Genomic DNA, 57,516 nt, shown 5'->3' on the forward strand with positions numbered 1-57,516 from the left:
CTTTTGCGTCTCATGCACAAGGACCCCCAGGTCCCTTTGCACGGTAGCATGTTTTAATTTGTTTCCATTGAGATAGTAATCCCATTTGTTATTATTTCCTCCAAAGTGTATAACCTCGCATTTCTCAACGTTATACTCCATTTGCCATATCCTCGCCCACTCACTCAGCCTGTCCAAATCTCTCTGCAGATCTTCTCCGTCCTCCACACGATTCACTTTTCCACTTATCTTTGTGTCGTCTGCAAACTTCGTTACCCTACACTCCGTCCCCTCCTCCAGATCATCTATATAAATGGTAAACAGTTGCGGCCCGAGTACCGATCCCTGCGGCACGCCACTAGTTACCTTCCTCCAACCGGAAAAACACCCATTTATTCCGACTCTTTGCTTCCTGTCGGATAGCCAGTCCCCAATCCACTTTAACACACTACCCCCAACTCCGTGTGCCCTAATCTTCTTCAGCAGCCTTTTATGGGGCACCTTATCAAACGCCTTTTGGAAATCCAAAAACACCGCATCCACCGGTTCTCCTCCATCAACCGCCCTAGTCACATCTTCATAAAAATCCAACATGTTCGTCAAGCACGACTTTCCCCTCATGAATCCATGCTGCGTCTGATTGATCGAACCATTTCTATCCAGATGCCCTGCTATCTCCTCTTTAATAATGGATTCCAGCATTTTCCCTACTACAGACGTTAAGCTGACCGGCCTATAGTTACCCGCCTTTTGTCTCCTTCCTTTTTTAAACAGCGGCGTAACATTAGCCGTTTTCCAATCAACCGGCACTACCCCAGAATGCAACGAGTTTTGATAAATAATCACTAACGCATCCACTATTACCTCTGACATTTCTTTCAATACCCTGGGATGCATTCCATCTGGACCCGGGGACTTGTCCACCTTCAGTCCCATTAGTCTACCCAGCACTGCCTCTCTGGTAACATTAATCGTATTAAGTATTTCTCCTGCTGCCAAGCCTCTATCGTTAATATTTGGCAAACTATTTGTGTCCTCCACCGTGAAGACCGACACAAAAAACTTATTTAAAGACTCAGCCATATCCTCATTTCCCACTATTAACTCCCCCCTCTCGTCCTCCAAGGGTCCAACATTCACTCTAGCCACTCTATTCCTTTTTATATATTTATAAAAACTTTTACTATCATTTTTTATATTAATTGCTAGCCTAGCTTCATAGTCTATCCTTCCTTTCTTTATGACTTTCTTAGTCTCTCTTTGTTGTTTCTTAAATTTTTCCCAATCACTTGTTTCTCCACTATTTTTGGCCACTCTGTACGCAGCTGTTTTTATTTTAATACTCTCCTTTATTTCCTTCGTTATCCACGGCTGGTTCTCCCTTTTCTTACAATCCTTGTTTTTTGCTGGAATATATTTTTGCTGAGAACTGAAAAGGATCTCCTTAAAAATCCTCCACTGTTCCTCAGCTATCCTACCTGCCAGCCTGCTCTCCCAGTCTACCTTAGCCAATTCATCCCTCATCCTATCATATTTCCCTCTGTTCAAACAGAGGACACTGGTTTGGGACCAAACTTTCTCCTCTTCCATCTGAATCAGAAATTCGACTATATTGTGGTCACTAGACCCAAGAGGGTCCTTCACAATAAGATCCTTAATTCTACCTACCTCGTTACACAATACCAGATCCAAAATAGCTCGTTCCCTCGTCGGTTCCGTAACATGCTGTTCAAGGAAACTATCCCGACAGCATTCTAAGAACTCTTCCTCCATTCCACCCTTACCGACTTGAGTCTGCCAGTCAATGTGCATGTTGAAGTCCCCCATGATTATTGCCGTTCCGTTTTTACACGCATCCCTTATCTGCTTGTTTATAGCCCTCCCTACCTCAACATTATTATTTGGGGGCCTACATACCACACCTACTAGTGTCTTTCTCCCTCTACTATTCCTCATCTCTACCCATAATGATTCCACGTTTTGTTCCTCAGAGCCTATGTCATCCCTCAGTACTACCCTGATATTATCTCTTATTAATAGCGCGACCCCACCACCTTTTCCTTCCTGTCTATTCTTTCTAAACGCCTGATACCCCTGGATATTCATCTCCCAGTCCTGGTCACCTTTCAGCCACGTTTCTGTAATGGCCACTAGATCGTACCCACTTGTGCTGATTTGCACCATCAACTCATTTACCTTGTTCTGAATGCTTCGTGCATTCAGGCAAAGTGTCCTTATTCCAGCTTTTATCTGGACCCGCTTTGATGAGTCGCGAACACCCTCTCCCTCTACTCCCTTATCTAAATTACCGCCCTCATTCACTTGCACCCTCTCCTCTACCATTAATTTTGTAATTCCCCTTACCCCTGCATCCTCCCCCCCATCAATTAGTTCCTTGATCCTAGTCAACTCCTCTAGCTCCCCTCCCCCCAACCTATCTAGTTTAAATTCTCCCCAGTAGCCTTAACCAACCTACCGGCCAGGATATTGGTCCCCGTGTGATTCAAGTTCCACCCATTTTTTGTATACAGATCACCCCTGCCCCTAAAGAGGTTCCAATGGTCCAGGAACCTGAATCCCTGCCCCCTGCACCAGTCCCTCAGCCACACATTCATCCTCCACCTCACTCCATTCCTGCCCTCACCTTCCCGTGGCACAGGCAGTAATCCTGAGATTACTACCTTTGCTTTCCTCTTTCTCAGCTGTCTCCCTAATTCCCTGTACTCCCTTTTCATGACCCCTTCTCCCTTCCTACCCACATCAGCGGTACCAATATGTACCGCTACCTCAGGCTCCTCTCCCTCCCACCTCAGGATTTCCGGGACGCGACTAGCGACATCCTGGATCCCGGCCCCAGGGAGGCAGACCACCATGCGAGAATCCTGCCTACCTCCGCAGAAACGCCTGTCTGTCCCCTTCACCATCGAGTCCCCGATTAATACCGCCTTCCTCCTCTTTTCCTTAGCCCTCTGAGTTACAGGGCTGGACTCCACTGCGGAGACACGGCCACTGCTGCTTCCCCCTGGCGGGCTGTCCCCCCCAGCAGTACTCAAGCAGGAGTACTTGTTGTGCAGGGGCAAATCCACCGGGGTGCTCTCAACCACCCTAGCCTTACCCTTCCTGGCCGTCACCCACTTGGCCTCCTCCCGTGGCCCTGGTGTGACCACCTGATGATAGCTCTTGTCTATCACACCTGATGATAGCTCTTGTCTATCACTGGTTGTGGTTATTATTTTCTGGGTTTAGCTCACAGTGACTTAATATTAGATGTTGTTTGGGAAAAGGGGTGTCACTAGAGTTTCAGGTAAAACGTTGATAGTTTTGGCAACCAAGAGATAGTTTCATGGAAAATTGTGTATATAGCCATCAGTATCCGTAAGTGACTTAGAGCTTTAGAACCATAGAGTCTCTACAGTGCAGGAGGAGGCCATTTGGCCCATCAGGTCTGAACCAACTTTCCAAAAGAACATCCCACCAGTCCCCACACATTCACCATGGCCAATCCACCTAACACACACTTTTTGATTTGATTTATTGTCACATGTATTAGTACACAGTGAAAAGTATTGTTTCTTGCACTCTATGCAGACAAAGCATACTGTTCATAGAGGAGAGTGCAGAATTTAGTGTTAGTCATAGCTAGGGTGTAGAGAAAGATCAACTTAATGCAAGGTAAGTCCATTCAAAAGTCTGACTGCAGCAGGGGAGAAGCTGTTCGTGAGTTGATTGGTATGTTGCCTCAGACTTTTGTATCTTTTTCCTGACGGAAGAAGGTGGAAGAGAGAATGTCCGGGCTGCGTGGGGTCCTTAATCATGCTGGCTGCTTTGCTGAGGCAGGGAGCTGAGCAGATGGCTAAGAGGTTGTGGGTATAGCCTTATGAGTCCTCAGTTGGTGAGGAAACCCCCTTAGAACCAACAATGTCGTGTATATTTTAGGTTTGTTATTTTGGGGACAAAGAATCTTTGATTTACTCCTGTAAAGCTAGACATATTCTGGGAAGACATTGTTTATATGGTGGGAAGCACCGACGACAATGAATAACCCAAACCAACTAAGGTGTTTTCCTGTCTTTTTCTGTATGTCTACGTGGAAAAATGATTCTGCACCATACCAGATTGTGTGGATTTGTAAAAATGGGAAAAATCTTCAAAAATATTTGTTCAAAAATAGATCAAAGCCAAAAAGTTAAATTTCTATAGCATCTTTCGAGATGCCGCCATCAAAAAGCTTCACAATTAAGCATTTCTGAAGTAATGGAGGAAATGCAACACTGTAAAGGCTCACCAACAGCACGGAGATAGTAATCCAAAAACTGTTCACATGGTGGTGGCAAAGGCATCAGTATTAGTCAGGACACGGGCGAGAATTCATTGCTACTCTTCAATAGCACCACAGAACATATGCCCACCCAAGACAGGACGGGTTTAATGTCTTATTCAAAACCCACCTCCCGGGTTCGATTCCCGGCTCGGGTCACTGTGTGTGTGGGGAGTTTGCACATTCTCCTCGTGTCTGCGTGGGTTTCCTCCGGGTGCTCCGGTTTCCTCCCACAGTCCAAAGATGTGCGGGTTAGGTTGATTGGCCAGGTTAAAAATTGCCCCTTAGAGTCCTGAGATGCATAGGTTAGAGGGATTAGCGGGTAAATATGTGGGGATAGGATCTGGGTGGGATTGTGGTCGGTGCAGACTCGATGGGCCGAATGGCCTCCTTCTGCACTGTAGGGTTTCTATGATTTCTATGATTCTATGAACAGTGCAGCTCTCCTACAGTCCTGTCCAAGTCCCCAGATACGCCTTGAACCCACAACCTGACTCGGATGACAATGCTAACCCTGAGCATTGAAGAGAATATTTCTATCGAGTGGGCTACTTCTCACAAACTATTGTACTCAGTAACTGTATGGACATCAAATGACAACTGGATTAACTGATGTGATGCATCCCATGGCCAATCTGTTTGAAACCACAAATGGGAGCATGGAGCAGGTTGGAAAGAGGTGGATCCTTGGAACTGAATCCCAACAGAACTCAACGGCCCAGATCTTCCGCTGTGAGACCTGTGCGCTCTTACAGCTAGGGCTTTGACCCCAGCTGCCGCAGTAATGAACCAGCTCAGCCTTTCAAAGATAACACTGGAGTAGAGGAAGCAGAGAACACCAGCTGCAGTATCCGGGTACATTTCAGTGGGCGGATGAGTGGGGTAGTCAGGTAGGGGGAATAGTTGGGTCAGGCGAATCACTGAGTTACACCAGAGATTAAACTGTGCAACATTTCTGGGGTTAGTGCCAAGTCTCTGAATTCAGTGCAAGTGACATTGGTGTCGTGTTTGGCATAACATGATCCAGCCCCATCAGAAATGTCAACTTCCCCGGTAATGTGCACACATTCGACCAGTCCTAAAGTGTAACAACTAGAGTCCAGTCCATCATTGTGACTGACAGCAGAAGATCTAACCCAACGTCTTCAACTGAGGGAGGAGAGACTGGACAGGTTGAGTAATTTGATGCTTCAGTATTTATTGGATTCACAACTGTGATTAGCCAGGACATTGCAATTCAAAGTTTTGCACAATTTAAACAGGTATGATTAACATTTTAAACCCTTTCACAATTACTTGACTCTCCGTGACTAGGACAATACAATGGTCAGCAATGGGACATTCACACAGCTTTCTCTGAGTCACACTACTTTACAGTAATGTGGGCTGTAACCTTAAAGGCTGTCAATATATTGTTTAGCTTTTGAGGTACAAGATCAAGGTAATCTGGTTTTAAATGAAGACACTGAGGGACTCCAGAAACAGCAGGCACAGAATGCAGCGATCCCTTTACAGACATGCCAGTGGATAGCTGGAGGAAATTATCGGTTAACAGCAAGTTTTCATGCACGTTAAGCCCATTTTTCTGTGGGTGGAGATGGACAAACGTCCAACACCCTGTTTTCTGTCACTCCCGTGTTTGGTGTGTGCTGGCACTGCATCACGACAACTTTGCAAATCTCCCATTCCGGGGCACATGGGGATGCCAGAGGTGGATCAAGTACCCTCAGCACAAGTGGCCCAATTGTTCTGGGTCACTGACAACAACCAACCTTTTGAGAAATGTTCACCCTCGTGATTCTAAGGACCAAATACTCTGTGTTCAAAACAGACCAAAGTAACAGTGAGGTCAGGAAGGGAAGGATGGCACGCAGTCTGGTACGCAGGCACCAGGAGCCACACAGGGTCAAGTAACTGAGAGCCAGGTTGTTACAAACAATTCTCAAAATTACCGTTAAATAAAGTGCCAAAAGAAAATTACAAAAAGAAAACGAAAAATACATAACTGAGCCATGTAATGCAGTACGCAGGCAATACTTAGATCAAAATCTTCATAATGCCCTTTAAAAACCCACTTTGATATTGCATTTTCAAGTACAAGTGTGTCGCAAGATTGAAGTAATCACAATACACTTTTATTTAATAAACATTTGTTCCAAAGTTTGGCCAAAGGTTTACTTGTGTTTTTTTGGTTCCTACTATTCCCTGCTTCAACTGCCCAGGTGCCTGCGAGCAGTGTCACCTCCGGCTGTTCAGCAACTTGCTCCTTTGTCTGCTCATAGCATCCGGCTTCTCTTGTGACTGGGTGATTCAGTGATGACGTCGCTGCATTGGGCTGGCGCCCTCTTCCTCGAGCTGTCCAGGTGGCGGGCCATCTCCTCGGCTATAAAGCTATTTAAGTCCACGTCCTGCAGGCTGCCACGCCTGCGCACCGAGGCAGAGTTGCTGCCTGCATGTGTCGGGGACCCAGGTGTTGCTGAACGCACGCTAACATTCGCCATGGCGCCACTGAGGCCTGTGGGGGACACAAAGGCAGAAGAAAAACTATAAATCTCAATTCTACACTCACTCTGCCGCCCTGTGACCAACATTACACTGTCTTTCGAACAATCAGGAGGATAGGACAGATCTAAGAGCTTCCACCATGGGTGAGTCAGTCAACCCAAGGAAATGGACAAGTCAAATACATAATTCCCTAAACATGAGGAGCAGGTAAGTTAGAGTAATAAAGGGGAGCAATATCACACTGGGGTTTATAAATAGGAACAGGGTGTGCAAGTGCAAAGAGGTAATGATCAACTTGAACAGGGAATGAGGAGGCCAGTTACAGAACTCTGTGCAATACTGGGTGATCCATTCCAGGGGACATTAAATCCATAGAGAGCTTCCAGCGTAGATTCATCACCGATAAGAAGCTTTAATCATTAGAAACTTGAGATAGCAAGACCGTCTCCATGGCAGCAGAGATTTAAACAGATTTAATTGAGCTTTTAAAATTATGAAGTGAATGGGGATGATTTGGTTTGGGGAGTTGGCAATGAGGGGACATGAAATATAAAGTGGACCTTAAGAGCGAGGAGGATTAGGAACAATCTCCACGCAGGTTTTGACACAGGGAGAAATTAATGCTGAGATGATTGCATCTTTTTAGAAATAATAAATATGGGCACCGGGGGAGACAGACAGGGCAGCGGGATTAGATTGGGATTGCTCCAGTGAACAGCCAGCATAGACACAACGGGTCAATTGTCTTTAGTATAAATTTCTATTGTTCTATGTCACAAAGTCATAAATATTTATTATGGCTTTCTTGAGTTTGCGCACATAATGGAGATTTATCAAAACTGCGCGAGATATAGCCATCCTGCAAGGGATATAGCCATCCTGCAAGGGTATAGCCATCCTGCAAGGGATATAGCCATCCTGCAAGGGATATAGCCATCCTGCAAGGGATATAGCCATCCTGCAAGGGATATAGCCATCCTGCAAGGGATATAGCCATCCTGCAAGGGATATAGCCATCCTGCAAGGGATATAGCCATCCTGCAAGGGATATAGCCATCCTGCAAGGGATATAGCCATCCTGCAAGGGATATAGCCATCCTGCAAGGGATATAGCCATCCTGCAAGGGATATAGCCATCCTGCAAGGGATATAGCCATCCTGCAAGGGATATAGCCATCCTGCAAGGGATATAGCCATCCTGCAAGGGATATAGCCATCCTGCAAGGGATATAGCCATCCTGCAAGGGATATAGCCATCCTGCAAGGGATATAGCCATCCTGCAAGGGATATAGCCATCCTGCAAGGGATATAGCCATCCTGCAAGGGATATAGCCATCCTGCAAGGGATATAGCCATCCTGCAAGGGATATAGCCATCCTGCAAGGGATATAGCCATCCTGCAAGGGATATAGCCATCCTGCAAGGGCTGATTTGAACCCAGCTTCACCTCACAGTGAATATGCGCCTCGCCTCCAGCTACCCATTAACAAGCCACTACATGGAGAACCAGGGGACCAATGTGGCTGACTCTTCATTATCCTCTCGAATGGTCAGACAAGCCAATCGGTCATATCAAAGTGCTACAAAGGACAAGGTGACTTCATGAAGGTCATTAAGACCAGCAAGGGAAACTAAGGATGGACAATAAACATTAGCCTTACTGGTGATGACCACACCCTGGGTATGATTAAAGGAAAACCCTTCACTGGGTCTGACTTGGGATTCAAAATGGATTCATTTCCCCTTCTTGAAAAAAATACTGTTTTTGAATGAAATGGTACCCAACCCAACCTCCCAGACACCCAGGAGGCTCCCTCCCCATTACCTAATGTCGGAATTCTACAGTAATGTTATAAAATATATACCAGCTGATTCTGTCTGCTCAGAAGGCGGGAAAGTAAATTAGATTTAAAATCAGATGGCTTGATACGCTGATATTGCAGTCAAATGTTTAAACTTGTGGTTAGCGGAGTCTGGATTGCAACACTTCCAGGTTAATAGTGCCTGAATGCCAGGTATCTGGGACATGACTTATTACCAGATGGGAGAGGCAAAACGCACCAATGAGCCTAGGAAGAGAATAGTTTTCTCACATCAAAGACCCAGGCTGTTTTACTGTGATGGAGAGATGTCAAAAAAGATGGGAGATCACAGGATACCTACTTAAACACGTCTCAGATTCTGTTCAACTACTTAACCCTGAAACTTCAATTCACAGTGAAGGTCTGAGTGGCAGTGGGTAGAACAACGCAATTAGAGTGTTTGGGAGGTGACCAGAAATGTAGCCGATGCCTTTTTAAGACACTATGGAGGTGGAAGGAGAGATAGCACAAACTGGAGTGAGGGAGGGAGCTCCAGTGAGCAGAGAGCGCTGCAAAATGATGTGGCAACAGGAACGGTTTGACAGGGTTAACTCTCAAAGTATCATGCAATCCATCACCAGTTTATAACTGCATGCATCTCAAATAAAAAACCCAATTGTGAGCAGATTTCAGTCAGAAAGCATTCTGAACAATCCTTCAATTACCATGCACAGCAATGGCATCAGTAAATGCCTGCAGGTCACCCTCAGGAGTCCTGTTTGAATCTTCCTGTGCCAACACTGAAGAGGGTATGTTTAGTCGAGGTGCCAGTCTGCTGTTCCTCGAGGGTGGCGACTTCCTACACAGGAAGCTGAGCAAGTCCTCTCGGTGGATGATGTGTCTCCTCTTCTTCACCCAGGCCAGCATTTCCTTGTTCCTCCTCTGATAGCCTGCCTGCACACCCAAATCCAAGCTGGCTCTGTACGCCTCTAGCCCATCTGGAAAGCGAAAGGTGAATGTTAGATCGTGGGTGCAGATGGAGTTACCATGGTGACACAGCTAGGGCCTTCCTACAGAGTCTACTTTCAAAAGAAGCATGGCATCTAAAATGACAAAAAGATGAAACCAAATAGCACTGGGGTCCAGTGAGGTATAGAATGAGCTGCAGACCAGTAACCAATATATTTTCAGATAATGTAGAGAGGCAACATGTAAAACAGGAATTCAGGTGGGCAGGTGGCAAGATCTTGGGGATAGCACAAGTGTTGGGTGGACAGATGAGGCGAGGCGAGGTGACAATGGAGGCATGCTGGAGGAGGATAGTGTGATTAACTGAGACAGGTAGAGAGCGACAGCTTACCCCACACACACACAGGAGGCCATTTGTGATTGTAACAAAAGTACTGTGACAAGATGCAAAAACTTGATTGGAGGGATTCAAACATGGCGCTGGGAGGGATGACATATTCAAGGGCTTGAACTGAAAGGAAGGTTAGAGTTGGGACGGTAGACAGAGAAGGGTTAATGGGAGCAGAGAGAAACCGCAGCAGAATTGAAAGGCAAAGGAACAGTATCTGAAGAGGGAGAATCATTAACAATATTGGTTAACATAGGGGACTGGAAGGGAAGCTGGGTGGCCAGTCAGTGGGATAAGGCTGAGGAGTTGATCTCATGGACAAAAACGTGAGGAGAGAAACTAGAGAAAGATGGGAGTTTAGGGACAGGACACAGGAATAACCTAAGGGAAGTTTGGCATGGCGAGCGAGTGGAAGGAAGCAACAGATATGGATGGCAAAGAATATGAGCTCCTCACCAACTTCCTTCTGGAGGGAGAGGTGCTTAAGAAAACTCTTAAAAGGAAAAGACAAGGGTTATTCCAAGATGATCCGGATAGAGTGAGCAGTTTTGCAGAGGGGAGCTGGGTTGTGTGTGGCCACTGTCTCCGGCTGAATCAAGCCGTCTCGCATCCACTCCATCAGGAAGACCTCACTCAATTCCAGCGCTGCCACAGCCAAAACCCTTTGTTACCTCTAGAATTGATTATTCCCATGCTGCCTTGGCCAGCCTTTCAATCTCCATGCTATGTAAACTTGAACTCATTAAAATGTTGCTGTCCCTGTTCTAACCTGTGCTCACTGACTTAACCTGGCTCCTGGTCTAGCAACATTTCAATTCAAAAAGTCTCAACTGTGTTTTCAAATTTTGTACTCCAATGCCCTTGCAATAAAGACCAACACGGCACAGCAGTTAGCACTGAAGCTTCACAACGCCAGGGGCTCGGGTTCAATCCCGGCCTCGGGTGACTGTGCGGAGTTTGCACTTTCTCCCTGTGTCTGCATGGGTTTCCTCCGGGTGCTCTGGTTTCCTCCCACAGTCCAAAGATGTACGGGTTAGGTTGATTGGCTATGCTAAATTACGCCTTAGTGTCAGGGGGATTAGTAGGATAAATGCATGAGGTTAAGGGGTTGGAGCCTGGGTGGGATTGTGGTCGGTGCAGACCCAATGGGCCGAAAGAATCCTACAGTGCAGAAGGAGCCGATGTAAACATGTAATTTGCCTTCCTAGTTGCTTGCCGTACCTCTTAAAAGTTTTTCTTTTCTTCAAAGAAAGTGAATCACATCAATTCCCCACATTATACTCCATATGGCAGCTTGTCATATGTTAAGGAAGGCAAAGGAAATTTGGCACGTCCACTACAGCTCTCACCAACCTTTACAGATGCACCAAAGAAAGCATTCTTTCTGGTTGTATCACAGTTTGGTATGGCTCCTGCTCTGACCAAGACCATAAGAAACTGCAGAGATATGTCCCATATATCCCTAAGTTCTGCTTTCTTTCCATTGGCCAATCCTCAATCCATGTTAATATATTATCCCTCAACCCCATGGGCCCCACCTTGCATACTAACCTTTTGTCTGGGACCATTTTAATTGTTTTTGAAAAGTTAAGTATACACCATCTACTGGCTCCCTTTTATCTACAAGCTGTAATCTCCTATCCTGTAATTCCACTGTATTCTCTTGAACAATGATGACACATTTGCTAACTTTCAATCCACAGGGCCTATTCTAAAATCTAGGAAATTCTGGAGAATGAACTGTATATTGTTAGTTTAGTAGTTTATTTATTAGTGTCACAAGTAGGTTTACATTCACACTGCAATGAAGTTACTGTGAAAATCCCCATGTCACCACACTTAAGCGCCTGTTCGGGTACACTGAGGGAGAATTTAGCACGGCCAATGCACCTAACCAGCACATCTTTCAGACTGTGGGAGGAAACCAGAGCATCCGGAGGAAACCCACGCAGATGCGGGGAGAATATGCAGACTCTGCAGTGACCCAAGCCGGGAATTGAACCCGGATCCCTGGCGCTGTGAGGCAGGAGTGCTGCCTCAGGGTGCCAGATCAGAAATCCCAAGGTAGATAATGAAGCCAGGCTATTTCTCAGTAGAAAAATGCTGCGCCCCAGGAGTGATCCCACTGACAAATTAGGGATTTTAAAAATCAAAACAAGCTTTATTCATAACGATTTAAAATGACTAACAAAATGAAACAGTTTAACTCTTAACTGTTGAACAATCTTTAAACATGACAAGAAACAAACTTTAACTTCTAACTTATTGCCGATCAGTTCCAATGAAGCAATATTCCTCTTATAGATTTAATATCCCATTCTAAAATGAGTTAGCAAATTCAGTCAAACTAGCTTTGACTGGAGCAAACTGCCCTGGAGATTTCAGAGAGGTATTCTCAGAGACAGAGTGAATGTGTGTGTGTGTGAGTGAGAGAGAGAAGAGTGCCCCTTTTTAAATGCTCCAGTCAGCAACTGCCTTCTTCAAATGTAAATGAAACCGTTTTTCTGCTACAATCCTAGCTCCTCCCATTTCTGATATCACATGACTCTGTTCCTGTACATCTAACTTACCTTATTACTTTAATCAAAAAACACATCAAGCCTTCTGCTAAATCAACACTTAAATGGCTAAAATGAGTAATTATCCTGCTTTCTCAGCAACTTCTGAATTCCTTCCAAACAAACTGACTCTGTCGGAAATCACTGCATCCTAAAGCAGTCCCTCACAAACATAAATATATAAAGATAGCAGTTTCATCACACCATTGCCTCTAGAACGATCTTGATCCAGGTCCTGGGGAATCGCTGGCTTTTTGTATTTTAAGTTTCTCTAACACTTTTCCATGCTGATATTAAATACTCAATCTTCCTCTTATTAACTTATGGGTTACCACCCTAACCCATTTCGATATATGTAATATATGTCCTCAACTTTGCCATTTCCTCATTCAACCCAAAATTCTCTCCAATCCCAATCTAAGGGATCAATATTTACTTTGGCTACTCCATTTTTATATTCCTAGCCAGGCTACTATCAGTCTGCTTTGCAGCCTTTTATCAACTCTTTGGTCACTCTGCTGATTTCTCAACTCTGACCACCAGTTTTCACAAAATTATAAGCCTCTTCTAAATCTCTTACTATGCTTAAGTTCTCTAGAAAGCCCTGGATGAGCCATTCTCACCAAGTTTCTTTTAATGGAACGCATTTTTGAAAATTGAGTAATTTCTTGAAGTGTTTCTCACTGTTTATTTACTGCCATACCTTTCAGTCTTTTCATCCAATTGAATTTAGCTAGCTCTCCCCTCATACCTATGCAATTGACTTGACATTAAGTTTAAGATTTTTGTTTGGACATTATTGTCACCCTCAACTTAATATGGAATTCAATGCATTGTGATTACTTTTTCTCAATGGGCCTTTCACTAATTAACTATGTCTCGTCACACAATACTAGATATACGATAGCTTTATCGCTAATTGTTCCACAACGTATTGTTCTCCGATGCTGTCATGAAAGTATTCTACAAACTTACCTTTCAGGCTACTTTTGTCAATTTGATTTCTCCAGTCTGTATGAAGTTTAAAGTTGCCTGCGATAATTACATTCCTTTCATTACAAGCTCCAGTTGTGGTGGGTTTAATCAACAGTATAACTACTGTTAGGAGGCTTATAAACTGCTCACAGCAGTGATCCTCATTATTCCTAATCTCTACCAAACTGATTCCACATCCTGATCTTTTCTTACAACAGCCTGTCGCATCCTATTATGTCCAGTCCTCCTCTTCCATGCTGCCGAGTTGTGCAGCCTAGAATATTTACCAACCTTGGTCACCTTGCAACTGTGTCTCTGCAATGCGATTTGATTAAACCTGTTCATCTTGATTTGTTCTGTTAGTTTGTCTCTTGTTACAAACACTTTGTGCATTCAGATAAAGTGCCTTGCATTTTACTGTAAGCTCTATTTTTGAATGGATCGGAGCAGCTGATTGCTGTTACATTCTGTCACTTTGACCCAATTGCCTTTACCCATACATCATTGCCCAAGTTGCGAGTGATCTATTGCATCGTTTTTCCTCTTAATCTCCCTTTATCTGATCCCTCCCACCGTTTTTAGTTTAAATCCCTATCTGTAGTTTGTTATATGATTTGAGGACACTAATCCCAGTCGGAATAAATGGAGCTCCTGCAATAGTCCAGCTACCTCACTGTCCTGTACTGGTGTCAGTTCCTCATGGATCAAAACTCTTTCTTTCCATACCACTCTTTGTGTCACACATTTAATTCTCCAATCTGTCTGACCGTATGCTAATTTGCACGTGGTTTAAGTCGTAATCCCAATGAATTTAGAACACAGTTCCTCAAACTCCTTAAGCACCACTGCTGAATGAGCTGGTCGAGTCCTAAGGATATTGCGGAAGGTGACGAAGGAACCAATAAGAGGGAAAAACATACATTCTCATCAACCTGCCTGCCATAGATGCATCTGCCCATGACAATATTAGCGGAAGCAATCACCAAAGTCCTTGTGGCAATAAAGTCCCGTCTTGACATTGAGATACTGTCTATCGTGTTGTATGGCACTACCATTGTGCTAAATGGGACAATCTTTGAAGAGATCTAGCAACTCAAGACTGGCCATCCACGAGGCGCTGTGGGCCATCTGCAGCAGCAGAGTTGTACTCAACCACAATCTGTAACCTCATGGCATATCTCCCCCTCAACCATTACCACCAAGTCAGGGGATCAACTTGGTTCAATTAATTATGTAGGAGAGTATGCCAGAAGCATTCCTAAAAATGAGGTGCCCTGGAACTCCCTCCCTAACAGCACTGTGGGTGTACCTACACCACAGGAACTGCAGCGGTTTAAGGAGGCAGCTCACCACCACCTTCTCAAGGGCAGTCTTGGGGAAGCCCTGCACATCAATAAATGTTGGCCTAGCCGGTAAAGTCCATATCCCTTGAATTAATTTTTAAAAGTCCTAGTTTAACCTTTGTCATTGGTTGCTAGTGGATTATCCTGTTCGAAGTTGTTCTCCAGTCATGAGATGTTTGAACCCAACACTGGGCAGGCTACCTAACCTTCAGAACCCCCCATCACAGCTGCAGAGAACAGCATCTATTCCCCAATTTCAATATCTCCTATCGCTCGATAGGATCATTCAATTTCTCAGGTTCAATATTTCTGTGCTTACTTCTTGTGGCTGGGACACTGCATTTACTGACATATCAGTAACTCACATGCCATGAAGCACTGTGTGATTGAGATTATGATGCTCTATGAAAATTGTTGATAGTGTCTATTTAGGATTTTACACATTGATGAAACAGCAGAGCTGAAGAGGAGAAAAGCCCTTTCCAAACTTGTAGACCTGGGACATTGATGTAGAACAAGCCACTGAACACAAATAGTCTGCTGGACCTCGATGGACCTGGGAACCATTTGGGATCCATGGGCACTAATGATTTGACGATGCACAGCGATGTAACGTACCTTTATACAGGCAAGTAACAGAAGTGGCTGCTGTCTGGAATGGCTTCCACAGACTCTGAATACCCAGCTGCTGCTCATAAACACGATCTGAAAAGGCAACAAAATGTCTTCAATTGGAATCTTAAACTGAAATGTAAACTCCGCCCCACCGCCCCCAAAATGCTGATTAAACCACTTCTACTCAATTCTGACCAATCCATTTGTGTTGAGCAGCTGAGCTCCACTCACTGAAAAACAAACAACAGGACTGAAATAAAGTAACTATTAATAACTGGAATGGATAAACAGATTATTGTTAATAAAATCCCTCAAACAACCATGTGGGACAAAGAAAAATGACAAAGATCTCATTTGAACCTATTAAATTTAGTGGGTTGCTGCTTACCACAGTGCGCCCCAATGTTACTGACCCATACTGTACCCATATAATAGTGACACACCCACCCCCACCAGTACTGTACCCATATAATAGTGACACACCCACCCCCACCAGTACTGTACCCATATAATAGTGACACACCCACCCCCACCAGTACTGTACCCATATAATAGTGACACACCCACCCCCACCAGTACTGTACCCATATAATAGTGACACACCCACGCCCACCAGTACTGTACCCATATAATAGTGACACACCCACGCCCACCAGTACTGTACCCATATAACAGTGACACTCCCACCCCCACCAGTACTGTACCCATATAATAGTGACACACCCACCAGTACTGTACCCATATAATAGTGACACACCCACGCCCACCAGTACTGTACCCATATAATAGTGACACACCCACCCCCACCAGTACTGTACCCATATAATAGTGACACTCCCACCCCCACCAGTACTGTACCCATATAATAGTGACACTCCCACCCCCACCAGTACTGTACCCATATAATAGTGACACTCCCACCCCCACCAGTACTGTACCCATATAAGAGTGACACTCCCACCCCCACCAGTACTGTACCCATATAATAGTGACACTCCGACCCCCACCAGTACTGTACCCATATAATAGTGACACTCCCACCCCCACCAGTACTGTACCCATATAATAGTGACACACCCACCAGTACTGTACCCATATAATAGTGACACACCCACCCCCACCAGTACTGTACCCATATAATAGTGACACACCCACCAGTACTGTACCCATATAATAGTGACACACCCACTCCCACCAGTACTGTACCCATATAATAGTGACACACCCACCAGTACTGTACCCATATAATAGTGACACACCCACCCCCACCAGTAGTGTACCCATATAGTGACACACCCACCAGTACTATGCCCGTATAATAGTGACACACCCACCCCCACCAGTACGGTACCCGTATAATAGTGACACTCCCACCCCCACCAGTACTGTACCCATATAATAGTGACACACCCACCAGTACTGTACCCATATAATAGTGACACACCCATCAGTACTGTACCCATATAATTGTGACACACTCACCAGTACTGTACCCATATAATAGTGACACACCCACCCCCACCAGTACTGTACCCATATAATAGTGACGCACCCACCAGTACTGTACCCATATAGTGACACACCCACCAGTACTATGCCCGTATAGTGACACACCAGCCCCCACCAGTACTGTACCCGTATAATAGTGACACTCCCACGCCCACCAGTACTGTACCCATATAATAGTGACACACCCACGCCCACCAGTACTGTACCCGTATAATAGTGACACACCCACGCCCACCAGTACTGTACCCGTATAATAGTGACACAGCCATACCAACCAGTACTGTACCCGAATAGTGACACACCCACCAGTACTGTACCCGTATAATAGTGACACACCCACCCCCATCAGTACTGTACCCGGATAATAGTGACACACCCACCCCCACCAGTACTGTACCCGTATAATAGTGACACACCCACCCCCACTAGTACTGTACCCGGATAATAGTGACACAGCCGCACCAACCAGTACTGTACCCATAAAATAGTGACACACCCACCCCCACCAGTACTGTACCCCAGTGTTATACAGTGACAGACCTGTACCCGGAATCAGTCTGGTGAACCTCCCCTGAATTGCCAACAATGCCTCCACACCCTACCTCAAATAAGGAAACCAAAATTGGTCCCACCAACACTTCTCTACTTTTAGACTGGGTGGCACAGTGGCAATTGGATTTCAGGCCAACCTCATATACCTACTCCCAATACCTCTTCCCCCCATAACATCCCCCCCCCCACACCCCTTCCCCCCCTAACATCACCCACCCACACCCCTTCCCCCCACAACATCCGCTCCCCCCACGTCACTGCCCCTCCCCCACGTCACTGCCCCTTCCCCACTCTGCTCCCCCCACGTCACTGCCCTTCCCCCACTCTGCTCCCCCCACGTCACTGCCCCTCCCCCACTCTGCTCCCCCCACGTCACTGCCCCTCCCCCATCACTGCTCCTCCGCCACTCTGCTCCCCGATCATTGCCCCTCCGCCACTCAGCTCCCCGATCATTGCCCCTCCGCCACTCAGCTCCCCCATCATTGCCCCTCCGCCACTCTGCTCCCCCATCATTGCCCCTCCGCCACTCTGCTCCCCCATCATTGCCCCTCCTCCACTCTGCGTCCCCATCATTGCCCCTCCTCCACTCTGCTCCCCCATCATTGCCCCTCCCCCACTCTGTTCCCCCATCATTGCCCCTCCCCCACTCTGCTCCCCCATCATTGCCCCTCCCCTACCATTGCCCCTCCTCCACTCTGCTCCCCCCATTACTGCCCCTCCCCCACCATTGCCCCTCCCCCACTCTGCTCCCCCATCATTGCCCCTCCCCCACTCTGCTCCCATCACTGTCCCTCCCCCACTCTCCCCATCATTGCCCCTCCCCCACTCTGCTCCCCCCATCACTGCCCCTCCCCCACTCTGCTCCCCCCATCATTGACCCTCCCCACTCTGCTCCCCCCCATCATTGCCCATCCTCCACTCTGCTCCCCCATCATTGCCCCTTCTCCACTCTGCTCCCCCCATCATTGCCCCTCCTCCACTCTGCTCCCCCCCATCATTGCCCCTCCTCCACTCTGCTCCCCCCCATCATTGCCCCTCCCCACTCTGCTCCCCCCATCATTGCCCCTCCCCCACTCTGCTCCCCCCATCATTGCCCCTCCTCCACTCTGCTCCCCCCATCATTGCCCCTCCCCACTCTGCTCCCCCCCATCATTGCCCCTCCTCCACTCTGCTCCCCCCATCATTGCCCCTCCCCACTCTGCTCCCCCCCATCATTGCCCCTCCCCACTCTGCTCCCCCCATCATTGCCCCTCCTCCACTCTGCTCCCCCCATCATTGCCCCTCCCCACTCTGCTCCCCCCATCATTGCCCCTCCCCCACTCTGCTCCCCCATCATTGCCCCTCCCCTCTCTGCTCCCCCCCATCATTGCCCCTCCCCCACTCTGCTCCCCCCCATCATTTCCCCCCACTGCCCTCTTCCCATATCTCCCCCAGCCCCCCCCAAATCACTTCCCCACTCCGGTACCTTTGTAGAGCTGGGCAATGGCGGTGGCTGAGTTCTGGAAGCAGAGCCACAGCCGCTGTCTCTGGGCCTCGGCCTCGGTGCCGCCGGCCCCGCTCTCCGCCGCCGCCCCGGGCCCAGCTCCCTGCCGCTCGTCCTCTTCCAGACACTGGCGCTCCCAGCCGGACAGCCAGTTTTCAGGGCCATGCCCTGCCATCACGGAATCGCTGGGCGCCTTGGCCTCCTCCATCCGCGGCCCGGGAAAAGCCGCCCCACCGCCGGCCGCCCGGCACAGCCGCAATCCAGCCGCCGGCGCCCCGCTGCGTCTGCGCGAAGCCGCTCGGCCCCACCTCCTGCCGGCGGCCGGCTCATTGCGCAGGCGCTGTTTGCCATCCCGGGCGCCCTGCTTCATCCTTTGCTTACTCTCTGGCACTACGCATGCGCCGCACCCACTCCCCGCCCCGGGAGCTGCGGCTTGCTCCGAATGCGCAGGCGCCATCTCCGCGCTGCCGTCTGGGAGTTGTAGTTGTTTATCTGCGTTGCGTAATTGCCCAATCTGAGATCACGTGCTGCACCGCGGTCCAATGAGGACGGGCTGATTGTGGCGTCACGTGATGTGATTTGCCCGACAGTAACCCGTCCATTTGTACCCGGATGTTGAGCCAAGCTGCTACATTTCTATAGCACCCATAGAGCTTTATACACAATTAAGGGCCAGCACCCGTGTACTTTACTGCACTAAACCAAAAGCTATATAATTTAATCCTATTTCCATTCTACTTCACAACTTATGAACTTACATATATGATTAAATACATATGGCACAGAACATAGGAACAGGAGTAGGCCATTCAGTCCCTCTAGCCTGTTCCAAAGAGGCTATGTATCTCAACCAGTCCAATGCCAGTGTTTACGCACCTCCAAATGAGCCTCCTCCCATCTTAGCCAGAAGGAAAAAAATAGTAAAGCGGGAATATAAGAGTAATGGTCTGAACTGGTGCTTGTAACTGACTATTCCCTTCTTCCAAGAACTTTTTGCCCCTTCGCCCTTGTCTGGCTTCCCCTTGCTATGCGCTTACACAACTCCTGGAGGTTACATCAGATTAGCCATGATATCATAGAGAAAACTTGATGAACCAAATGGCCTACCTCTGCTCCTACATCTTATGGTAGCAAATTCGATTCCTGGCTTGCTGTCTGTGTAGAGTCTGCACGTTCTTCCCATGTCTGCGTGGGTTTCCTCCGGGTGCTCCGGTTTCCTCCCACAATCTGAAAGACGTGCTAGTTAGGTGCATTGGCTATGCTAAATTCTCTCTGTGTACCCGAACAGGTGCCGGAGCGTGGCGACTAGGGAATTTTCACAGTAACTTCATTGCAGTGTTAATGTAAGCCTACTTGTGACACTAATAAATAAACTTTAAAAAAAACTGAGAAAGAACCTATTTTTTAATATAGAGGTAATATTTTCCCATTTTGACACATTTTACAGTTAAATATATGTTAACAATACTACATGGTTTAACCAATCCCAAAACAACAATAGCTAATTATTAAAAGTTTTTTAAAGTTTATTTATTAGTGTCACAAATAGACTTACATTAACACTGCAATGAAGTTACTGTGAAAGTCCCCTAGTCGCCACACTCCGGTGCCAATATTCACAATGTTAAAATTTGAAATTTGAGAATGTTGTGAAGAAACGGTAAAGAATTTCTTCATTTTAAGTAGGAAGTCTGATGAAATATGTACTTCGCATTGTGTATGAATTTGTCAAATTCTGGTCTGACTCGAGTGATTGCATCCCCATTCTTAAGCTTTATGTTCAAGAAGACATGTTCTGAGCTGCACTCTGTAATGTGAACCTCAGACTTAATTTTTGCACTCTCTTTCCCCATCCATGCAGCTCTCCCTCTCCCCCTGGCTGCGCAGCGCTCCCTCTCCCCTGGCCACCCAGCACACCCTCTCCCGCTGGACCAGTGCTGGATTTAGGCATAAGCTAGACAAACTACAGCTTAGGGCCTCACAATCCGCAGGGGCCTCACAAAATTTCAGAAGGTTTACAATGAAGACAACATTTAAGAGTGGATACCAGAAAAGAAAAAGAAAGCACCAGCTTGAAGAGCAACTCAAAAAATTACCAAAATTACCAAAATCTATGAGAGATCAAACCAGCCAAATGATAAATATGTAATCAGTAAATGCACTCATTTGAAAATAATTTGTATTTTTCACTTTAAATACCTTGCTATTAAATAATTAAAAGGCATAATTATGTTTTCAATTTTTTTGTGGCGACCCAAGCTCCTGTTTCGTTACGCACCTTTGTGAGACCTTCTGGTGTAACTTTTTAACAAGGGGCCTCCAAGCTTTAGATAGCTTACGGCCTCACCAAGTCTAAATCCGGCACTGCCCTGGACGTGCAGCGCTCCCTCTCCCCCCGGCCGCGCAGCGCTCCCTCTCCCCCTGGCCGCGCAGCGCGCTCCCTCTCCCCACGGCCGCGCAGCGCGCTCCCTCTCCCCCCAGGCCGCGCAGCGCGCTCCCTCTCCCCCCGGCCGCGCAGCGCTCCCTCTCCCCCCGGCTGCGCAGCGCGCTCCCTCTCCCCCCGGCCGCGCAGCGCGCTCCCTCTCCCCCGGCCGCGCAGCGCGCTCCCTCTCCCCCCGGCCGCGCAGCGCGCTCCCTCTCCCCCCGGCCGCGCAGCGCGCTCCCTCTCCCCCCGGCCGCGCAGCGCGCTCTCTCCCCCCGGCCGCGCAGCGCGCTCCCTCTGCCCCCGGCCGCGCAGCGCTCCCTCTCCCCCCGGCAGCGCAGCGCGCTCCCTCTCCCCCCCGGCCGCGCAGCGCGCTCTCTCCCCCGGCCGCGCAGCGCTCCCTCTCCCCCGGGCCGCGCAGCGCGATCTCTCCCCCGGCCGCGCAGCGCTCCCTCTCCCCGGGCCGCGCAGCGCGCTCTCTCCCCCGGCCGCACAGCGCTCCCTCTCCCCCGGCCGCGCAGCGTGCTCTCTCCCCCCGGCCGCGCAGCGTGCTCTCTCCCCCGGCCGCACAGCGCTCCCTCTCCCCCGGCCGCGCAGCGTGCTCTCTCCCCCGGCCGCGCAGCGCGCTCTCTCCCCCGGCCGCGCAGCGCGCTCCCTCTCCCCCGGCCGCGCAGCGTGCTCTCTCCCCCCGGCCGCGCAGCGCGCTCTCTCCCCCGGCCGCGCAGCGCGCTCTCTCCCCCGGCCGCGCAGCGTGCTCTCTCCCCCGGCCGCGCAGCGTGCTCTCTCCCCCGGCCGCGCAGCGTGCTCTCTCCCCCGGCCGCGCAGCGTGCTCTCTCCCCCGGCCGCACAGCGCTCCCTCTCCCCCGGCCGCGCAGCGCGCTCTCTCCCCCGGCCGCGCAGCGCGCTCTCTCCCCCGGCCGCGCAGCGCGCTCTCTCCCCCCCGGCCGCGCAGCGCTCCTTCTCCACCAGGCCGCGCAGCGCGCTCTCTCCCCCGGCCGCGCAGCGCGCTCTCTCCCCCGGCCGCGCAGCGCGCTCTCTCCCCCCCGGCCGCGCAGCGCGCTCTCTCCCCCCCGGCCGCGCAGCGCTCCCTCTCCCCCGGGCCGCGCAGCGCGCTCTCTCCCCCGGCCGCGCAGCGCGCTCTCTCCCCCGGCCGCGCAGCGCGCTCTCTCCCCCGGCCGCGCAGCGCTCCCTCTCCCCCGGCCGCGCAGCGCGCTCTCTCCCCCGGCCGCGCAGCGCGCTCTCTCCCCCGGCCGCGCAGCGCTCCCTCTCCCCCGGCCGCGCAGCGCGCTCTCTCCCCCGGCCGCGCAGCGCGCTCTCTCCCCCGGCCGCGCAGCGCGCTCTCTCCCCCGGCCGCGCAGCGCTCCCTCTCCCCCGGCCGCGCAGCGCGCTCTCTCCCCCAGCCGCGCAGCGCGCTCTCTCCCCCGGCCGCGCAGCGCGCTCTCTCCCCCAGCCGCGCAGCGCGCTCTCTCCCCCGGCCGCGCAGCGCGCTCTCTCCCCCAGCCGCGCAGCGCGCTCTCTCCCCCAGCCGCGCAGCGCGCTCTCTCCCCCGGCCGCGCAGCGCGCTCTCTCCCCCGGCCGCGCAGCGCGCTCTCTCCCCCAGCCGCGCAGCGCTCCCTCTCCCCCGGCCGCGCAGCTCGCTCTCTCCCCCGGGCCGCGCAGCGCTCCCTCTCCCCCAGCCGCGCAGCGCTCTCCCCCGGCCGCGCAGCGCGCTCTCTCCCCGGGCCGCGCAGCGCTCCCTCTCCCCCAGCCGCGCAGCGCTCTCCCCCGGCCGCGCAGCGCGCTCTCTCCCCCGGGCCGCGCAGCGCTCCCTCTCCCCCAGCCGCGCAGCGCTCTCCCCCGGGCCGCGCAGCGCGCTCTCTCCCCCGGCCGCGCAACGCGATCTCTCCCCCGGGCCGCGCAGCGCTCCCTCTCCCCCAGCCGCGCAGCGCTCTCCCCCGGCCGCGCAGCGCGCTCTCTCCCCCGGGCCGCGCAGCGCTCCCTCTCCCCCAGCCGCGCAGCGCTCTCCCCCGGGCCGCGCAGCGCGCTCTCTCCCCCGGCCGCGCAACGCGATCTCTCCCCCGGCCGCGCAGCGCGCACTCTCCCCCGGGCCGCGCAGCGCACTCTCTCCCCCGGCCGCGCAACGCGATCTCTCCCCCGGGCCGCGCAGCGCGCTCTCTCCCCCGGCCGCGCAGTGCGCTCTCTCCCCCGGCCGCGCAGTGCGCTCTCTCCCCCGGCCGCGAAACGCGCTCTCTCCCCCGGCCGCGCAGCGCGATCTCTCCCCCGGCTGCGCAGCGCGCTCTCTCCCCCGGCCGCGCAGCGCGCACAATCCCCCGGCCGCGCAGCGCGCTCTCTTCCCCGGCCGCGCAGCGCTCCCTCTCCCCCGGGCCGCGCAGCGCGCTCCCTCTCCCCCGGGCCGCGCAGCGCGCACAATCCCCCGGCCGCGCAGTGCGCTCTCTCCCCCGGCCGCGCAACGCGCTCTCTCCCCCGGCCGCGCAGCGTGCTCTCTCCCCCGGCCGCGCAGCGCGCTCTCTCCCCCGGCCGCGCAGCGCGCTCTCTCCCCCGGCCGCGCAGCGCGCTCTCTCCCCCGGCCGTGCAGCGCTCCCTCTCCCCCGGGCCGCGCAGCGCGATCTCTCCCCCGGCCGCGCAGCGCGCTCTCTCCCCCGGCCGCGCAGCGCGATCTCTCCCCCGGCCGCGCAGCGCGCTCTCTCCCCCCGGCCGCGCAGCGCGCTCTCTCCCCCGGCCGCGCAGCGCGCTCTCTCCCCCGGCCGCGCAGCGCGCTTTCTCCCCCGGCCGCGCAGCGCGCTCTCTCCCCCGGCCGCGCAGCGCGCTCTCTCCCCCGGACGCGCAGCGCGCTCTCTCCCCCGGCCGCGCAGCGTGCTCTCTCCCCCGGCCGCGCAGTGCGCTCTCTCCCCCGGCCGCGCAGCGCTCCCTCTCCCCCGGCCGCGCAGCGCGCTCTCTCCCCCGGCCGCGCAGCGCGCTCTCTCCCCCGGCCGCGCAGCGCGCTCTCTCCCCCGGCCGCGCAGCGCGCTCTCTCCCCCGGCCGCGCAGCGCGCTCTCTCCCCCGGCCGCGCAGCGCGCTCTCTCCCCCGGCCGCGCAGCGCGCTCTCTCCCCCCCGGCCGCGCAGCGTGCTCTCTCCCCCGGCCGCGCAGCGCGCTCTCTCCCCCCCGGCCGCGCAGCGCGCTCTTTCCCCCGGCCGCGCAGCGCGCCCTCTCCCCCGGCCGCGCAGTGCTCCCTCTCCCCTGGGCCGCGCAGCACGCTCTCTCCCCCGGCCGCGCAGCGTGCTCTCTCCCCCGGGCCGCGCAGCGCGCCCTCTCCCCCGGGCCGCGCAGCGCGCCCTCTCCCCCGGGCCGCGCAGCGCGCCCTCTCCCCCGGGCCGCGCAGCGCGCCCTCTCCCCCGGCCGCGCAGCGCTCCCTCTCCCCCCGGCCGCGCAGCGCGCTCTCCCCCCCGGCCGCGCAGCGCGCTCTCTCCCCCGGCCGCGCAGCGCGCTCTCTCCCCCGGCCGCGCAGCGCGCTCTCTCCCCCGGCCGCGCAGCGTGCTCTCTCCCCCGGCCGCGCAGCGCTCCCTCTCCCCCAGCCGCGCAGCGCGATCTCTCCCCCGGGCCGCGCAGCGCGCTCCCTCTCCCCCGGCCGCGCAGCGCGCTCTCTCCCCCGGGCCGCGCAGCGCGCACAATCCCCCGGCCGCGCAGTGCGCTCTCTCCCCCCGGCCGCGCAGCGCGCTCTCTCCCCCGGCCGCGCAGCGCGCTCTCTCCCCCGGCCGCGCAGCGTGCTCTCTCCCCCAGCCGCGCAGCGCGCTCTCTCCCCCGGCCGCGCAGCGCTCCCTCTCCCCCGGCCGCGCAGCGCGATCTCTCCCCCGGGCCGCGCAGCGCGCACAATCCCCCGGCCGCGCAGTGCGCTCTCTCCCCCGGCCGCGCAGCGCTCCCTCTCCACCTGGCCGCGCAGCGCGCTCTCTCCCCCGGCCGCGCAGCGCGATCTCTCCCCCGGCCGCGCAGCGCGCTCTCTCCCCCGGCCGTGCAGCGCTCCCTCTCCCCCGGGCCGCGCAGCGCGATCTCTCCCCCGGCCGCGCAGCGCGCTCTCTCCCCCCGGCCGCGCAGCGCGATCTCTCCCCCGGCCGCGCAGCGCGCTCTCTCCCCCCGGCCGCGCAGCGCGCTCTCTCCCCCGGCCGCGCAGCGCGCTCTCTCCCCCGGCCGCGCAGCGCGCTTTCTCCCCCGGCCGCGCAGCGCGCTCTCTCCCCCGGCCGCGCAGCGCGCTCTCTCCCCCGGCCGCGCAGCGCGCTCTCTCCCCCGGCCGCGCAGCGCGCTCTCTCCCCCGGCCGCGCAGCGCGCTCTCTCCCCCGGCCGCGCAGCGCGCTCTCTCCCCCCCGGCCGCGCAGCGTGCTCTCTCCCCCGGCCGCGCAGCGTGCTCTCTCCCCCGGCCGCGCAGTGCGCCCTCTCCCCCTGGCCACGCAGCGCTCCCTCTCCCCCGGGCCGCGCAGCGCGCCCTCTCCCCCGGCCGCGCAGCGCTCCCTCTCCCCTGGGCCGCGCAGCACGCTCTCTCCCCCGGCCGCGCAGCGCGCTCTCTCCCCCGGCCGCGCAGCGTGCTCTCTCCCCCGGCCGCGCAGTGCGCCCTCTCCCCCTGGCCACGCAGCGCTCCCTCTCCCCCGGCCGCGCAGCGCTCCCTCTCCCCCGGGCCGCGCAGCGCGCCCTCTCCCCCGGGCCGCGCAGCGCGCCCTCTCCCCCGGCCGCGCAGCGCTCCCTCTCCCCCCGGCCGCGCAGCGCGCTCTCCCCCCCGGCCGCGCAGCGCGCTCTCCCCCCCGGCCGCGCAGCGCGCTCTCCCCCCCGGCCACGCAGCGCGCTCTCTCCCCCGGCCGCGCAGCGCGCTCTCTCCCCCGGCCGCGCAGCGCGCTCTCTCCCCCGGCCGCGCAGCGTGCTCTCTCCCCCGGCCTGCAGCGCTCCCTCTCCCCCTGGCCGCGCAGCGCTCCCTCTCCCCCGGGTCGCGCAGCGCGCTCTCTCCCCCGGCCGCGCAGCGCTCCCTCTCCCCCGGGTCGCGCAGCGCGCTCTCTCCCCCGGCCTGCAGCGCGCTCTCTTCCACCAGATGAAGGAAACCCACGAGGACACAGGGAGAAGTGAAAACTCCACACAGCCAGAAACACACCCAGGTCCCTGGAGCTGTGAGGCTGCAGCGCTGCCAGATTATGTTTCTGATACATCATAAAGCAGAGGTAGATCCCTGCTCTGAGAACTAACACCAAAACACCCAAAGAGGAGTACCTCACCCTATAATCTGTAAAAGTGTGTGAGAAGCGGTGTGACCTTCGCTCAAGCAACTTCTAGTGGTTAAATAAAAATAAATCCCTGACACTCACTCCAAAATCAACACACAATTTATTTATCTAACAGTGAGCAAATGAATTAAAACTACTAACAAACTGAATAAGTCCCTAACTATTAACTATTCCTGAATAAAATAAGATTCTAATGGAATACTGTTTAAACAAATACAATTCCCACTCATTAACAAAAATAGAATTTAGTCACTCTCTAAATTACAACCAGGTTTTGTGTCTTCCAGAATATTCTGGGCCTTCTCTGTTGATTCTTCTGTCTGGAACTTCTTTCTTCTTTGGTACCTTTGCTATCTAGATGGTGCTTTCTCTAAGACATCGATGAAGCTATGAGAGCCAGCGATTCTTTCTCGAGAGAGAGTTGAGAGCTGAGAGCTGTTAGCTCTGGCAGGTGGCAGAGTTGCTCTCCCCTCTTTGTCCCACTGCCTCCTTCTTTTATACCCATGATGACATATCAATATTTCCCACAATAGGATTTGCTCCAGGTTGTCAAAACCATCAGATTTAAATTTAATAGGTTTTTGGTATCCAAGTGCCTGATTCAAATTGATCGGCTAAATTCAAAAGCCTGTTAAAGTTTATTTATTAGTTACAAGTAAGGCTTACATTAACACTACAATGAAGTTACTATGAAATTCCCCTAGTCGCCACAGTCCAGCGCCTGTCCAGGTCAATGCACCTAACCAGCACACCTTTTGGACTGTGGGAAGAAACCAGAGCACCCAGAGGAAACCCACGCAGACACAGGGAGAACGTGCAAACTCTACAGAGACAGTGACCCAAGCTGAGAATCAAACCCGGGTCCCTGGCGCTGTGAGGCAGCAGTGCTAACACTGTCCTACCATGCTGCCCATGCTGTCTTGAAAACTGCTGCTTGGCCTTTTGATACTAATGTTTCAGTTTGGGCTCTCTGTGTATTTGCATTTTAAATCTCTAAGCACAGAAAAAGCACCAGCTTTTAATGGGACCACGCAATACTCCCCCCCACCACCCCCCCCCACCCCACCCCCCAAGCACTTTACAATTTTACAAACACCAAATTCTAATCTCCTACCTCCCCAATTACAATGACTCTACCCAACTTCACAACAGATGTCCAACCTGAGGTAAGTCAGAACTTCCTCCCATTTAATACTGGATTGACCAAATCCTTTGCTGCTCTCCATCCTCTCTCGCCACTGCTGCAGCTTCAGGCATCGTTCACTTGGCATGGTGTTTGATCTGAGCCTAGTTTGCCAACTCGTAACTCTCCCTCACAAAGACAAGGCTTCTCTGACTTTTCCCGCCTCCATCCCCTCACCTCAGCTTTCACTGTTAAAACCTTCTGAACCCGGGGCTTGTTCCAACTGCTGAGAACTCAGCCTGGAGCAGGGATCAAAGCTCCAGGGCTTTGCTTTGCTGTAAGAGTTAGCGATACGCTTGGTCACTTGCAATGACTGTAGGAGAAATAGCAGCTCTCAGTCAGAAAGGGGTTACCAGAGAAAAACACTGGTTGCTTTTTCAGGTTAGTGAAGATAGTGACCAGGTTTCTAGTCACTGATCTCCCCACTGGAAGGAGCCAGTTCCAGGCATAATTCTTTACTGTTTCAACTCAGAAGGGTCACAAGTGTTCGACAAGTCAATGAGTGAGTGTGTGTACCGTACAGATTTGTACACACCATGTTGTACTGACAAGAAAAAGCACAGAGTTAAAAATAAATGCAGTGTTTTAGTCACCATTATTGTTTAATTAATAATGCAAATCATTCTGCCACAATTCAGAATCTTCATTCCATCTGTATTTAACAGCAAAACAGAAACACAGTGAGGGTTTGGGGTGGGAGGGGGGTGGGCTGCTGTTGGAAGATTGGAGTCTTCATTCGACAACCACCCCCTCGTCCCCCCCACCACCACCAAATCCTATTGGCCGCAGCTATTGACGAAAGTTCATCTCCAAGGTCACAGTTCATATTAATGATCACATGGCTGGGTCCTCTTTGCTCATGAAGTTAAAATCCTGCGTCTGCGAGACTATCTTCAGATCAGAGAGAGATCTTCCCCGGAAAAAGCTGCAAATCATAAAATAAAGGATTGAGCTGCTGGGATTGATCTGTTGAGCAATGATTTTATTTTGAGTTTCTTCCCCATTTTTGAGGCCCTTTAGGCCAGTCCTTTCAATGGTCACATGGCCAGTGGGACTCCATAAGAAGCTGTACAGGAATGGCCTCGGGGAGAGGGCACAGGTTTGACATTGTGGCTGCCGGGACCTGTGTGGCTGCCGGGACCTGTGTGGCTGCCGGGACCTGTGTGGCTGCCGGGACCTGTGTGGCTGCCGGGACCTGTGTGGCTGCCGGGACCTGTGTGGCTGCCGGGACCTGTGCGGCTGCCGGGACCTGTGCGGCTGCCGGGACCTGTGCGGCTGCCGGGGCCTTGTTGATTCGGGCTGTCAATCTCGATGTTGAATTCGGATCTGTAGCTGATCTCGTATTGTGACAATTCTGAAAGCTATAGCTTCCTTGGAGAGATTTCTCTTTGCAAAGGAAAGATTCAATTGAATTTCATGTTGAAGTGAGGGATTGTTTATACATCTTGCACTGTGTGACATGTGAATTGGCACATTTGCTGGAACTTTACTGCCACACTTGCCCCGGAATCAGGGCGGGCGAGGCTCGCAGAACAGAATTCTCCGTTGGCCTCGGGCGGGATTTTATGAGCCTCGCCGGACCGAGGTCGTAAAATGGTGCCCAGAGTGACAATGCCTTCTGAGCAACCCAACATCTAACGGAATGCCTGATAATCTAACCCTAAATTCTGGTCCTAAACCTAAATCCTGGAACCAAATCACTGTGCCGATAGTTATTGTGTCAAATCACTGAGTTTCTAATCGCTCCCATGTTAAAATGGACACGGCTGCTATTCTGGCAGGAGACACCTTCATTGCCCCCTGCTGGATGAACTCTGCAAAATAAACCAGCTGTATCTGAGCCAGTGTCTCCCGCTGGAAGCAGCGACAGCAGTATGAAGCAGTATGTATAACAAACAGGAATTAGGAGCAGGAGTGGGCTATTCAAGCTTGCTTCGCAAGATCTAGGTTGATGCGATTGTGACTTCAACTCTACTTTCTTGTCTAGCCCCTACAACCTTTGACTCCCTTGTAAATTAAGAACATATCTAATTTTAACCCAACCTGAAAAATATTCAGTGACCCTGCCTCCACTGCTCCCCACAGACCCTCAGAGAAAAAACTCCTCATCTCTCTCTTAAATACAAGACCCTTTATTTTAAAACTGCTCCCCCCAGTTCTAGTCTTACCCACATTCATTCAGCATCCACTTTTGTCAGCATTTTGTATGTTTCAATGAGATCACCTCTCATTCTTCTAAACTCCAATTATAGAGGCCCAACCTGACCAACCTTTCCTCATAAAACAACCCCTTCATCCCAAGAATAGGTCAAGTTAACCTTCTCGGAACTGCTTCTAATGCAATGATTTCCTCTCTTAGGTACGGAGACCAAAACTGTACAAGGTATTCCAGATGTGAATGTCCTGTACAACTGTGGCAAAACCTCCCTTTTTATACTCCAATACCCTGGCAATAAATGACAACACGGTGGCACAGTGGTTATCACTGCTGCCTCACAGCACCAAGAACCCGGCTTGGGTCACTGTCTGTGCAGAGTTTGCACATTCTCCCCGTGTCTGCATGGGTTTCCTCCCACAGTCCGAAAGATGTACTGGTTAGGTTAATTGGCCGTGCTAAATTGCCCCATAGTTTCAGGGGGATTAGCACGGTAAATACATGGGGTCAGGAGGATAGGACCTGGGTGGGATTGTTGTTGGTGCAGGCTTGATGGTCCAAATGGCTCCTTCTGTACTGTAGGGATTCTATGATTCCATTTGCCTTCTTGATTGGTGCATTGTACTCAACAAACCCATGCTCAGAAAACTCAAAAGCATACGCTAGAATTTTACCGTCCCACCCACCACGGAATCGGAGCTAGTGAGGGGTAGACAACGGAAATGTTCGTTGACCTCGGGTGGAAATTTGTGGTCTCGCTCGAGCAAGGCCATAAAATCCCGCCCATAATGTTTAATGTTAGATGTGGTTGCACAATTGGGCATCATTTTCCAAGTAATTACGAGAACAACTAATTGAAGATTTTCAGCCAGGCTCACAATGTAGCTCACTTACGCTCGCTGGAAGCTACACAGAGGCCTGTCCACTGCAGGGAAAAGGAACATGTCCAGACGTTGCATGTTTGTTGAACAAATAAAAGCCTGAGGGGCCATTCTGGTGCATTCTCTATGGCAACGTTTCATCCAACCAGGGAGGCAAAGGTGGCATGGTATTTTCACTGGACCCAGGGCAAGATCTGGGGATCAAGGTTCAAATCCCACCGAGGCAGATGGTGAAATTTGAATTTAATAAACAATCTGGAAACCACTGTCGATTGTCATATAAAACCCATTGGTTCACTAATGTCCTTTAGGGAAGGCAATCTGCCGTCGTTACATGTGACCCCAGATCCACAGCAATGTGGTTGACTCTCATATGCCCTCGGAAATGGTGGGCAATTAGGGATGGGTAATAAATGCTGGCCCAGCCAGTGACGCCCACATCCCATTCAAAACAATTCCTAAAATTAAAACTATTGGAAGCCACAAGCTAAAAATCTAGCATTTCTAACCCAAATATGTGGTACATTTCACTAGTAGAATGCATAATCTATAATAACTATAATATTAATCCATAAAATACACATTAAGCTTTCAATAGGAGACAAAGTCAAAGTTTAAGAAAACCTATTGAATTCTTACGATTTTTGATTTTTTTAACTATAATTTTGTTTGTAAAGTAATCTTTGAAGCAAATTTGAACTGAAAATGTGAAGAACTAAAACTTCTTTTGGTTATTACATAGAAAGTTACATAGAAACCCTACAGTGCAGAAGGAGGCCATTCGGCCCATCGAGTCTGCACCGACCACAATCCCACCCAGGCCCTACCCCCACATATTTACCCGCTAATCCCTCTAACCTACATATCTCAGAATTCTAAGGGGCAATTTTTAACCTGGCCAATCAACCTAACCCGCACATCTTTGGACTGTGGGAGGAAACCGGAGCACCCGGAGGAAACCCACGCAGACACGAGGAGAACGTGCAAACTCCACACAGACAGTGACCCGAGCCGGGAATCGAACCTGGGACCCTGGAGCTGTGAAGCAGCAGTGCTAACCACTGTGCTACACATTTTATTGATTCTTACAATAAAATAATTTCTAATCGCACCTTCAGAATAAGTTATAATTTCGGTTATATTAAAAACAGTCATGGTCACAGTGATTAACTCTGTTACTCAAACCAAAGGCAATATCTATAACCATGGTGCAGCTATGCTACTCAAACAGGTTCATTTGAAACTATACAGTGCAAAATAATGTTCAGGAGTCTTTTACTCCTACAATAAAGACACAGCTCTTATTTTTCTTGTCTTTTTTAAAGGCGTTTTTCAAGTTTACACATCTAACAGGAAAGTTACCCAGCAGATGAGATAATGAGATATTAAAAAGTCTGCTGATCTGGTGATCCCATCTCTCTCCCATTGTGGAACCTGCCTCACATCCTTCCCATTCAAACCATCAGGATGGATCCTATAATCTTTGGGTGATTGGTTTTAGAATTGCCCAGGAGGTCAAGGTGAAAATTCCATTCCTTGTGTTTGACTCACTGGGGCTAAAAAGATCCAAAGGATTCAAAGTTACTGAATAGAATCCCTGAGTGCGAAGTTTGTATTGTTTTGGAACAGATTCTGTCATTCAAGTGTAACACTAACTTATCTGATCTACCAACTCTGCTTAAAACACACATTTGGAGATTTTGGCCTGAGTTAACAATGTTTTGTATTATAGAATAGACTAACAGAGTAAACAAGCACACCATTCAGCCCGTCACGTCTATATTGCCAGTTTCTAACAGCAATCCAGTGACCCCACACTCCCTCCTCCTCTTTCCCCCATCACTGCAATTGTTTTTTTCAAGTATGTGCGGCGTAGTGGTTAGCACCGCTGCCTCTCAGTGCCAGGGTTCGATTCTGATCTTGGGTGACTGTGTGGAGTTTACACATTCTTCCAGTGTCTGCGTGGGTTTCTTCCCACAATCCAAAAATGTGTCGGTTAGGTGGATTGGCCATGATATACGCACGGGTTTACGGGGATAGGGTGGAGAGGAGGACCTGGATGGGATGCTCTTTCAGATGGTTCATGCAGACTCGATAGGCTGAGTGGCCTCTTTCTGCACTGTAGGGGTTCTATGGTTCTCATGATTTATCTAATTTATTTTTGAAGGCTATAATTTAATCTGTAACCATCATCCCATCAGGCACTGTATTCCAAATCTGAAATAGTCAATATGGTTTCCCCCCATATTGTCCCTTTTGTCAATCACCTTAAATCTACGTCCTCTGGTTTTAATCCTTCATGATGTGGAGATGCCGGCGTTGGACTGGGGTAAACACAGTAAGAGTTTTAACAACACCAGGTTAAAGTCCAACAGGTTTATTTGGTAGCAAATGCCATTAGCTTTCGGAGCGCTGCTCCTTCATCAGATGGAGTGGAAATCTGCTCTCAAACAGGGCACACAGAGACACAAAATCAAGTTACAGAATACCGATTAGAATGCAAATCTCTACAGCCAACCAGGTCTTAAAGATACAGACAATGTGAGTGGAGGGAGCATTAAGCACAGGTTAAAGAAATGTGTATTGTCTCCAGACAGGACAGCCAGTGAGATTCTGCAAGTCCAGGAGGCAAGCTGTGGGAGTTACTGATAGTGTTCCGCACACATGAGGACGGCCTAAACCGGGATGTTGGATTTATGTCACACTATCAGTAACCCCCACAGCTTGCCTCCTGGACTTGCAGAATCTCACTGGCTGTCCTGTCTGACGAAGGAGCAGCGCTCCGAAAGCTAATGGCATTTGCTACCAAATAAACCTGTTGGACTTTAACCTGGTGTTGTTAAAACTCTTACTGTGTTTAATCCTTCAGCCATTGGTTAACGTTTCCCTTCATTTTCTCTATCCAAATCCTTCAAGATTTTACACATCTTTATCAAAACTCCTCTTAACCTTTTCTGCTCCAACAATCCCCGCTCCTCCAATCTCTCCAAATACCAAATGTCATTCAATAAGATGTTACCTAAAAGGTTCCTGCACAAGATGGTGCTTGGGGTGAAGGGTCAGCATGGCTGGAGCATTGGTTATCTAACAGCAAACTGTTGGTTACCTCATCCAGACACTTTTCTCTGCTACACCAAGTCTAACCAACAGGAGGCACTGTATATGGTCTGAGGATGATTTTCCATAAAATCTTTGTGCTCTTCTTGTGGGGGAAATGTTTGAATTTCAGTTGGCAGTTCTCCACAACAGCAGGGCTTGGTGAAATAGGGCAGACAGTGGTCTTACTCTCTCCCTGTGGATCAGGGGCTGTGTGTTTCATTTAACATGGGACGGCTTTCCTTAACAGACTATAGAACAAGACTGCTGTCAGACTGGAGAAGCTTCCTGTACCTGTAGACGCTAGGACATGAAGGCTCGTACGCTGCCTCTAATGAGAGCTCGACATATTGGGCAGCTGCGGAGATTAGGAGCACAGTCTCTGCACACAACCAGGTGTCCACAAGGTATGAAAACAATGGAGACCTCTCTGTCCAAGCACACCTTACATGTTCGCTCATTCTTCAGCTGCCGCAGTTGTTCCTCAGCACTCAAGTCTGTAAACATATGTAGACACAAGGATATTTAGATCACATCTTTTCTAAAGTTAGAGTGGATTATAACCTCTCTGCAGCTCCTTCCGGATGTCACTCTGTACCTGCTCACTAGTTGGAGAGAGCACTGACCTTCCTCTCTCACTGCTCCTGAGATCTATCTCGGGTTATTAGTAGTAAATTGTCTCCAGTCAGTCCTCCGACTCTGTACCAAACCCACATTATTTCACCAAATCAGATTAGCAGAATTCCTCTGCCTGCTGCTTCAGTGGAGATATTGATTCATAAAAACTAGGTAATGTCTGCGTTAAAGCCAAGTAAAATTTGTCACATAATTTGTGTTCTTCACTTAGCATTACTGTTTGAAAGTCAGATCTGCTTCAGACTCTCCTGTCAGTCTTTTACTTGGATGGGAGTTGGGTCACACTGCCTCATGTCTCCTTGGACAGTGGTGTAACCCAGAGATTTAACTTGTTGTGATGTGGACTGGATATTTGTATTTTTCATATGTCCATTCCCTCAGTCTCACGAGTTGATGATTGAGTTTCTGTCCTGGTGAATGACGGTATATACAGCCCAGAACCTCAACCAATCCATGGGCACGTTTATGATTCATTCAAACCTCCTCCCATCCTTTCCCAACTAACGCTAACCTCTGGAACCGTCTATTTCTTCATCTGCTTATCTAGTCTCCCTATAAACACCACTCAGCCTCGCCTCCCTGTGGGAGTGAATACCCCATTCTCGCCACCCTCGGGGTGGAAAGGTTTCTCCTGAATTCCTTACCTAATTTCTTGGTGACTATCTGAAATTGATGGTTTCTAGTTTTGCTCTTCCCTGCAAATGGAAACACTCTCCCCGTGTCTGCGTGGGTTTCCTCCCGGGATTGGGGGGTGCAGGGGAGGGGGGGGGGGTGCAAGAGTGAAACATGGGCAAGGAAACCTCCTGCTGGTTACCACGTACTGTCTCCCCCTCAGCTGCTGAATCAATATTCCTCCATATTGAACACCACTTGGAGGAAGCACTGAGGGTGGCAAGGGCACTGAATGTACTCCGGGTGGGGGAACTTCGGTGTCCATCACTGAGAGTGGCTCAGAAGAATCAACATAGACCAAGCTCCTAAAGGGTCCAGACTGGGTCTGCGGCAGATGGCGAAGGAACCAACAAGAAGGAAAAACATACTTGACCTCATCCAGGGCGGCACGGTAGCACAGTGGTTAGCACTGCTGCTTCACAGCTCCAGGGTCCTGGGTTCAATTCCCGGCTCGGGTCACTGTGTGTGTGGAGTTTGCACATTCTCCTCGTGTCTGCGTGGGTTTCCTCCGGGTGCTCCGGTTTCCTCCCACAGTCCAAAGATGTGTGGGTTAGGTTGATTGGCCAGGTTAAAAAAAAAAATTGCCCCTTAGAGTCCTGAGATGCGTAGGTTAGAGGGATTAGCGGGTAAATATGTGGGGGGAGGGCCTGGGTGGGATTGTGGTTGGTGCAGACTCGATGGGCCGAATGGCCTCCTTCTGCTCTGCAGGGTTTCTATGATTCTATGATTCTTACCAACCTGCCTGTTGCAGATGCATCTGTCCATGACAGTATTGGTAAGAGTGACCACTGCACAGTCCTTGTGGAAACAAAGTCCCGCTTTCACATTGAGAATAACCTCCATCGTGTTGTGTGGCACTATCACAGTGCTAAATGGGACAGACTTCGAACCGATCTAGCAACTCAAGACTGGGCATCCATGAGGCACTGTGGTCCATCAACAGCGCCTCATGGTGTTTATAGGGAGACTAGATTGTGCTGTACTCCAGCACAATCTGCAACTTCATGGCCCGACATATCCCCCACTCAATCATTACCATCAAGCCAGGGGATCAACCCTGGTTCAATGGAGAGTGCAGGAGAGCATGCCAGGAGCAGCACCGGGGGTACCTAAAAATGAGGTGTCAACCTGGTGAAGCTACCAAACAGGACTACTTGAGTGCTAAACAACATAAGCAGCAAGTGATAGAGCTATCTGATCCCACAGCCAACGGATCAGATCTAAGCTCTGCAGTCCTTCCACATCCAGTCGTGAATGGTGATGGACAATTAAACAACTCACTGGAGGAGGTGGTTCCACAAATATCCCCATCCTAAATGATGGAGGAGCCCAGCACATCAGTGCAAAAGATAAGGTTGTGGCATTCACAACAATTTGCAACCAAAAGTGCTGAGTGGATGCTCCATCTCGGCCTCCTCCAGTGGTCCCCAGCATCTCAGACGCCAGTCTCCAGCCAATTCAATTCACTCCCCGTGACGTCAAGAAATGGCTGAAAGCACTGGATGCTGCAAAGACTATGGGTCCTGACAATATTCTGGCAATAGTACAGAACTTGCTGTGCCCCTAGCCAAGCTACAACACTGGCATCTATCCGGCAATGTGGAACGTTGCCCAGGTATGTCCTGTACACAAAAAGCAGGACAAATTCAACCCGGCCAATTCCCGCCCAATCAGTCTACTCTCGATCATCAGTAAAGTGATGGAAGAGGTCATCAACAGTGCTATCAAACAGCACCTGCTCAGCAATAACCTGCTCAGTGACGTCCAGTTTGGATTCCACCAGGGTCACTCAGCTCCTGACCTCATTGCAGCCTTAGTTCGACAGAGCTGAACTCCAGAGGGGAGGAGGTGAGAGGGACTGCCCTTGACATTAAGGCAGCATTTGACCAAGCGCGGCATCAAGAAGCCCCAGCAAAACTGCAGTCAATGGGAATGAGGGGGAAATCCCTCCACTGGTTAGAGTTATACCTGGTGCAAAGAAAGATGGTTGAGGAGGTCGGAGGTCAATCATCTCAGCTCCAGGATATCATTGCAGCAGTTCATACCTGGTACATAAGAAGATGGTTGTGGTTGTGGAGGGTCAGTCATCTCAGCTCCAGGATATCTCTACAGGAGTCCCTCAGTGTAGTGTCCTGGTCCCAACCATCTTCAGCTGCTTCATCAATGATCTTCCCTACATCATAAGGTCAGAAGTGGGGATGTTCGCCGATGATCACACAATATTCAGCACCATTTGTGACTCTTCAGATACTGAAGCAGCCCATGTCCAAATGCAGCAAGACCTGGACAATATCCAGGTTTGAGCTGACAAGTGGCAAGTAACATTTCTGCCACACAAATGCCAGACAACGACTATCTCCAACAAGAGAGGATCTTGCCACCGCCCCATGACATTCAATGGCATTACCAACATGTAATCCCCCACGGTCAACATCCTGGAGGTTACCATTAACCAGAAACTGCACAGTACTAGCTATATAAATCCTGTGGCTACCAGAGCAGGTCAGAAACTAGGAATCATGTGGTGATTAACTCCCAAACTCCCCAAAGCCTGTCCACAATCTACAAGGGATAAATCAGGTGTGTGATGGAATACTCCCCACTTGTCTGGATGGGTGCAGCTCCAACAACACTCAAGAAGCTCAACACTATCCAGGACAAAGCAGCCACTTGATCCTCACCCCATCCACAAACATTCAATCCCTCCACCACTGACACACAGTGACAGCCGTGTGTACATCTGCAAGATGCACTGCCAGAACGCACCAAGGCTCCTTAGGCAGCACCTTCCAAACCCACAATCACTACCATCTAGAAGGTATTGCTACAACAGCAATACCTGGGAACGCTACCACCTGGAGGTTTCCCTCCAAGTCACTCACCATCTTGATTTGGAAATATGTCACCGTTCCTTCACTGTCACTGGGTCAAAATCCTTGAACTCCCTCCCTAACGGCACTGTGCATGTACCTACACTTCAGGGAATGCAGCAGTTCAAGGCGGCAGCTCATCACCACCTTCTCGAGGGCAACTAGGGATGGGCAGTAAATGCTGTCCTCACCAGCGGCACCCACATTCCTTGTATGAATAAACCCCTCCATCTACTCCAATCTCCGACTACACTGCTCACCCCCTCAATGAACACACCCCACTCCCCTCCCCACCACTCCCACCATGTCCACCTCCGCTACCACATCGCCCCCACCACCCACTGTGCTTCAGATCCTGACCTTCTGATGAACTGCCTGCTCCATTCAGCAAGGCAGTGGCAGCCTCCAACAATCTTTCTGTCTGATTTTCTGACTGGTGCCAGGAAGTCAGCTCCTACCTCCTGGGGGAACTTGAAACCTCTACTTGGCTGCCGATCTCACCCCCTGCCTAATTCAGGCCCAAAGCATTGTGGGAATGACACAATTCAGGCATGGTCTCACTACCCACAATTCACCCAGGTCTCCTAACCTCCATTTAGAAAAAAACCTGGTTAAAAGCAAATTACTGCGGAGGCTGGAATCTGAAACCAAAAGAGAAAATGCTGGAAAATCTCAGCAGGTCTGGCAAGATCTACGAGGAGAGAAAAGAGCTGATGTTGAGTCCAGATGACCCTTTGTCGAAGTGAAATGGCAGAGAAAATGGGAGATATTTATACTGCAGGATGAGGGAATGAAAGATGAGTCATAGCCACAAAAACCAGGGGAAAGGCTGCTAATGGCAGTCCATAGAGAGAGTAGAAGTTGCGAATGGCCAAACGGCAGAGAAGCTGAAATCAGAGGGTAAACTGTGACAGATGAAGATGTGGGGGGAGGGGGAGAGGAATGGGTGGGAGAGAGGTAAAATTAAGAAAAAAGGGGGAAAGGGGGAGAAAAGGTAAGAAAAGGGGGGAGAAAGTAGGAGGAAAGAGTGGGGGGGGGGGGGGTGGGGGGGGATAGAAAAATAATGAAATTAGAGAATTAGAAAATAAAGAATTTAGAAAGGCCATTGCAGTCTAATCTGGACCTGTTCAAAATTCCCCTGTTATAGAGAATCAGCTCCGTGGGGTTGGTAATCATTGCCGATCTATTCAGGACCACAAGAAGCAGCCAGACATACAGATAGTCCAGCTAATGCACCAAGCACAGCCTCATTCAGTCATCAGTCAATGTGTAAACTTGAGCGATATTATCAGCTCCTGTCCATTCTGAAACTGAACACAAGCTTCCCAGCTGGGACTTGTGTTAGAGAGAACTAGACAAAGCAGCAATTCAGGCAGAGAAGGAAACTGAGATTACACGCTACAACAAGATAGCTGAACACTAATAGAAATGCACATAGAACCAATATGATAAAATAGTCGATGGAAAAGATGTTGAGTAGAAATGCTAGAAAGAGAAGAGAAACTTGCTACAGGAGGTTTGCAGCTCGAGGCTGTTCTAGAATAGAGCGATGATGTGGAGATACCCAGCCTTCAGGAGAACAGTGACCAAGACACCACACAACCCTGCCACAGCAACCTCTGCAAGACGTGCCGGATCATCGACACAGATGCCATCATCTCACGTGAGAACACCATCCACCAGGTACACAGTACATACTCTTGCAACTCGGCCAACGTTGTCTACCTGATACGCTGCAAGAAAGGATGTCCCGAGGCATGGTACATTGGGGAAACTATGCAGACGCTGCGACAACGGATGAATGAACACCGCTCGACAATCACCAGGCAAGACTGTTCTCTTCCTGTTGGGGAGCACTTCAGCGGTCACGGGCATTCGGCCTCTGATATTCGGGTAAGCGTTCTCCAAGGCGGCCTTCGCGACACACGACAGCGCAGAGTCGCGGAGCAGAAACTGATAGCCAGGTTCCGCACACACAAGGACGGCCTCAACCGGGATATTGGGTTTATGTCACACTATTTCACATAAATATTTCTGCTTTTTTCCTCCTGAGTCTTTATCATGCGATCCTAGAATCAGAATTTATGTCACACTATTTGTAACTCCCACAGTTGCGTGGACCTGCAGAGTTTCACTGGCTGTCTTGTCTGGAGACAATACACATCTTTTTAGCCTGTCTTGATGCTCTCTCCACTCCCATTGTTTTGTTTCTTAAAGACTGGATTAGTTGTAAGTATTCGCATTCCAACCATTATTCATGTAAAATAAGTTCTGTTTGTGAACAGAATTCCCACTCACCTGAGGAAGGGGCTCAGAGCCTCGAAAGCTTGTGTGGCTTTTGCTACCAAATAAACCTGTTGGACTTTAACCTGGTGTTGTAAAACTTCTTACTAGAATAGAGCTCCAGTCTTTCCACACCTACAACATACCTTCCAGATGATTCTGCCTGAGAGAGGATTTTGGTGTAATCCTCCATTTCCATTGGTTCCTCAAGTCAGGTGACTCACTTCTGCTGTACTGTCTTAAAGGGACAGGCACCACATACACAATAGGACAGGGGCCAGTGAATGATCTATGGTCAAGGGCAAGATACCTGGCTGCCACTCCCACTTCCTCCCCTCCCATGAACTCCATTTCATCCAACCCCAGTGATGAGGAGATTCATTGGAGGAGTGCAGGTGGTGCCCTAACAGAGAGAAGCCTGTTTCCAGGTGAGCCTCTGAACCATCGGGACAGTCTGGAGATTCCGATCCTGCAGCTTACCCCTTCTCTGCGTTGTTGCTTCCCTGCTCTCATTTGGAGCAGTTCTGTCCACCTGTGGCCTCTGGTCAACTCCTGTCAAAATAACAAAATGACCAATCAGTCCCCGGGTCTATAACAAATCTTCGATGAGTACACTCTGAGTTTTGCCAGTGACGCTCCGTATTTGCTAATGGAGTAGATATCTCACAGTGAAAACACAATATCCCCACTTCACAGTGAAAACCACCCAATCAGTGAAAAAGTCAGGAAGGCAGCAAGAGGAGCTGGTTCTGTTTCAAGTCAATACCTGTGTTTAGCTGTCTCCTTTCTCTTCCTGACTCCTCGGCCCCCAGTAGATCAGAGAGAAGGTCACTGACTGAGCTATACTGTGACCCAGACAGCAGGTACTTGTTATAAACTAAACTCTCGATCAAACTGCGATCAAAACCCATCTGCAGCACATGCTGAACCACGGTGGATTGCATGAGAGGAGAGAGTGCCGCATTTTCAACCAGACCTGCAAGGAGATAGATTTACTGTGAGAATTTAAGAGTGTTCCTCTCCTGTCTCTTCACCTCCAGCTTTCTCCCTCTCCTGGGACAGGAGGCGGGTAACGGTGGGAATGTAGAAATGCTGTTTGGCCATTTCCACAATCTCTCTCCTGCAAAATCCTTCCCCTTTCGATTCGGAACTCTGGTCCACTGGAGGCACTCCTATCCCTTGACCAGAAAGATATTGGTCCAAGTCCCACATCAGGGATTTGAGCATTTCACTCAGGATCACTGAGGGAATGCTGCACTGTCTGAGCTGCCCTCTTTTAGATTGTGCTGCACACTGGATGTAAATGATACCATGGTGTTACTTCAGAACAGAGAGGCATTTCTGCCCAGCATCCTGGCAAATATTTATCCCGAAATCAATATCACATTGAACACATTTTCAATAATTAACAGACTAATCAGTTTGTGAGATCCTCCTGTGTAACATTTGGTTGCCATGTCTACAATGCTGAAGTATTTAATTGGTTATGAATTTTTGTTTGAAATGTTTTGGAGTGTCCTGAAAATTAGGAACTCAAATTCAAACCATTCCCCAGACAGACTCCCCTTGGACAGACTCCCCTTGGACAGATTCCCCCAGGGCAGACTCCCCTTGAACAGACTCCCCTTGGGCAGACTTCCCTTGGACAGATTCCCCCAGGGCAGACTCCCCTTGGACAGAGTCCCCTTGGACAGACTCCCCTTGGACAGACTCCCCTTGGACAGACTCCCCTTGGACAGACTCCCCTCGGGAAGACTCCCCTTGGACAGACTCCCCTTGGACAGACTCCCCTCGGGAAGACTCCCCTTGGACAGACTCCCCTTGGACAGACTCCCCTTGGACAGACTCCCCTTGGAAGTTACCCCCAAACAGATGCTACCCCTGTATAGACTCTCCCTGGGCAGACTTTCCCTGGGCAGACTTTCCCCAGACAGACTCCCCTTGGACAGACTCCCCTTGGGCAGACTCCCCTTGGGCAGACTCCCCTTGGACAGACTCCCCTTGGACAGATTCCCCCAGGGCAGACACTCCTTGGACAGAGTCGCCTTGGACAGACTCCCCTTGGACAGACTCCCCTTGAACAGACTCCCCTTGGACAGACTCCCCTTGGACAGACTCCCCTCGGGAAGACTCCCCTTGGACAGACTCCCCTTGGAAGTTACCCCCAAACAGATGCTACCCCTGTATAGACTCTCCCTGGGCAGACTTTCCCTGGGCAGACTTTCCCCAGACAGACTCCCCTTGGACAGACTCCCCTTGGGCAGACTCCCCTTGGACAGACTCCCCTTGGACAGATTCCCCCAGGGCAGACACTCCTTGGACAGAGTCGCCTTGGACAGACTTCCCTTGGACAGACTCCCCTTGAACAGACTCCCCTTGGACAGACTCCCCTTGGACAGACTCCCCTTGGACAGACTCTCCTTGGACAGACTCCCCTCGGGAAGACTCCCCTTGGACAGACTCCTCTTGGACAGACTCCCCTTGGACAGACTCCGCTTGGACAGACTCCCCTTGGACAGACTCCCCTTGGACATACTCCCCTCGGGAAGACTCCCCTTGGACAGACTCCCCTTGGACAGACTCCTCTTGGACAGACTCCCCTTGGACAGACTCCGCTTGGACAGACTCCCCTTGGACAGACTCCCCTTGGACATACTCCCCTTGGACAGACTCCTCTTGGGCAGTCTCCCCTTGGACAGACTCCCCTCGGGACAGACTCCCCTCGGGACAGACTCCCCTTGGACAGACTCCCCTTGGGCAGACTCCCCTTGGACAGACTCCCCTCGGGAAGACTCCCCTTGGACAGACTCCCCTTGGGAGTTACTCCCTGGACACACACTCCTCCTGGACAGGAACGTTCCCTGGACAAACTCTCTGCGACAGGCTCTCCCTGGACAGACTCTCCATGGAGAGACTCTCCCTGGACAGACTCACTCCAGCACAGTCTCCTCGGACAGACAGGCCCCATTGTAAGAAATGGTAATTTTCAGAATATTGTAGAATTCTTATAGATTTCGCAGGAACAATTGAGGCCATTTTCTTGAAAAATCCATTGCCCGTCCCTAACAGCTAGTGGCTGATAAACAATGATAATTGCCAAGGACAATGGTGCTCTCTGGGAGGCCGATGGCATCTTGTGTTTCCTCTGGCAGGAGTTACCAGATAGTAGCCAGTATCAGATAAACTGAAAGGTGCCCTCAGCTAAAGTGAGAAACAGAGGGGAGGCGACATTTTGAGTATCTGGCCAGAGATACTCAAACAGGTGATTAAACCACTGACCCCGAGAAATAAAGTATATTAATGGGTGCTCAGTGGGCAAGGGGCAGACCTCATTGGACAGCTGTTTTCTCCAAATGGGGAAGAGTGAGGGAGACCAGGAAAGGGTATCCTAACACAGCTGGAGAGCAGAACATTGCCAGTACAGACTCTGGAGATTAACTCTTGAACCACATTATCTCTCTGTCTTTTAACTGCTTTCATTATCACACTTCAGATGCTTTTTGTGACTATTTAGTTTATGCCTCATATCTAAACTGTTAGACATTAATAAACTATTAAAAAATTACTTTAAAATCATCAATGACTTTGAAATCCTTTTTGGGACATTTGTGACTCTTGGAACTAAAACTAACAAAGCGGTTTCAGAAGTGGGATATCGGAGTGGGGTATCGGCGTGGGGTATCAGAGTGGGGTATCGGAGTGGGGTATCAGAGTGGGGTATCGGAGTGGGGTATCGGAGTGGGGTATCAGAGTGGGGTATCGGAGTGGGGTATCGGAGTGGGGTATCAGAGTGGGGTATCAGAGTGGGGTATTGGAATGGGGTTTCAGAATGGGGAATCAGAGTGGGGAATCAGAGTGGGGTATCGGAGCAGAGTATCAGAGTGGGGTACATTAGAGTGGCATATCGGAGTGGGGTATCGGAGTGGGGTATCGGAGTGGGGTATCGGAGTGGGGTATCGGAATGGGGTATCAGAATGGGGAATCAGAGTGGGGTATCGGAGTGTGGTATCAGAGTGGGGAATCAGAGTGGGCTATCAGAGTGGAGTATCAGAGTGGGGTATCAGAGTGGGCTGTCAGAGTGGGGAATCAGAGTGGGGAATCAAAGTGGGGAATCAGAGTGGGCTATCAGAGTGGGGAATCAGAATGAGGTATCAGAGTGGGGTATCAGAGTGGGGAATCAGAATGAGGTATCAGAGAGAGATATTAGATTGGTCAAGATCCTAAGTCCAAAGATGTGCGGGTTAGGTTGATTGGCCATGCTAAAAATTGCCCTTAGTGTCCTGAGATGCGTAGGTTAGCGGGATTAGTGGGTAAATATGTCGGGATATGGGGGTAGGGCCTGGGTGGGATTGTGGTCGGTGAAGACTCGATGGGCCGAATGGCCTCTTTCTGTACTGTAGGGTTTCTATGATTCTAAGTGATGGAGATTCCAGTTACATTTCTGAGCATGTCCAGGCAAATACATTTCAGTTAAAGATGGTGTGATGATCGGAGTGCAATTGGTATGGATTCTGGTCCAGGACCCTAACAATGGGCGGAGATGAGTTGGCATACGGAAGGTAAAAGAGGTGGGAATTCAGATGGCCACTGCAGCTGGTAACTGCCTCACTGCTGAGAGAAATTAAACATGAACACTTTCATGAAACTGACAGAATTAGAAAAATATAAAATGAATTACATTTTAAGTTCACAATGTCAGCGTGCCTGCTAATTCTACAATCTCAAAAAGTACCTTTTCTTACAGATCTCCCCTTTGAGAATCACAACTGATTTCTGGATAATCCAGCTGAGAAATTGTACATGAGAAACACACCTTGTCTGGAAGATACTTGTGGCTGGGATCCACCCTGAAACTACAAGAAAACACAGCAATCAGCTTCCTCATACTTACACAGTACCACAGCCAGACAAATACCCCTGACACACACTCCCCAAGGAGACACACACTGACATATACCGGCACACACATACACGCACGCACGCTCACACAATCACACTGACACACACTCACTCACACAGACATGCACACTCACGCACACACAAACTGACATATACTGACAGACACACACATAAACAAACACACACACACAGACCGGAACTCTACCACCCGCCACGGAATCGGAGCGGGTGAGGGTCCAACAACAGAAATGTCTGCTGATCTTGGGCAGGAATTTTTGATCTTGCCTGAGCGAGGCCATAAAATCCTGCCCAAAGATACACAGACACACAGACACACACATACACACACACACAGATACACATACACACACATATATAGACCCACACACATATACACACACATACACAGAGACACACACACACATAGACACACACGCATGCACACACGCACATATAGACACACACATATAGATGCACACACACACACATAGATAAACACACACACACAAATAGACACACACACAGATACGTATAAATTATAGATCCATGAATACATACATTTATGTAACACCTTTGTTGTAATGCAACATACTTTGACATATACACACATATAAATATACCAACATGTGCACACAGACACACACATGTGCACACAGGCACACACATGTGCAGGCACAGACAGATAGTTGTAGGCAGAATCTTTGAGCCTACCACTGATTCCATGAAATGGGAATGTAATTCTTGGATCCTGTTCACATAATCTCTCCCTTTCACCTGGAGTACATATTCGCAGCTATCAAAACAGGACATTAAAAATTAGTTACAGAAAATAATCCATCAAACGTCACATAGAATCTCTCTCCCCCCACTGCCACTCCCGGCCACTTTCCTCCCCATCTCTCCTGATGATGCTGACTCCTGGATCACCAGGGACTCTCCTAAACCTTGTCTAAGTGATCAACCTTCACATGTGAGCTCACATAGTCACAACTGTCAGGATGTTGAACCAAGTGTCATAGCCCCTGCCCTCCTGACCTGATGTGTGAAAGTACTGGTTAGTGATCTGGGGTGGAGACCCAGGCTGACACGAGTCTAACCAGAGTGAGTCTGCAGCCTGTCTAGGAACCAAGTGCTATGGCCTGGTCCACAGACCAGAAGGACCATCTCACAACATGGGGGCAGCAGTGGAGCACCAAAGCAAAAAAGCATATTGCTGTAATCAAAGGAACCACAGAGTGAAGTGCAGCTTGATAGCAGCTCACACTTATGACTCGACAGAAGGCAAACTGGAGAGAGATAATGATGGGCACAGCCAGTGAGCAGTTCCTACACCTACTCAACCTGTTTGACTGTTCCGATGGCCGGCAGAGAGGCCAGAGTGAGAATGATGGAAGTGCCATTTCCTTCAATATTGAACAACATTGGGTGTTCATGCTAAGGAGAAGAAGCATCAGGTCAGTAACTCTCCCTATGCTGTTGGTCCAATAGAAGATGATGTTCTCCTGAGGCATGGAGTGGAGGAGTCCACTGCGGACTTTGAGATCATTCTTAAAGCTTTTGACACTTATTTTAGCCTGAAGTGAAACTCAGTAATAGAATGGACATTTTTTGAGCAAAAGTCCCGGTGACTTGGGGAATCAGTTGAATAATTTCTCACTGACCTATATCACCTAGGATACGGGCAGTGAAGAACAAGCTAATCTGTGATTGTCATGGGCTTCCGAGATGAAAAACTCTCTGACTCTCTGCAGGTCAAAGATGACCTTTAGATCAAACGGTCCAGTGTGTGAGGCAGGCTGAATTTAGGGAATTTAACTGGGTTATAGTCCAATGTGTCCCTGAGGCTTCATATGACTCGGCTGACCTGGCTGAAGAAACATTTTGGTCCAGAATTTGCTGCCGAAATAACAGCAAGGTTAATGATGCCCAATGTTCTTAATGTATAAATCACTCAACTCGTGGTAAGTGTTAGGAAATAGAGCTGGTTTAAATATTTGATATTTGTATTTGTGGATATTAGGAATGAGATACAAGTTTGAGCTTAATTTGAGTTTCTGTACTTGTGTGCCACCTAAAGGCTGAAACTTTGGTTAGCTTCACATTAAACAAAGGTTCCTGCATGTCTGAGAGTTTTAGTTGCAATTTAAACTGTGCCTGCATTGTAATTAAATGTTTGCAGCATAAAAACAATTACAGAGGTAAAAAAACTAAGCTGTTGCTTAGCAACCAGGGCCCCACACGGAACAGTAGAGGAGGGATGTAGTTGTATTGGAGGCAGTTCAGAGGAGGCTCACAAGACTGATTCCAGAGATGAGGGGTTTGTCTTATGAAGAGAGAGTGAGCAGTTTAGGCTGATACTCCCTGGAGTTTAGAAGAATGAGAGGAGATATAATTGAGGTTTAAAGATGGTAAAATATATTGACAGGGTAGATGTAGAGAGGATGTTTCCTCTTGTCGGGCAATCTAGAACAAGAGGTCATAGTTTTAGGATAAAGGGTGGCAGATTTAAAACAGAGATGAGGGGAAATTACTTCTCTCAAAAGGTCGTGAATCTGTGGAATTCACCGCCCTAGAGTGCGGTGGATGCCGGGACAGTGAGTAAATTTAAGGAAGGGGCGGACAGATTTTTAATTAGTAATGGGTTTGAAGGGCTATGGTGAATGGGAAGGAAAGTGGAGTTGAGGCCGAGATGAGGTCAGCCATGATCATATTGAATGGCGGGGCAGGCTTGAGGGGCTGAACTCGAGGGTGCCTACTCCTACTCTTATGTTCTTACCTGCAACCCAACCCCCTCATCCACTTACCTGTCACACTAACCTTTCCTCTGTAGTTTCTCAAAGTGGCTTTGGGACATTGGCAATGGTCTAGTGGTACTATTGTTAGACTATTAATCCAGAAACTCAGCTAATGTTCTTGGGACCCAGGTTCGGATCCTGCCATGGCAGGTGATGGAATTTGAATTCAATAAAAAAATCTTGAATTAAGAATCTACTGATGACCATGAAACCATTGTTGATTGTTGGAAAAACCAATCTGGTTCACTAATGTCCTTTAGGGAAGGAAATCTGTCTTCCTTATCCGGTCTGGCCTACATGTGACTCCAGATCCACAGCAATGTGGTTAACTGTCAACTGCTTTCTGAAATGGCCTATCAAGCCGCTCAGTTGTGTCAATCGCTATAAAGTCTCAGCAAAGCCCTAACGGCATTGTGGGTCAACCCACAGCACATGGACTGCAGCAGTTCAAAAGGGCAGCTCACCACCAACATCTCAAGGGCAACTAGGAATGGGCAATAAATACTGGCCAGCCAGCAACGCCCATGTCCCATGAATGAATAACAAAAGACATACCTGATGACAGCAGCTAACTCTGGGAAAAGGGAATGTGACTTCTCTGATGATGCCCTCCACTGCTTCACATGTGAATTATTGCACTGAGAGAGTTTGGAAGGACTCTCCATCAGAAGACAGGCCAAAAACATCATAGGAAGGTTAGTAGGCAACATTTCGCCTGATCTGGACTAGAAATAGGCATGATTTCTCTTTCTGTATCTAATTTGACACTAATTCACCCTCTTTCCTTTTCTGACAGTTCATTTTCAATCCTGCTCACCATTCTCCAGGTGCAGTCTACAGGGCTTTGTCTGGTTGAAGCATCAGCCTCTTGTATTCCAATCCTCTGGACATAAAGGCCAGCATTCCATTCTGGTGAATAAGCCGAGGCCCAGTACTGTTCCAGGTGGGAGACCACTCACCACATCCTGCCAGTTAGAGCTTCTCTTCATTTTCCTCACCCTCTGTCTCCAGCCATTCACTGAATTTCCTCACCAGGTCAAACATTCAGAAAGTTAGCGTGCAGGTACAGCAAGCAACCAGGAAGGTGAACGGTCTGTTGGTCTTTATTGCGAGGGGATTGGAGTACAGGAATAAAGACATCTTGCTCCAGTTGTGCAGGGTTTTGGTGAGACCACATCTGGAATACCGTCGGCAGTTTTGGTCTCTACATTTCAGAAAGGATAGACTCACATTGGAGACGGTTACAGCGAGGGTTCACTAGATTAATCCCTGGGATGAGGGAGATGTCCTGTGATAAGAGGCTGAGTTTATTTTCTCTGGAGGTTCGAAGAATGAGAAGTGATCTCATTAAAAAGTACAGAATTCTGAAGGGGCTTGATCGGGGGTACTGTGAGAGATTGTTTCTGCTGGTCGGGGAATCTATAACACGGGAGCAGAGTCTCAGGATGAGGGATCGATCTTCTGATGAGGAGGCAATTCTTTACTCAAATTTGTGAATCTTTGGAATTCTCTCCCCCAGGGCATTCTGGGTGCTCAACTGTGGAATTGTTTAAAGGCTGGGACAGAGAGGTTTTTGGTCTCTCCGGGAAGCGAGAGATATGGGGAGTGGGTGGGAAAGTGGAGTGGAAGCCAAAGATCAGCCATGATAGTATTGAATGATGGAGCAGGCTGGATGGGCCGAGTGGCCTACTGCTACTCCTTTTTATGTTCAACTTCAGCTAACAGTCACACACAGTCAAACACGCTGTCACTCACACAGTACAGTGTGACACACACACCAAACGCACACACACCACACACATGCACAAACACACGCCACCATATACATACACATTCGCTTGCATGCTCGCACACACACATACACCCACACAGATTCATACACATGCACACGCACACACACTCAGGGGAGGCATGGTAGCACAGTGGCTAGCACTGCTGCTTCACAGCGCTAGGGGCCCAGGTTCAATTCCCGGCTCGGGTCACTGTTAGTGTGGAGTTTGCACGTTCTCCTTGTGTCTGTGTGGGTTTCCTCCGGGTGCTCCGGTTTCCTCCCACATTCTGAAAGATGTGCTGGTTAGATGCATTGGCCATGCTAAATTCTCCCTCAGTGTACCCGAACAGGCGACTAGGGGATTTTCACAGTAACTTCATTGCAGTGTTAATGTAAGCCTACTTGTGACTAATAAATAAATTTTACTTTTACTTTTCACTCACACACACGCACACACTCATACATACACTCACTCACACACACACGCATGCATGCACACACACGCACACACACTCACATACACACGCGGAGGCACAGACGCAGAACACAGGTAACATGGACTGTCACAGTCAGATATAGAAACAGACCACTTGTTAATGTCTGCAGCCAGTACCGTGGAAACCATTTAGCGTGTTCCATCCATGGATCATCTCCCAGCTCCCAGTTTCGAAGTTCCCCATCGCAGTGAAAACACTTCACGTTGTCACGGTGACCTGTTGAGCAGGAAACCTCCATAAAGTCATTTCAGTGATTCAATGAGAGAGCCAGCACGGCAGGGTATACCCACTGCTGTTCACACTGCAGGATATACCCACTGCTATACACACTGCCGGGAATACACACTGCTGTACACACTGCCGGGTATACCCACTGCTATACACACTGCAGGATATACCCGCTGCTGTACACACTGCCGGGTATACACACTGCTGTACACACTGCCGGGTATACACACTGCTGTACACACTGCTGGGTATACACACTGCTGTACACACTGCCGGGTATACACACTGCTGTACACACTGCCGGGTATACCCACTGCTGTACACACTGCCAGGTATACCCACTGCTATACACACTGCAGGATATACCCGCTGCTGTAGACACTGCCGGGTATACACACTGCTGTACACACTGCCGGGTATACCCGCTGCTGTACACACTGCCGGGTATACACATTGTTGTACACACTGCTGGGTATACACACTGCTGTACACACTGCTGGGTATACACACTGCTGCACACACTGCTGGGTATACGCACTGCAGAATATACCCGCTGCTGTACACACTGCTGGGTATACATGCTGCTGTACACACTGCCGGGTATACCCGCTGCTGTACACACTGCAGGATATACACACTGCTGTACCCACTGCAGGATATACCCGCTGCTGTACACACTGCCAGGTCTATCCATTGCTCCACACGCTGTAGGATATACCTGGTACTGTACATACTGCAGGGTATACCCATTGCTGTACACACTGTGGGGTGTACCAACTGCTGTACACACAGCAGATATACCCACTGCTGTACACATTGTAGGGTATACTTGCTGCTGTACACGCTGCCAGTATACCTGCTGCTGTACATACTGCCGGTATACCTGCTACTGTACACATTGCAGGATATACCTGCTGCTGTACACATTGTGGGGTATACCCGCTGCTGTACACACTGTAGGATATACTGACTGCTGTGCACGCTGCAGGATATACACATTGCTGTACACACTGCAGGGTATATCCACTACTGTACATGTTGCTGGACACATTGTGGGGTGACCCACTGCTGTACAGACTGCTGGATATATACGCTGCTGTATCCACTGTAAGGTATACTCACTGCTGTACACACTGTGGGGTCTACTCGCTGCTGTACATACTGCCGGTAACACCCATTGCTGCACACTCTGCCGGGTATACCCATTGCTGCACACACTGCCGGGTATACCCGCTGCTGCACACACTGCCGGGTATATCTGTTGCTGCACACACTGCCAGGTATGCCCGTTGCTGCACACGCTGCCGGGAATACCCATTACTGCACACACTGCCGGGTATACCTACTGCTGCACATGCTGCTGGGTATACCCGTTGCTGTACACGCTGCCGGGTATACCCGTTGCTGCACACAGTGCCGGGTATACCCACTGCTGCACACACTGCCAGGTATACCCACTGCTGCACACACTGCAGGGTATATCCATTGCTGCACACACTGCTGGGTATACCCACTGCTGCACACACTGCAGGGTATACCCGCTGCTGCACACACTGCCAGGTATACCCGTTGCTGCACACACTGCTGAGCAGTGTATTTGATCATCTCTGAAACCCAAGCAATGTGAAACAAAAATCTAATTTCACATCTCTCTTAGTGTTGTTAAATGTAACCATTCTACACGAGTTTATAATATTGTCTCTCCTTGTTTTTCCCATCAAAATGCATCACTTCAAACTCCTTTGCATTAAATGTCACTGACCCAGTGTCTGCCCATTTCACCAGTCTGTCTATGTCTGTTATCATCTGCCACATTCCCAAATTCTGTCATCTGTAGACTCTGAACTTAAGTCCTGTGGCTAAGTTCTGGTTAATTCTACATATCAAAGAACAATGGTCACAATACTGACTCCTGGAGAACACCACTCTGGAGTGTGGTGACTAGGGGATTTTCACAGTAACTTCATTGCAGTGTTAGTGTAAGCCTACTTGTGACACTAATAAATAAACTTTACTCCATCTGAAAAACAACCATTCACTAATTATTTTTGCTTCTTATCCCTCAGCCAATTTTGTTTCCATTCTGCCAGTCTTTTAATCTCAGCGACTTTACTTTCGTTAACAAGTCTATTATTTGGTACTTTGTCAAGTGCGTTTGAAAACCTATATCGATGACATCAACTGCAGCACCCTCACTAACCCACTACATGACCTCAATGAATTCAAACAAGTTTATAAAAGCTTTGCCTCTAACAAGTCTATGCTTTCATTTATTAGCCTCTAAGTCTCCAAACACCAATTAATTTGCTCCCATATTAAAATTTCCCCATCACAGATGTTAAGCTGTCTGGCCTGTGGTTATTGGTTTATCCCTTTTTAAACAGGAGTGTAACATAGAAACATAGAAAAACTACAGCACAAAACAGGCCCTTCGGCCCCACAAGTTGTGCCGAACATATCCCTACCTTTTAGGCCTACCTATAACCCTCCATCCTAATAGAAACATAGAAAAACTACATTGCAGTTTTCCTGTCCTCTGGCACCACTCCCATTATGTGGAGATGCCGGCGTTGGACTGGGGTAAACACAGTAACAGTTTTAACAACACCAGATTAAAGTCCAACAGGTTTATTTGGTAGCAAATACCATTAGCTTTCAGAGCGCTGCTCCTTCGTCAGATGGAGTGGAAATTCGCCCTGTTTGAGAGCAAATTTCCATTCCATCTGACGAAGGAGCAGCGCTCCGAAAGCTAATGGTATTTGCTACCAAATAAACCTGTTGGACTTTAACCTGGTGTTGTTAAAACTGTTACTGTGACCACTCCCATTGCCAGGGAGATTTGGAAGATTGTGGTCAGACACTTTCCCTCCTTAGTCCACTCAGTATCAAGGGTGCATCCCATCTGGACCGGGTGACTTTTCTTGCCTTGAGTATGACCAGCCTATTCCTTTGCTTCTCCTTGTCTATTTTCATCTGATTCAATGTGGCTCGTATTTAATACCTCAGCCAGACCCTTGCCTGCACAAGAAGGTCACCTTTTTGGTACCTAATTGACCCCATCCTACCTTTGCATACCCTTTTATTATCTGTTTATGTCGGTAATTCTGGACTCACTCTAGATTAGACAAACAACTATTTGCAGAATCACTCTTTGGGCCGTATTTTCATTATTGAAGCGTAAAGCTCAAGACAGGAAATTTCCCAGCATGGTAAATCTGTCTCTACATAAGTGGCCTCCTCACACACCATTTTTGCTCTGGGGAAGGGGCCCGAATAGAGTCGAGCCCTCCCAACCCCAAAGGGGTTTCGGTGCAGCCATGCAGGTGAGCCAATGCTGGTTAGAAGGCCTCATTGCTTCTCTAAGACTTTGTCCCAGTTGCATTTGTTTCCTGATTGTGGGACAGGTTGTCTGTAAATTAGAATCATAGAATCCCTACAGTGCAGAAGGAGGCCATTCGGCCCATCGAGTCTGCAACCGACTCTCCGAAGGAGCATCTTACCCAGGCCCTCTCCCCCACCCTATCCCCGTGATTCCGTGCATTCACCATGGCCAATTCACCTAGCCTGCACATCTTTGGACTGTGGGAGGAAACCAGAGCACCAGAGACGAAACCCACACAGACATGGGGAGAATGTGCAAATTCCACGCAGATAGTCACCCAAGTCTGGAACTGAACCTGGTTCCCTGGCACTGTGAGGCAGCAGTGCTAACCAATGTGCCACTGTACCATCATTAGGCCACATTAGGATGTTAGATCCTCTAGCCCTCACCCCTCACATCTCATCATCCTCCTACCCACTCATCAACCTGCTATCTCCATTCCCCATGTCATCTCCATGGCTCCATGCCATCTCTATTCCCTCATTCCACCTCCATCCACCCATGCCACCTTTGTGACCCCCCACACTATCTTCCATGGACCCCATGCCCACTTGTCCAGTATGCACTGTGTACAGAACCAGTGAGATATATAATAACAATGGCAAGTCTAGCAATGCTGATGATAACACCCATTCAGAAATCCGCTTTGAAAAACCTGCTGCTCTTACGGCCCTGCAAAACCCCCAGCACTGCCCCCCAGCATTAACCCCTGGCACTGCCCCACAGCATTAACCCCTGGCACTGTGCCCCAGCATTAACCCCCAGCACTGCCCCACAGCATTAACCCCTGGCACTGCCCCACAGTGTTAATCCCCAGCACTGCCCCACAGCATTAACCCCCGGTACTGCTCTCCAGCATTAATCCCCAGCACTGCCCCACAGCATTAACTCCCCGGCACTGGCCCCCAGCATTAACCCCAGGCACTGCGCCCCTAGCACTTCCCTGGTACTACCCGCTAGCACTGCCTTCAACACTACCCCCCGGCACTGCCCGCACTGCCTGGGTAGTGCCAGGTGCAATGCCCGGGGGTTTCCATGGTAAACTGCTTTATTCTCTCTGTGCTGGGAGGCCTTTACAAATAACGCCCTGATCCTTGGCTGTCTAAGTTGGTGGCAGGGTGGGAGAATCAGAGAGCCGACATGAGACCCAATTTTTTCCCAAAGTCCCCGGACTATGAGGTGGAGAAAGCCGGCAGTCTGTCGCTTTCTCCCTCACTATCAAACACACTAATGTTTCTATCCTTATCCTGCCACAATGTACCACCTCACACTTAGCAATATTCACTCCATTTATCAACTACATTCTGCAAGATTATCCATGTCTTCCTGTATTTTCAGTTCAATATTGCACTCCTCCTCTGTATCTACACCCAGCCCTCATTTTGAATAGGTGTTGAGCCTTACCCGTGTAGAAGAATCCTGCGTGGGCCAGTTGTGATGGTTGGATCATGGCACCAGCCGGCCAGTTCTCGAAGGTTCTCAGTCTCACCTCCTCTGCCTCCATCTCCACATTGACCGGCGGTGCTGCATCCTCCATACTCATCCGCTGGAGCTGGCTAATGATTTGTCCATCCACCATGTCGGCCTTTTGCCACTTCAGGCCAAGGTCAGCACCCCCATTGCTTAGATCGCAGTCAAGGTCAAAAGCACAGGCGCGAAGGGGGCAGCATTTTACCTTTTCCAACCGCCGTTGTCTGTTTGGTGACCAGCGTTTGAAGATGGCACCATGGAAACACAGGCTGCGGCCTGGCTGGCTCTGGAATATTCTCTGTGTCCTGACTTCTGGCCTCAGATACAAGGGAGCTCGGCGTGGATCAGGACCATGCTCAGTCTTCAAGCAATCTGTTCCCACACCCTCATACCTGCTGGGACCAGCCAGCACAGAAAATTCTGAGGCGGCATGAGGCTGACTGCGATCTCCACAGGCTCCTCCACCTGGATACGAGATCCCCACAGCCGCCCCAGCTCCCAGACCATGGGCTTGGTCACCTGGACAATACAGCACAGCCTGGGCCAGGCTGTGGGACAGTGGGGGTTCACCTGTGCTGGCAAATCGCTCATGGATCCCAATTCCATAGAGGTCAGAGGGGGTTATCCCACCCCTTTCTGCACTCTCCCTCTCCGCAGACCCCCCTTGAGCATTCTCGCTGTCCACACTCTCCCTCTCCATCCTCCCCCTCACCACACTCCCCCTTTCTCCACTCTCTCTCTCTCTACTCCCCAACTCGAAACTCCGCCTCTCCTCATTCTCCCTCTCCTCATTCTTCTTTTCCTCAATCCCCCTCTCCACTGCCTCCCTCCCCACTGTCCCCTTGTCCATATTCCTCCCCCACACACTCACCCACTCCTCATTCTCCATCCTGTTCCGAGTACTTGGTGCTAGTTTCTAATTCCAGCATTAAAACAACATCTTTGCAATAACGGTATCAGAACGACTGACTGGAGGAAGCAAGTCCAGCCTCAAAGCATTGGGAAGTATTGATGACAGCAGACAACCTCCAATAACCTCTCTAACGACTGCACTTGTTTCCGCCAGAATCACTTGGAACCTCCTTTTACTGACATCACTCAGGACAAACGTAAGACAAACTTACAGAAATCCGTCAACCAAAGACATTACTTAAAGCTAAATAATGCACGTATCAGCGGTCAGACTGCTTTCAGCTCAGAGTCAGCCCTGAGAATCCTATTCCTCCAACACTGCTGTAAATATTCGCAGGATAACTGTGTATTAGAGCAGGTTACTGGACAGTTCCCTGGGTGACATTTGCTTGTTGTGCCAGTGCAGACAGTGTCAAGCTCTGATTGATTCCATGTGATCACACTCAGTCTGGGCTGGAAAGAGCCAGAGCCACATTTTGCTGAGCTGGTCCCAACTCGCACAATCACAGCCTCTGCCCTTTGTCACGCCTTTAGTAACCATGCCACATCACCTTTCAAACACAAACTAACTTTCATACGGATAGTTAGACCCAAATATCACTTTCAAAAGTCTTCATGATTTCACCCATGAGTTTGGTTACTCTAAGAAATCATAGAAACCCTACAGTACAGAAAGAGGCCATTCGGCCCATCGAGCCTGCACCGACCACAATCCCACCCAGGCCCTACCCCCATATCCCTACATATTTACCCACTAATCCCTCCAACCTACGCATCTCAGGACACTAACGGCAATTTTGAGCATGGCCAATCAACCTAACCCGCACATCTTTGGACTGTGGGAGGAAACCGGAGCACCCGGAGGAAACCCACGCAGACACGAGGAGAATGTGCAAACTCCACACAGACAGTGACCCAAGCCGGAAATCGAACCCAGGTCCACTGTGCTACCATGCCGCCCCAAGACACTAGCAGAGAGAGTGTTCCCTTACTATTTGCTGTGGCTAGTGGCTTATACCCTTGCTTCTGAGTCAGAAGGTTGTAGGTTCAAGACTCCCCCTCCAGAAATCTGGGTTGACACTCAAGCATAATACTGAGGGGGTGCTGCACCATTTGAGATATTGTCT

General features: G+C 50.3%; 2 protein-coding genes across 2 annotated transcripts; both read right to left on the bottom strand.

Moving 5' to 3' along the window:
• Positions 1-5,475: 5,475 nt before the first annotated feature.
• On the bottom strand, positions 5,476-21,190 carry LOC144501496 (HUWE1-associated protein modifying stress responses 1-like). The gene is made up of 4 exons (XM_078225286.1): positions 18,980-21,190; positions 15,457-15,543; positions 9,331-9,603; positions 5,476-6,812 (listed from the first exon to the last, which is right to left on the bottom strand). Exons 1-4 carry the CDS (start codon positions 19,452-19,454, stop codon positions 6,574-6,576), a joined length of 1,074 nt encoding a protein of 357 aa, XP_078081412.1. The 5' UTR covers positions 19,455-21,190; the 3' UTR covers positions 5,476-6,573.
• Positions 21,191-28,429: 7,239 nt separating this feature from the next.
• LOC144502029 (baculoviral IAP repeat-containing protein 7-like) lies at positions 28,430-56,177 on the bottom strand. The gene is made up of 7 exons (XM_078226043.1): positions 55,412-56,177; positions 50,514-50,613; positions 46,046-46,127; positions 45,249-45,288; positions 40,916-40,987; positions 34,269-34,471; positions 28,430-28,767 (listed from the first exon to the last, which is right to left on the bottom strand). Exons 1-6 carry the CDS (start codon positions 56,175-56,177, stop codon positions 34,278-34,280), a joined length of 1,254 nt encoding a protein of 417 aa, XP_078082169.1. The 3' UTR covers positions 28,430-28,767; positions 34,269-34,277.
• Between the last annotated feature and the right edge of the window lie 1,339 nt (positions 56,178-57,516).

Source organism: Mustelus asterias, chromosome 12 (assembly GCF_964213995.1).
Source record: "Mustelus asterias chromosome 12, sMusAst1.hap1.1, whole genome shotgun sequence".
Taxonomy (NCBI): Eukaryota; Metazoa; Chordata; class Chondrichthyes; order Carcharhiniformes; family Triakidae; genus Mustelus; species Mustelus asterias.

Excerpts from the sequence above, each read along its gene's own strand:
- LOC144502029 (XM_078226043.1), bottom strand. The coding sequence starts at position 56,177 with ATGGAGAGGGAGAGTGTGGACAGCGAGAATGCTCAAGGGGGGTCTGCG. Across the intron at positions 50,614-55,411 it reads CGCAGGATTCTTCTACACGG|GTCACCGTGACAACGTGAAG; the intron begins GTAAGGCTCAAC and ends CCTGCTCAACAG. Across the intron at positions 34,472-40,915 it reads AGCAACAACGCAGAGAAGGG|ACTTGAGTGCTGAGGAACAA; the intron begins GTAAGCTGCAGG and ends ATATGTTTACAG.
- LOC144501496 (XM_078225286.1), bottom strand. The coding sequence starts at position 19,454 with ATGGCGCCTGCGCATTCGGAGCAAGCCGCAGCTCCCGGGGCGGGGAGT. Across the intron at positions 15,544-18,979 it reads CATTGCCCAGCTCTACAAAG|ATCGTGTTTATGAGCAGCAG; the intron begins GTACCGGAGTGG and ends TTGCCTTTTCAG. Across the intron at positions 6,813-9,330 it reads TGATGCCATTGCTGTGCATG|GCCTCAGTGGCGCCATGGCG; the intron begins GTAATTGAAGGA and ends TGTCCCCCACAG.